The 71,741-nt window shown below is 48.5% G+C and overlaps 1 protein-coding gene and 1 long non-coding RNA gene across 10 annotated transcripts; one reads left to right on the top strand and one right to left on the bottom strand.

The window, feature by feature from the left end:
- Positions 1-28,355: 28,355 nt before the first annotated feature.
- On the bottom strand, positions 28,356-64,170 carry LOC123127392 (serine/threonine-protein kinase EDR1). Of its 9 annotated transcripts, none has more exons than XM_044547079.1 (17): positions 63,994-64,170; positions 52,397-52,702; positions 52,105-52,308; positions 51,532-51,723; positions 51,187-51,425; positions 50,797-50,892; positions 50,582-50,671; positions 46,327-46,415; positions 45,001-45,082; positions 38,404-38,500; positions 37,915-38,215; positions 37,634-37,757; positions 37,536-37,555; positions 37,205-37,361; positions 36,811-37,099; positions 36,658-36,730; positions 28,356-28,708 (listed from the first exon to the last, which is right to left on the bottom strand). In XM_044547079.1, the coding sequence occupies exons 2-17, from the start codon at positions 52,640-52,642 to the stop codon at positions 28,626-28,628; spliced, it is 2,382 nt and encodes a 793-aa protein (XP_044403014.1). In that variant the 5' UTR covers positions 52,643-52,702; positions 63,994-64,170; the 3' UTR covers positions 28,356-28,625. The 9 variants fall into 9 exon arrangements, with proteins under 9 accessions (XP_044403014.1, XP_044403015.1, XP_044403009.1 ...); XM_044547080.1 differs by having other exon boundaries at positions 37,915-38,212; positions 45,001-45,087; positions 46,335-46,415; XM_044547074.1 differs by having other exon boundaries at positions 37,536-37,757.
- A 134-nt stretch (positions 64,171-64,304) lies between these two features.
- Positions 64,305-66,979, top strand: LOC123127394 (uncharacterized). Its single transcript, XR_006462446.1, has 3 exons — positions 64,305-64,887; positions 66,032-66,089; positions 66,497-66,979. It is a non-coding gene; the product is annotated as an uncharacterized lncRNA (long non-coding RNA).
- The last annotated feature ends 4,762 nt before the right edge of the window (positions 66,980-71,741 follow it).

Below are 71,741 nucleotides of genomic sequence, written 5' to 3'. Positions count from 1 at the left end.
CCCACAACGAGCGACCTCAGTTGACGCGTGGTTACTGATGGGACATGGGCGTCTCCGCTTCCCCACGCTGCCTCGGCATCTACCCGTCTTGACGAGTCCCTGATGCATGCAGAGAAAACCATCATTACCTATGATCATGGGGGTCGCCGGTTGGCCTTCTCCTGCTATAAATGAGGAGGGGCGGAGCCCCCGTCGCCCATCTCTTCCTTCTCTGCTCACTTCTTCTCCCTCGCTTCATCGCTCGCAACGACACCCATAGCGTCGATTTGGAGGTTCTCAGCCGCAGAGAAGGGAAAAGGCCCCTGTGACGAGCCAGGGCCGCTTCCGCCGAAGAAGAGGCTGGCCCGCCGCCGCGACGTAGTCATGAGGCCGGAGGTGTCGAGGCCTTGGTGTGAGCTGCCTCCCCCGGGGTATCCGCTGCCCTTGTATGCCCAGGCCGGGGGCTCCGGAGGCAGAGGCGGCGACCAGCACCGTTGCTACCTCTTGAGCATTGTGTTGGTTTTCCCTTGAAGAGGAAAGGGTGATGCAGCAAAGTAGCGTAAGTATTTCCCTCAGTTTTTGAGAACCAAGGTATCAATTCAGTAGGAGACTACACGCAAGTCCCTCGTACCTACACAAACAAATAAGAACCTTGCAACCAACGCGATAAAGGGGTTGTCAATCCCTTCACGGTGACTTACGAGAGTGAGATCTGATAGAGATAATAATAACAAGATAAATATTTTGGTATTTTTATAATATAGATAGGAAAATAAAGATTGCAAAATAAAATAGATTGGAAACTTATATGATAAAAGATAGACCCGGGGGCCATACGCTTCACTAGTGGCTTCTCTCAAGATAGCATAAGTATTACGGTGGGTGAACAAATTACTGTCGAGCAATTGATAGAAAAGTGCATAATTATGAGAATATCTAGGCATGATCATGTATATAGACATCACGTCCGCGACAAGTAGACCGAAATGATTCTGCATCTACTACTATTACTCCACACATCGACCGCTATCCAGCATGCATCTAGAGTATTAAGTTCCTAAGAACAGAGTAACGTATTAGGCAAGATGACATGATGTAGAGGGATGAACTCAAGCAATATGATATAAACCCCGTCTTTTTATCCTCGATGGCAACAATACAATACGTGCCTTGCTTCCCCTGCTGTCACTGGGAAAGGACACCGCAAGATTGATCCCAAAGCTAAGCACTTCTCCCATTGCAAGAAAGATCAATCTAGTAGGCCAAACCAAACTGATAATTCAAAGAGACTTGCAAAGATAACCAAACATACATAAAAGATTTTAGAGAAGAATCAAATATTGTTCATAGATAAACTTGATCATAAACCCACAATTCATCGGATCTCGACAAACACACCACAAAAAGAGTTACATCAAATAGATCTCCAAGAAGATCGAGGAGAACATTGTATTGAGATCCAAAGAGAGAGAAGAAGCCATCTAGCTAATAATTATGGACCCAAAGGTCTATGGTAAACTACTCACACATCATCGGAGAGGCTATGGTGTTGATGTAGAAGCCCTCCGTGATCGATTCCCCCTCCGGCGGAGCTCCGGAAAAGGCCCCAAGATGGGATCTCTTGGGTACAAAAGGTTGCGGCGGTGGAAATAGGGTTTCGTGGTGCTCCTGGATGTTTTCGGGGTGTATGGATATATATAGGAGGAAGAAGTAGGTCGGTGGAGCTGCAAGGGGCCCACGAGGGTGGGGGCGCGCCCAGGGGGTAGGCGCGCCTCCGTGCCTCATGGCCGCCTCGTTTCTTTCCTGACGTATACTCCTAGTCCCCTGGATCATGTTTGTTCCAAAAATAACTCTCCTGGAGGTTTCATTCTATTTGATATTCCTTTTCTGCGAAACACTGAAATAGGCAAAAAAAACAGCAATTTGTACTGGGCCTTGGGTTAGTAGGTTAGTCCCAAAAATAATATAAAAGTGTATAAATAAGCCCATTAACATCAAAAACAGATAATATAATAGCATGGGACAATCAAAAATTATAGATACGTTGGAGACATATCAAGCATCCCCAAGCTTAATTCTTGCTCGTCCTCGAGTAGGTAAATGATAAAAACAGAATTTGTGATGTGGAATGCTACCTAGCATAATTCTCAATGTAATTTTCTTCATTGTGGAATGAATGTTCAGATCTGAAATATTCAAGACAAAAATTTAATATTGACATAAAAATAATAATACTTCAAGCATACTAACTAAGCAAGCATGTCTTCTCAAACTAACATGGCAAAAGAAAGTTCATACCTACAAAATCATATTGTTTGGTCATGCTCCATTTTCGTCACACAAGAATGCTCTCATCATGCACAACCCCGATGACAAGCCAAGCAATTGTTTCATACTTTAGTAAACTCAAACTTTTTTCAACTTTCACGCAATACATGAGTGTGAGCCATGGATATAGAACTATGGGTGGAATAGAATATAATGATGGGGGTTATGTGAAGAATACAAAAAAGGAGAAAGTCTCACATCGACGCGCCTAATCAACGGGCTAGGGAGATGCCCATCAATCGATGTCAATGCAAAGAGTAGGATTGCCATGCAACGGATACACTAGAGCTATAAATGTATGAAAGCTCAACAAAAGAAACTAAGTGGGCGTGCATCCAACTTGCTTGCTCATGAAGACCTAGGGCATTTGAGGAAGCCCATTGTTAGAATATACAAGCCAAGTTCTATAATGAAAAATTCCCAGTAGTATATGAAAGTGACAAAACAAGAGACTCTATATCATAAAGATCATGGTGCTACTTTGAAGCACAAGTGTGGAAAAAGAGGATAGTAGCATTGTCCCTTTTTATTTCTTCCTTTTTTGGGGGGGCTCTTTTTTAATTTTTTTATTTGGCCTTTCTCTTTTTTTATTTGGGACAATGCTCTATTAATGATGATCATCACACTTCTATTTATTTACAACTCAATGATTACAACTCGATACTAGAACAAAATATGACTCTATATGAATGCCTCCGACGGTGTACCGGGAAGGGCAATGAATCAAGAGTGGCATGTATGATAAATTATGCATGGTGGCTTTGCCACAAATACGATGTCAGCTACATAATCATGCAAGGAAATATGACAATGATGAAGAGTGTCATGAATGAAACGGTGGAAAGTTGCATGGCAATATATCTCGGAATGGCTATGGAAATGCCACAATAGGTAGGTATGGTGGCTGTTTTGAGGAAGATATATGGAGGTTTATGTGTGATAGAGTGTATCATATCACGGGGTTTGGATGCACCGGCGAAGTTTGCACCAACTCTCAAGGTGAGAAAGGGCAATGCACGGTACCGAAGAGGCTAGCAATGATGGAAAGGTGAGAGTGTGTACAATCCATGGACTCAACATTAGTCATAAAGAACTCACATACTTATTGCAAAAATCTACAAGTCATTAAAAACCAAGCATTACGCGCATGCTCCTAGGGGGATAGATTGGTAGGAAAAGACCATCGCTCGTCCCCGACTGCCACTCATAAGGAAGACAATCACATAACACCTCATGTTTCAAATTTGTTACACAACGGTTACCATACGTGCATGCTACGGGACTTGCAATCTTCAACACAAGTATTTCTCAAATTCACAACTACTCAACTAGCACACTCTAATATCACCATCCTCATATCTCCAAACAATTATCAAGTATCAAACTTCTCATAGTATTCAATGCACTTTTTATGATAGTTTTTATTAGACCCATCTTGGATGCCTATCATATTAGGACTAATTTCATAACCAAAGCAAATTACCATGCTGTTCTAAAGGACTCTCAAAATAATATAAGTGAACCATGAGAGATCAATAATTTCTATAAAATAAAACCACCATCATGCTCTAAAAGATATAAGTGAAGCACTAGAGCAAAATTATCTACCTCAAAAGATATAAGTGAAGCACATAGAGTATTCTAATAAATTCCAATTCATGTGTGTCTCTCCCAAAAGGTGTGTACAGCAAGGATGATTGTGGTAAACTAAAAAGCAAAGACTCAAATCATACAAGACGCTCCAATCAAAACACATATCATATGGTGAATAAAAATATAGCCTCAAGTAAAGTTACCGATGGAAGAAGATGAAAGAGGGGATGCCTTCCGGGGCATCCCCAAGCTTAGGCTCTTACCACTCCTTATTCCATAATCCATCAAATCTTTACCCAAAACTTGAAAACTTCACAACACAAAACTCAACAGAAAATCTCATGAGCTCCATTAGTATAAGAAAACAAACCACCACATAAGGTATTGTAATGAACTCATTCTTTATTTATATTGGTGTTAAACCTACTGTATTCCAACTTCTCTATGGTTCATAACCTCCGATACTAGCCATAGATGCATTAAAATAAGCAAATAACACACGAAAAACAGAATCTGTCAAAAACAGAACAGTCTGTAGTAATATGTAGGTTTCGAATACTTCTGTAACCCCACAAATTCTGAAATAAATTGTTGGACGTGAGGAATTTATCTATTAATCATATGCAAAAATAATAAACCTAATCGCCCTCTCCAGTAAAAAATGGCAGCAAATCTCGTGAGCGCTAAAGTTTCTGTTTTTTACAGCAAGATCGCAAAAACTACCCCCAAGTCTTCCCAAAGGTTCTACTTGGCACAAACACTAATTAAAAGCATAAAACCACACCTAAATAGAGGCTAGATGAATTATTTATTACTAAATAGAACCAAAAAGCAAGAAACAAAAATAAAATTGGGTTGCCTCCCAACAAGCGCTATCGTTTAACGCCCCTAGCTAGGCATAAAAGCAAGAATAGATCTAGGTATTACCATGATAATGATAAGGTACATCGCGAAAACTCATCTCATACTCCCTACGTTCAGCAGCAAGCTTTCTTTGTGGCAAGAAAAAGTAATCAAAAGAGCTAGATTTAATGGGACAAAAGTCCCCAAGAACAAGCTCGGGAGGTATTGGTTCCTCCTTTGGCCCCTCATATTGCACAACCAATTCATCATTATAAGCATTCTTTTGGCAAAAAGTCATGAGCCTTTGTTCAAGGGGAAAACCCAACCCATTATTTTGGATGGCAAAATTATCATTAAGTTCAAATACTATCAACAAGAACATCGGTAGGAACCTTCTTTTTCTAAGGTTTTCATTAAAAGCAACATGATCCAAGGATCGAAGTGCATTATGTCTTCTTGATAAAAAGGATTGCTTCTATGGGAGGACGGCCGGCGTCCACCATATAATGCGCAAAAATTTCATTGGCTTCTTTCATTATAAATCTAAACTCATGAGCTAAGAAGATAGTAGTTGCTCGCTTAACAGAAGAGTGCTCAATATTAGAAAATTCTAAAAAAATCCTTTGGATGCAAGGGTGCATATGAATAAATTGTCTTTCAAGTTCAACTATGAGCAAAGATATAGCATCCGCAAAACTACTAGTTCTATGGAGAATAGACCCTCCCATAATAGGTAAAGTACCGGCACAAGTAAAGAAATCTTGAATGACTCATTTTCCAATAATATTACCACTATCAATCCGAAACTTTTTAGTGTGTAAATTAGTAGGTTCTTCAGGAGGATCAACAAAAGCATCAAAGTTTTCCATGTTATTACCACTATCCTTATCAATGATAACCTCCCCAATTTTAGACAGAGTGGCAACAAGAGGCAAACACAAAAAGGCAAACGAAAAAAGAGGACGAATAAAACGGCAAGGGTGAAGTGGGGCAGAGGAAAACGAGAGGCAAATGGCAAATAATGTAATGTGAGGGATAAGAGTTTGTGATGGGTACTTGGTATGTCTTGACTTGTGTGTAGATCTCCCCGGCAACGGCGCCAGAAATCCTTCTTGCTACCTCTTGAGCACTGCGTTGGTTTTCCCTTGAAGAGTAAAGGGTGATGCAGCAAAGTAGCGTAAGTATTTCCCTCGGTTTTTGAGAACCAAGTTATCAATCCAGTAGGATACTACACGCAAGTCCCTCGTACCTACACAAACAAATAAGAACCTCGCAACCAACGCGATAAAGGGGTTGTCAATCCCTTCACGGTCACTTACGAGAGTGAGATCTGATAGAGATAATAATAACAAGATAAATATTTTTGGTATTTTTACAATATAGATAGGAAAATAAAGATTGCAAAATAAAATAGATTGGAAACTTATATGATAAATGATAGACCCGGGGGCCGTAGGTTTCACTAGTGGCGTCTCTCAAGATAGCATAAGTATTACGATGGGTGAACAAATTACTGTCGAGAAATTGATAGAAAAGTGCATAATTATGAGAATATCTAGGCATGATCATGTATATAGGCATCACGTCCGCGAAAAGTAGACCGAAACGATTCTGCATCTACTACTATTACTCCACACATCGACCGCTATCCAGCATGCATCTAGATTATTAAGTTCATAAGAACAGAGTAACGCATTAGGCAAGATGACATGATGTAGAGGGATAAACTCAAGCTATATGATATAAACCCCATCTTTTTATCCTCGGTGGCAACAATACAATACGTGCCTTGCTGCCCTGCTGTCACTGGGAAAAGACACCACAAGATTGAACCCAAAGCTAAGCACTTCTCCCATTGCAAGAAAGATCAATCTAGTAGGCCAAACCAAACTGATAATTCAAAGAGACTTGCAAAGATAACCAATCATACATAAAAGATTTCATAGAAGAATCAAATATTGTTCATAGATAAACTTGATCATGAACCCACAATTCATCGGATCTCGACAAACACACCGCAAAGAGTTACATCAAATAGATCTCCAAGAAGATCGAGGAGAACATTGTATTGAGATCCAAAGAGAGAGAAGAATCCATCTAGCTAATAACTATGGACCCAAAGGTCTATGGTAAACTACTCACACATCATCAGAGAGGCTATGGTGTTGATGTAGAAGCCCTCCGTGATCGATTCCCCCTCCGGTGGAGCTCCGGAAAAGGCCCCAAGACGGGATCTCTTGGCTTCAGAAGGTTGCAGCGGTGGAAATAGGGTTTTGTGGTGCTCCTGGATGTTTTCGGGGTGTATGGATATATATAGGAGGAAGAAGTAGGTCGGTGGAGCTGCGAGGGGCCCACGAGGGTGGGGGCGCGCCCAGGGGGCAGGTGCGCCTCCCTGCCTCGTGGCCTCCTCGTTTCTTTCTTGACGTATACTCCAAGTCCCCTAGATCACGTTTGTTCCAAAAATAACTCTCCCGAAGGTTTCATTCCGTTTGGATTCCGTTTGATATTCTTTTTCTGCGAAACACTGAAATAGGCAAAAAAACAGCAATTTGCATTGGGCCTTGGGTTAAAAGTGTATAAATAAGCCCATTAACATCCAAAACAGATAATATAATAGCATGGAACAATCAAAAAATTATAGATACATTGGAGACGTATCAGCCGTCCACGTCGCGGCCGCGGTCGCCACGCTGTGGTGGTGTGCGCCGTCGCCCCAGGAACCCATGCCGAGGGCTCCTCGCGCGAACTCGTGATGTGGGCGGCGATGCCTCCGCGCACTTGGATTCGCTTCCCGCGGTTCTTCTCCGCCGAAGTTCCGCCGAGGGTTCCCCTCACATTATGGCTGCAACATGCCGAGTGTGATGCCCTAACGACAGGGGCGGAGGTCGAGGTCGTCTCCCCGGGCAAGATCTTCATGACCCACGGCTGGGGTGAGGTCGCCGAGTTTGCCGCACGGAGGGCGCCCTCGCCGTCCACTTCTAATACGACGGCGCCTCCACGATGCTCTTCAAGGTCTTCGACGAGGAAGGCCGTCGCCTGGAGTGCTGCCCTGGAGGGAGTCGTCGGGACGGCGTAGCAGCAGGGGCCAGGCCTGCCGCTGGCCTCGCCGGTGGTTCCTCCAACAGCAGCGGTGACGCTTGGGGGTCCAGCGATTCTCCCGAGCCCTATGAGACTCCGGAGACGAGCGACGGCAGCTTCGTGCCCCCGAGCTCTCATCGTGCCCGGAGCTCGGCCGCAGCGTCCGGTCGTCGTTGTCGCTGATCTGGATGGGGTTGGCGCCGGCCTCCCGTGGCCCACTGTTGATGATGACGCCAGCGGCTTGGCGCGTGTAGATAGGGCTCCTAGAAACCTTCTTCTTTTTTCTTTGCGAGGAATCGAGACGAACCCCGTGGGGGCGTGTAAAGGGTTTGTAATGCCTTTTGTTGATATCATCCTTATTATGAAGATTTACGAATACATGTCCTGCTTCGGCTCGGTCTCCCCTTTCCAACTTCGCGGTAGCTTGGTGCTCTACGCCGACAGGTGCTGGTCCCCAGGCAGGCTGCAGTCGTCGCTGGTATGCCAGGTCGCGATGTCGTGGTCAAGGTCAGGAGGTGAGCAGCCCGAGGTCTAGTAAGAGCTCCTGAGGCGCAATGCTCAAGAGGTCCCCTTTAGCGTGCAAGCAGCTACCTAAAGGTAGGAAAGGGAGGCGGCGGCGCCATAACAAGGTTGCAACAGGTGGGAATCTTATGCCGTAGCGCTTGGCCGACCCGGGTGTGAAACTTATCTTGGCAGTCCAGAGTTGATTCCTTGTGCAGCACCAGACTCGTGCGTCGACAGCCATAACGTATCCAGGTTAGGCCCGTGCGAGCCTCCCCTCTTTCCCACGCTCTTCCGTGTGCTCTACGTCCTCGGGTCCCAACTCTGGAGCGAGCTCAACCGCCGCTGGTATGCCAGGTCGCGATGCCATGGTCAAGGCCAGGGGGTGAGGACTGGAGAGTCAGTAAGAGCTCCTGAGTCGCGATGCTCAGGAAACCCCCCCCCTTAACGCGCAAGCGAATTGCATGGGAAAAGAGGGAGCCCGCGGTACCGCCTGCTGGTGCCCTCGGGAGGTTCCTGCAGGTTAGCGCGAAGAGGGGTACAAATTGCAACCAAGCTTGCCGGCCTGCCACTGGCCTTCCACGAGAAGATGAAGGCACTAAGGGCCTGGTGAGGTGACGTGCGCGGGCGTGCCGCGAGCCAGAGCTCAACCGCTCAGATTTGTCAGCATTGCAGGGACGGACCCGAGCACAAGCGTCGTGCCAACATGAGTAGCCCCCGTGCGGGATGAGCAAGGGGACGATCGGCGACGCGGGCGGCCGCAGCGAGTGACAATCAAGCAAGTGATGACTATAAATAACTCATGCATGGGAACCAGCTAGCTTAGATAAATGCGAGAATAACACATGCCACTGGGACGGACCCGTGCGGCCTGGGATGATGCAGCCCGAGGGGCACCCCCAGTTTAGTAAGCTAAAGATACAGGAAGATACATGCCGCAGGGGCAAGCCCATGCAACCTGGGAATGATGCAGCCTGAGGGGCGCTCCCAGCTGAACAAACCAGAAAATGTCACCTGGTTCCGTTGTCGAAGGAGTGTTGGAGTAGCTGATTATGCGCGCTAGAGGGTCGCTCCTCACGAGCCGCCAGAACCCTGAGCCCAGGCTCTGGGGGCTCGGGTGGTTCCTTGAGGACAATCGCCATCTCCGCCCGGACTGCGTGATGTCTGGCCTCCTGAGCCGCCAAGATGCTCCAGAGATGACGCTGGCAGGCAACAACCGTGTTCGGCAAGACAAATGGCATGCAAACATAGCTGTGAGGTGGACCCTCGCACCATCCAACGCGCGAAGGCTAGAAGCGCTCCTGAGATGCGGCCCTGTTGAGCCCTGGAATGTCGATGCAGACGCGCAGCCCGCCATCCTCGCCAGGATGGGGAGCTGTGTCGGGTGGTGGGCGGCGGTCGCCGTGCATGGTCCTTGCTTCTTGAAGCTCCTAGATAGCCTTGATGATGAACTCCTGAGCACCAGGCGCTTCTCGCTCAGCGCTCTCTTGAGGGAAGCGTGCAGCGAAGCACGCCTCCACGTGGTGCCCGGGCGCCTCCCTCGTGATGTTGCCTAGGTCTGAGGCCCTCCAGAAGAGAGCCCCCGAGCCTCGCCCGAGGAGGGCGCTGGGCGCGCCTTCCTATGCGAGGGAGGGAGGCGTCCCAGGTGTGGGCGCCGATCCTGAGGCGGCGCCGCTGAAGATGCCGCGCTCCTGAGGCCCTGTGCGGAGTAGTTGCTTCTTCTTCTTGGGGACGGCCTCAGGAGGGTACTGGACGCCCTCGCTGTCGGGGTCTTCGATTGCTGCGGCTTGGAAGGTGCGCTCCAGGGAGCACACCGCATCTCTTTCTTCGCAGGGGGCTGTGATAATTCCGCCGCTTCCTGGCATCTTGAGGACGTTGTAGCCATGGTGGGTCACTGCCATAAACTTGGCTAATGTTGGGTACCCAAGGATGGCATTGTATGGCAGGCGGATGTGAGCGACGTCGAAGTCGATGAGCTTGGTGCGGTAGTTGTCGCGTTTGCCGAAGGTGACAGGGAGGCGGACCTGCCCTATAGGGGTGGTGGAGTCGTCAGTCACTCCTGAGAAAAGCTTGGTAGGTTTTAGCTGATCGTAGGACACTTGAAGGCTGTCGAACGTCTCGACGGACAGGACACTGAGCCCCGCGCCGCCATCGATGAGGGTCTTGGTGACTTGGACATTGTTGATGACAGGTGAACAGAGCATCGGGAGGACGCCGGCGGTCGCCGCGCATTTGAGCTGGTCCGCCGAGCTGAAGGGGATGGCGTACTTGGACCACCTGAGCGGGTGCGTGGCCTCGAGCCTGGGGAGGGCCGCGTTCACCTCACGAGCAAACTGCTTGAAGATGCGCTGGGAAGCCGGGGCCTGAGCACCGCCCAAGATGCAGGCGATAGCGCGCGGCTCCTAGAAGCCCCCAGCCCCCTCGTCATGATGATGGTCGTCATTCCTTCTTGATGCTGGCGGCAGTGGAGGGAGGCCAGGATTGCCCTGAGGATGGTCCTCGCGAGGCTGGTCGCGTCAGGCGCCCTCACGAGGCTGCTCCTGCCAGTGGTCCTCACGAGGCCGGTCGCGCCACTCCTGGCGGGGGCCGCGGTCGCCCCAGTGTCCTCCACTTCGTCGTCCTCCTCGGCCATAGTCCCGGTCATTGCGCTCGGGGCGTCGACCGAAGCGTCCATCTCGGATGGCCCTGAGCACTTGACAATCGTTGGTGTTGTGGTTGTGTACGTTGTGGAAGGCGCAGAACGGACGGCTGCTTTTGGATGACTCGGGATGGTCCCGGTCGCGCTTCGTGTCCGGCTCTGCCGCGAGCACGGCTACTCCCTTGTGCTTTACGTCCATGACCTTGGCTTTCTTCTCTTTTGGGTCGGCAGCAGGGAGCTCGAGGAGGGAGAGACGCCCTTCCTCAGCTCTTGCGCACTTGGCCACCATGTTGAACATCTCCAGAGCCATGCACAACTCCTCGTGGATGGTGAGCTCCTCCTTCATCTTGACGTCACGGACGCCATCGGAAAAATCTGAGATGATGGCCTCGTCCGTCACGGGGATCTTGAGGCGAACACTGTTAAAGCGCTGGATGTACTTTTGCAGGGTCTCTCCCGGCTGTTGCTTGATGCGGCGCAGGTCACCCGCGGCCGGAGGGCGGTCGCGAGTGCCTTGGAAGTTGGCGATGAAGCGGTCGCGCATCTCACCCCAAGAGGGCATTGATCTCGCGGGCAGGTTCAGGAGCCACGGGCGAGCGCCATCCTTGAGAGCCATGGGAAACCAGTTCGCCATGACTTTTTCATCGCCGTTGGCCACCTCGATGCTCAGCTCATAGAGCTGCAGGAACTCCGCGGGGTCGGGGGTGTCGTCGTAGCGCGGAGGCAGATCCGGCTTGAACTTGCTTGGCCAAACGACGGTGCACAGCTCGGGAGTGAAGGCTCGGTAGCCTGTTGTGGTCACCGGATCCCGTCGTGGTGGAGGAGCCTGGTCTTGGTACCCACGCACCGCCACTTCAGGCGGTGCGCGGTCTTGACGTGGTGGTGCAGGGAGTGCATGAGCATTTTCCTGCGGTCGGGGAACTTCTTGGCAGCTTCGTTGTTCATGCGTGGGCACGCGGCATGGCGGATCGCGCTGCGGGACCGCGCTTCTCGGGGAGAGGACGTCTTCTTGGTACGGAGGAGGCGGGGGTGCTCCATGTGCCACGCGTCTCGGACCGAGGGCGCCATCTTGATACAGGGGCGGCGGAGGTGCCCCGTGAGCTACGTCTCCCGTGGCCGGAGGCGGGCGAGGCAGCGAGAGGGATGGTGCAGGAGAGCCCCTAGCGGCGCTGACGAGCTCGGCGATGCGGTCCAGCCAGTCCTCGTAAAGGTCGTCGACCGGGCGGTAACGCAGGAGCTCGCGCACCATGAGCAATGCGGCCTGCGCATCGGTGGGCGCTCAACAAGCGTGAGACGATGAGCCGGCCGGAGTCAGCGACGCGGTGGCGGTGCAGCCGTCCCGCCACACGGAGGGGTGCAGTGATTATGCTTGCTGCTCGTTTGTTGTCGGGCCGATAGCGGCGTTGGCAACATGTGATGGAGAACGGCGGGGAGGTCTGCCAACAGGCGACGCGAGCGGCCAGGGCGGCACGGCTCTCGACGAGCGTCTGACATGGACGTGGTGGAGTCATGAAACATGGATCGACGGAAGGAAAGCTTCAGCGCACCCCTACCTGGCGCGCCAAATGTTGGATTTCAGGTTTCGGCAAAACCCTCTAGGTTGGGTGCGCACAAAGATCTCTCCCTTCCCTAGCTCATCCACTCCCCACGATCCCAAGGCTCGGCACATCGAACTCGACGAACAAAGGACACAGGGTTTATACTGGTTCGGGCCATCGGTGTGGTGTAATATCCTACTCCAATGTGGTGCGGTGGATTGCCTCTTGGGCTGAGGATGAACAAGTCCAAGGGAAGAACAGCCTCCTGAGAAGAGGTGGTCTTGGGCTCGATGAGCTTGTGTGGTTGAGGATGGAATGGATCCGATCCCAGATCAGTTCAGTTCCTACTGTGGTGGCTAGTCCTATTTATAGAGGCTCTGATCCTCTTCCCAAATGTAGGTGGGAAGGGATCCAACAACTGCCAAATTTGAAGGGTGACAACTAGTACAAGTTATCCTGATAAAAGGTAGTCTTCGCCTGCCAAAGGCTCTGATGGTGACGCCGTCCTGGGCTCCACGGTGACCTCCGTCCTGCCGCCCTGCTGGTCTTGGTCTTGTAGCACCAATATGGAAACCTTTGCCTGATGCTTTGGGACTCCTCTCCTACGCCTGCCCCTTTAGGACCAATGAGGAAACAAGGACACTGCGCGCGCTGGCGCCCGCCTGGTGCCCGCCTGGCCTTGGTCGTCATGGCTTGCGTCACAGGAACCTCGCGAGGTGCCCCTCGCCTTGATCTCTCTGCCCCTCGTGAGCCAGCCTAGTGAGGCCGCCCCCAAGGAGGTCTAGTGTCGTCCGCCTCGCGAGGCTTGGCCCCTCGCGAGGGTCTTGAGTGTTTGCTGGTGAAGATGGGCCGTACACGGCCGTACAGGGCCGCTAGAGGAGCCACGCCATGGGCCGCAGGCAGGCAACTCTGAGGACCCTCGTTCTCAGGACGCCGACAATCTGGCCCATCCCGAAGCCCCAGACATCTAGCACCTGCGCATGCCTAACCGGGCCAGAGGCCCATGTGCCCCTCTCCTCCCCCCTACCTCGTGGACTACTATATAAGGACCCATACCTCCTCCTAGTTAGGGTTAGCAAAGGTTAGAGCTCATTCAGATCGAGCTTTGCTCATCCACTTACCACTCCCATGGAGTTCAAGACCTTCGTGTGAGAAGATCCCCTAAGTGGATTCAAGACCCCTTAATGGGAAGATCCCCCTAGGATTCAAAACCTCTCTCATTCAAGGATTAGGATGAACTAGTTACCCTTTGTATCCTCTTGTGTTGGCTTTAGATCTTTGTATCTCCTTATATGTATGTGGATTTAGCCTGTGTGATTGGATCTTGTCTATTTGAGAGTTCTTCTTGTGTTCCTCTTTAATTTGCTCTCTTTTCCCCCCTCCAAGTGTGAAAAGATCGACCATTAGAGTTCCATCCTACATCATTAAAGTTCGCCATTGTGCAACGCACGTACTTTGTTTGTGTCCAACGACCAGGCCAAGACGCTTCGGAACCCCACTTTGATTAATAAAACTTTCCTCTCCTCTTATATACGCAATATCCAGACTGTAATCTCAGTTTCTTGCTTGTTCTTCATTTCCCTGCAGGAAATAGACCCTCACAGTCAAGTTGATCGTGTTCCCGCATGGTCAACAACCTCTCGGAGTTGGTTTAGCGACTACTAAGGCACGACCTCTTCACGCATTCGTAGTCGGATTTTCAAAGTCGAGTTCCACCAAAACGATAGCTACCATCTCATCGAAAGATAGGACACCTTTGCCTCTATCACCTATGATTACACGAGTGAAATTCGAGTGAACCTTTGGTTATTGTGTGATATTCCCTTTGCTTCGCGATACTTTACAAAACCCGGGATGCATCGGTATCGTCATGAGTCATACATGCTCACCATGCCGTTGATCTCGGTGCCGATTTTGTTCTTCTTTCTCGCTGAAGTATTCCGGCATCCCCGTGACATAGTCACCTATGTAGCCGTCACACCAAGAGGGCCCTAAGAATATCTCTCCGTCGTCGGAGGAGCAAATCTCACTCTCGAGCTATCCGGTCCCTTGTGAAACTTTCCAATGAACCCGTAAGTTGTCGTTATGATCACCTAGTTACGGATGACGTTTGAGCAACCCCAAAGTCCACCATACCGTAGGAAGTGACTACGATACTCTCATGGTCTGAGGAACTAAAACACAAGCTAACACTCCGCGTTATAACAATTGATTTCAGACGATATTATCACAAAGTATAACAAACAAGATTTGATCGATTCAATATGATCTTTCTTCTAACGTCATACTCTCAATGTTATTTCAGGACTATCATTACACTTAACGATATCCTAAGATCCAGAAAACATGATCACCAACAGGTGACTTTGAAGTTGAAGCTTGCCCGCAGAACGATGTAACCATGCTGCTCTCGGATTGGGGAAGCGAAAGCAGTTATCGAGTCAAGTCAGGAAAGCAGTCGAGCTTGTCCGCTCATAGATCGGTTCATAGCTCAGGCTCTGGTTTCTAGCAGATGTAGCCGGTCTTAGAGGCAAGACTGGAAACCTATATTATACTTTTTAACATTTCACACATGCATATGAGTTTTCCACTAAATTGCATATTCCAAAATTATATCAGTTATAGCATGAAATATAAACTCTTAATTGTAAAAATAGAAATATAATAATACAATATTATTGCCTCTAGGAAATACTTTCAACACCAACAGTGTACTACTAGTCTAATGGGATGCATTGTATCAGTAATCTGATTCCTATTGCTCCCCTTATACAACGGAAGAAATGCCGTCGTTAAGTGGTGATTTTGAAGGGATTAGACGGTCTTTAATTATGCAGAGCCTAATTCTGGCTATTCTCTTTCCTCCACCTCGATAAAGATCCTACCTGATGTACGTCGCAGACGGCTGAGTAGATACCAATGTATCAGACCCAAAAAATTCCGGAGGAAAAATAGCCATTGTATCAGACCCAAAAAATTCGGAGGAAAAATAGCGATCGAAACTCTCCAAGTGAAAAAATGTTCAAAAAAGCAGGAGGAAAATCTACGATCATAGTGTGACCGACACGTTTAGATCTATTGCGAAACTCCTGTCGTTCGGAAGTTAGAATTCTCGTTCAGAATATGTCGAAATACAAGTAAAAGTAAAACAACAAACAAAAAACAAATGCAAAAATGTGAAGAAAAAATGCTTTGAAGGTATGTGGTCCGCTGGGCCAGCTCAATCTGGCAACTGCCCAAAGCAAGGCGTCATAGTCTCACGTCAAGCGAGGCATAGTGGGGAGCAACTAGTTCGCAACGATCAGCGGCATTTGGCGCGCTTTCAGTCATTCGCCACGTGTCGCACTCTGGACGCTTCCTTTGGATTTTGTTTTTATTTTATTTTTCCGCACACGTTTTCGGTTTTTTAAACGGTTTTTTCCGACGTTTTGGTTTTTCCCCGGTCTTCCTTAGCTTTTCGATCAAAAAAAATTTGAAAAAAAAATTTACGCGAAAAAAACGCATTTCCTTTTTTTTTCTTTCGCGAAAGTAACGGTTTTTTCCGCGAGAGTCATGACTGTGCCTTTCGGAAACGGGAATAAACGCGTTTTTTGTTTTTTTTTCTTTCGCGAGAGTCACGGTTTTGCTTTCGCGCGAATTACGGCCGTGCCTCTCGGAAAAGGGAAAAACAAAACACGTTTTTCTGTTTTTTTTTCTTTCACGAGAGTCACGGTTTTGCTTCCACGAGAGGCATGGTTGTGCTTTCGCGAGAGTCACGGTCGTGCCTCTCAGAAAGGGAAAAAAATACGTGTTTTTTGTTTTTTTCTTTCGCGAGAGTCATGGTTTTGCTTCCGCGAGAGTCACAGCCGTGCCTCTCAGAAACGAAAAAAAACGTGTTTTCTGTTTTTCTTTCCTTCCACGAGAGTCACGGTTTTGCTTCCACGAAAGGCACGAGCGTGATTTTCGCGAGAGGCACGGGCGTGCCTCTTTTGGAAAGGGAAAAAAAACCATGCTCCCGGTTTCGATTTTTTTGTCCGTTTTTTTAAAAGTTCGTCAAAACCTATTAACATGGGATCTAGTTTTGAAGATCTCAACGCGAGGAATCCAATAGTGAAAACGGTTCGAGGTTTGGACACACGGTTTAAAAGATAAAACGTTTTGAATAAACGGATCTATGAAAAAAGGAAAAACTTCCAGGTTGCGACAAGTGACATGCTGCATTTAAGTCACTTGTCACGACCTGGAAAAGTGGAGTATTCTTTGCAACGAGTACTTCTTAATTAGTGATTTCGGACATAATGGAGGCTCCCTATTTGGCACTTCAGCGCCAGTTTTTTTTTTTTTTGGAGACGATCACTTCAGTGCTATTTTTTTTTGAGACAATCACTTCAGCGCCAGTTAATATACACTTTGCAAACAGGCGCGCACACACCATCTCCCGCAGAGCCGGCCCATCTCCCTCTTTTTTCTGTTTTCTTGAAACGCAAAAATTGGGCGCCCACGATGATTCGAACAGGCGAACTCCAGCGCCTGTAACCACCACGCCACCTTGCCTCGTATATAACTAACCTCCTTTTCCTTCTTATCTTCTTTCTTCTCACCTTTTCCCTTTTCCTATCTTCTGTTTTTCTTTTTTCCTTTTTTGTTCTTCCTGATTTTACTTTTCTTTTCAAATTCATGAACATTTTCTTCAAATCGATGATTTTTTTCTCCAAATTGGTGATTATTTTATTCAATTCACCAGCTTTTTCAAATTTGATGAATTTTTTTTCAAATTTGCTGAATTTTTTCAAAATCCATGAACATTTTTATTTTGATAATTTTTCTAAAATCCATGAAGTTTTTCCAAAATTTGATTAACTGTTATCAAAATCAATGATTTTTTTCAAAATCGATGAACTTTTTTCAAGTTCAATGAATTTTTAGAAATTCATTGAAGCTTTTCCAAATTAGATGAACTTTCTTTCAAATTCCTGAGCCTTATGTCAGAATCCATGAACATTTTTGAATTCACGATTTTTTTGTGAATTTTTGAGAGAAAAAAACGTGATTCCTTTTTATGGTACATGAATTTTCGAAATTAAACTACTTAGCGAAAAGGAAAAGGAGCACAACAATCATTTTTCTTTTAGCGACAGACAATGACCGAAATCGGTAATTGAGGAGCACTATTTGCAAAGGTCACTTCCACCTTCTCAGGTTGCGACATGTGGCGCACTTGGAGTTTTTTGTTTTTCGTAGATCCGTATATTTAAAATGGTTTATATTTTAAACAGTGTGTCCAAATCTCGAACCATTTTCACCGGTGGATTCCGCGCGTCAAGATCTTCAAAACTAGATCCCATGTTGATAGGTTTTGATGAACTTTTTTCACGAAAAAATATGAACGAAATAGGCACGACTGTACCTCCGGCGGAAGCAAATTCGTGCTTCCACTAAAAATAAATCATGCCTCTCGCAGAAGAAAAAAATACATTTAATTTCAAGAGGCATGACCGTGTTATGATAGGCACGACCGTGCCTCTCACGAAAGCAAATCTGTTCCATGTATTTTCACGCAAAAAATTAAAAAAATCCAAAAGCTAAGAAAAACCAGAAAACAAAAAAAACAAGAAAATAATAATCTAAAAGCCAAAAACACGTGCAAAAAAAACAGTGAGAGCGCCCAGAGCGCGACAAGACGGCGGTGGCGCGCTCTCAGCCCATCCTAAATGGCCCTTGGAAGGCTCCCGAACGATCGATCTCTTTTTTATAACAAACGACCGATCCATATGAGCATAGCGAGGCGACCGAGCGGTGGCCTGTTTTGGGCCGGCCCAGTCGCGTGTTGAGCGCTGATTAGCTGGCGCACGGCGCCAAAGGCGCTGACTAGTCGCACCCAAGACGCAGGTCTCCTGCCCGCCTAAGGAAGCGCTAATTTGGGCTTAGACGTGGCCCATAGCGATGAAGTAGTAAGACGGACTCAGTACAGAGATCGGGGGATTCTCGAAAAAAAAAAGTACGGAGATTGGGAACACCTAAAAAACGAATGAGATCGAAACGGATGAAAAGAGATCGTGATCCCCTGCACCACACCATCAGCATAGACAGACAGCATGTGTCTAATGCCCCAACGGCCAAGCGAGCCAAGTAGCTGCACATCCGCATCTTATCTGAATGTTCTTTACGGAAACAAACATAACCTCGCAACATTTCGGCAGTTGCTGTTGTTAGAGAAAATAAAGAAGGCTTGGTGAAATAGTTGTTTATTGTTTGAGCCTCGTGGGTATATATACATGAGTACATAATTATCTTGGACTATAAGGCAAGGTGAAATAAATCCTACGTTATACTCCCTTCGTCCGGAAAAGTTTGTCCCAAGCTTGTTTCTCAAATGGATGTATCTAGCACTAACTTGCTGCTACATAGATCCATTTGAGGGACAAGTTTTTTTGGACGGAGGGAGTATTATGTTTCCTAAATAAACATTATAGTCAACATCCACTGCAGTCACAATGGTAGTGATGCAGAAGGTGAGACTGAAGACATCCCTCCCCCCCCCCCCCCCCCCCGCGAGCGTCATAACGGCTGATGCATCGCAAAAGTCGTGGTTGGAGTAGAAACCGACGAGGTTGCTCAAGCAAGACGGTAACCCTTTGTGCTGTTTGTCAAGGTAGCCGAGAACGTAGGGTGATGTAGTCGTGGTCGAGGTAGCCGTGCGAAATATGTCGTGGTTGATGTTGAGTCAGGGTTGCCGGTGTCGGGAAAATCCCCGTGAAGCTGCGGGCGCAAGGAGGCACCGAGTTAGCCATGGGCGCAGTGGTGGCGAAGTAGTGATGCGCCGGGAAGAAGACGTGTTGACGAGGCGTCGCACCGGGTTTGCTAAGCCTCGGGGACACATCGTGGACGAAGGCACACATCGGTGTTGCCAGCACTAAGCATGCGTAGACAGACGAAGACAAAGTTGACGAATCGCCGCACCAGGCTTGCCAGGCCCAGGAACACGCCGTGGACGAAGGCACTCATCGGTGTTGCCAGCACCGGGCATGCGTAGACGAGGGACTTGCACGAGCTGAACGCCATGTAGAGCAGTCAGAGGAGCCAGCGGAGAAGGAGACTCGACGATGGTTGTGGCCAATCGGCGTGGGGCTGATGTCACCAACGGTGGTCAGAATAGACAAAGTGATCGGGGAAGATGACGGCGACACTGGCGACGAGCTGGTGCTGGACGAAGATGAAGGGGCTGGACGGGTGGTGGCGGCTACGGGGGTAGCGGCGGCGGTCGAAGAAGAGCGGCGGCGGCAGCCTGACGACGTCGGCTAGGTAAGTAGCGCGGCGGCGGTACTCAAAGTAGGTGAAGAACCTGATAGCATGACAAAGACTGGCGTGGACGATGGCGTTCCCGCACCAAGGAAGGCGGTGTGGCTCATACTACGGGAAGTCTACGCGCGGGTATGGCGGTGTGGACCACAGGTGGCGGCGCTATGACCCAAAGGGGCAACGCAACTGCAGCATGCGGGTCGGAGCGACAGCGAGAAGACCTCGGGGGCGGCGGCTGGGACAGTGGGCCGCGGCGCTACGGCCCAAAGGAGCGGTGCAGCGGCGGCAGGCAGGTCGATGCAGCCGCGGGGAGAGCCACAGGCGGCAGGGGCCACGTGCTAGGCTCGCTACGACCCGATGAGGCGACATAGTGGCAGCGCGAGGGTTGGTGCAACCACGGAGACAACCTGGAACAAACGTCACCGAGGCAGTGATAGACCGCGGGCCATGGCACTACAGCCCAAAGAAGTGATGCAGCGACAGCGCGCGGGTCAATGTAGTCGCGGGAAGAACCACGGGGCGGCGGCGCTGCGGTCTGATGGGACGACGCAGCGGCAACCCGATACTTGATCGATGGAGGGGTACGCTGAACTCGGGACAATCTTCACAGGACCTGCAAAGACGCGCGCAACCGACGGGTCCTATCGATCGCACGGCGTGGGCGGGACGGATCACGGCACGACTGTGTGATCAATCTGATCGCACATGAAGTCGTGGACGTCACCCGGTGGAGACGGGGTGATGGTGGAGTCCGAGCTGAAGCCGGTGACAGCGACCGATGTATGATGACGTCTGGACAACCGCGTCAGCGCTGGCGCCCGAGCGACCAACGCCGTGTGGAGGCGGTCGTACATACTGTTAATTAGTGATTATATTTAAGATAGGAGAGAGAGTTGGACTAGTACTATGTTGCGCCGTGTCTGGTTAGTCAGCTTAGCTGACGTTTTTGTTTAGGAGCCTAGGCCAAGTCGTATCTGGTTGGCCATATTAAGGCCTGGGCACTGCCCTTGCATCGGTCAGTTTGGTCTTGGGAAATAGTAGAAAAACAGAAAACGGCTTCGACGGCTACGAGTTGACAACCGATCTAGGGTTTGTATTCCTGGCGAGTTGATTGGACGGGCTATCGTCTAATTTTCTGCTGATTCTGGTCGAATTGCCCACGCACTTCCTCAACTGAAGGGCGTGCGTGTAGTTCAAGCTGGTATGCTTCTATATGGTCGTAAGCCTGCTGTTCCTTTTTCCTGATATTTGAAATTGTTGAATTTGTACCGTGAAACGTCGGACAAAAATTATAGCGGCGTCGATTGTCTGTCGACGGCCGCATCAAGTTGAACTGGAATATGTCCAACGAAAATATGTGCCTTGCTGCAATGTACATTAGTAGCTTGTCTCTTTTTCTCATAGCGTCTGGCAGGAACTATATACTTTTCAGTATTTCTCTGGTTCCAACTTACTAATAATATTTTTAGCAGCGGCATTTGAGGCCATATCACGGCGGGAGACGGCTAGGATTGGATCGGTTAGACTAATACCATGTTAGAAGAAATAAAGAAGGATTGATGGAATCGTTTTTTATTTGCTTGAGCCTCGTTGGTATATATATAAGAGTACATGATCATTTTGAAGTACAAGATAAGGTGAAATAAATCATACGCTATACTATGTTTTCTAAATAAACATTATACTCAACAACTGCCAAATCCTATATACCTAAGAGATTCATCTCCACTATTCTATTTATCTAAACCTGCAAGCTATCCACATCACCAGCCAAGCCACATCAGCATTTGGTACAGGCTTATAGAAGGGACCCACTACTGACACATTAGCGTTCAGTTACAAGTAGGAGGTCCCACCACAGGCTAACCACAGACCTTTTTTTAGACAAACCACACATGTAATCATCCAGCCCACACTTTGCCCATTTGCTTGCCTGTTTACCTTCCCGCGTGGCCCATGTGGAGTAAAAATGGGAAAGGTAGAGAACTCGCTGGTTTCACCGGTGATTCCGTCCTCTCCTTATTTATTTTCTCTCTCCCGTGTCCAATTTATATCCACTCCCAAACCTTTGGAATTCTTGCATTTCCTCTCTCTCCTGCTACACGCTTAGAGTAGCCCTTGCATGGTTATTGAAGCAAGCGCCGCTTTCTATTATATCGTCTGTGTAACTGAAGAGTCCATCGTCTAGCGATTTCCTCTAACATAAATTATTACTCCCCCGAGCACACTGCCGGCTGCCTTGCGGCGCACCCGGCCTCCGCTCTCACCTCCTTTTGCCGTCCCGTGCATGTTGCCGCAGGTCATTGATTTTCGTGGATCTACCATTTCGTCCTTGATCTACCACTCAGAATTTGCATTTGGCCGACTGCTCTTTTCTTCACCCTCTTCCTTCCTCTTCCCGTTGTCTGCCTGTCTCTACCTTCCGCATGTTAGCCATGCCGCAATCACTAAGCTATCATGAACCCACTGTTGTCGTGCCCTTCACCCAAATTATAATAGCAGACCTGTTATGAACTTATGATGCATGGACAGAGGCAGCGTATTTAGGTGTGGTCAACCTGAGTGGGTGTTTTGTGACTAACGATTTTGTTTCTGGATTTCATCACTGAATTGATCCCCAACATACAAATGATAGGGTAAGCGGCGTGGAGGTGTTCCTCACAACGACGAGGTCTTCTGGGTCCGGCTGCCGGCTTCCCCGACGCGGCGCAGGCGCCTCCAACATACAATTGATAGGGTAAGAGCATCTCCAGCCGCCCCCGCCCCCCAGGACGCCTAAAAAGAGCGGCTTAGAAGCGAACCGGCGCTAGATTGGCCCCTGGGGGCGACCTAGCTCGCAGTCACGCCCCCAGGCGCCGGCCCCAGGACGCGGCAATTTCGAACTTGGTCGTTCCCACTCAAAAGACGCCACAAGTCCGGCGATCACAGGACACAGTTCAGCGATCGGATAAATAGTCCGGCGTACAAAAGAAGAGCGCCACAAGTCTGGACGCGTGCGCAACGCATCACTCGGCGGGGTCGGCCTCCGGCGTCGGTGTAGTCGGCGTGCGCGGGCTAGGCAGTGTCAGAGCTACTTCTGTGCTGGACGGCGTCGGCGCGGGTTCGGTGCTGCTGGGTGTCGTGAGGCATCAACACTCGGGCTTGGCGTCGGCGTGGGCGCGAAAGTTGGCGGCGCCGTCGTCGTCAGCTGGTTTAGGATTAGGCCGCGCTCCGCCATGTACCACGCCTTGAGCTATTCGTCGTTGCTCTGGAGCATGTCTGCCCCGCCCATTAGAAAAGCCAAGTCGGTGTTCCTCTTCTTCACGACGACGTTGGTCCAGAGCAGCTCGAGCTTGACGGCGCTGTTCGTCATCAACGCCGACCACCGCGCCTCGGTCTTCTCTTCACGCAGGGCGGCCCGGGCCTGTGCGTCGGCGAGGCAGTGTTCGATGGACTCCTGCACTCACGCGGTCGCTGCGTCAGCGTGTTTCCCCTTCTTGGCCACTTTGTTGTCGTTCGGCCGCCCTTCTGACGCGCCCGCCGTCGGCGCATCCGGGTTGTAGGTCTCCTTGGCCTTGTCGAGGGTGCGCCGGACTTTCGCCCACTTCTCGCAGTTGTCGATCCGCTTGTAGACGTGGAGGTACTTGAAATCTTGGTCGTTGTTGCCCAGGCGATACAAGGCGAACATGCGCAGCAGCTGCACCGAGGAACAAACAGTTGGCAGGCGCACATAGCGAAGAGAAGCGGGAGACCGGCATGCCATACCTGATCCTCAACGTTGGCGCCGCTCTCTAGACGAGCCGCGATCTCCTCGACTATCCCATGCAATTTGTTGCACGCCGCCTAGATGAGCCCCCAATGGTTCGCCATTGCCTTCGACCCGTGCTGCATGTAGACGCCTTTAAAGTAGGGGTCGACGAGCTTGCACTCGTCGAACTCGGCCTTGATGCGCTCCCATTACGTCTCGATGCTCTGGTTCGTGCCAGTGGTCGGGTCGAGGCAGACGACTTTCCACGCTTCTGCGAGGCATTCCTGTTCCTTGGACGTCCACTTGATGCGCGGCTCGTCGGTCCTGGCCGCCCCCTTCTTCTTGCGCCTCCTCGCCGGAACAGTCGCCGACTCCTCCTCCTCCTCGTGCTCCTCCAGCTCCTCCTCGCCGTACTCGAGCTCGCCGTCCATGACGTCGTTGAGGTCCACCGTGTCGTCCTGGGTAGCGAACCCGGGGAACGCGGCGGCCGCGACTGAGCCTGCCGCAATGATGTCGTCCATGTCGACGTCGGTCTCGTCGGTGTCGCCGAGGTGCAACGTGGAAGCTTGTGAGAAGGGCAAGGCGCCCCGGCGGAGAGGGGGTGTCGAGGAGGACGCGTAAGCCGATGGCGAGTAGTTGTACGGAGGGTACTGCACACCGGCGAAGGCAGGCGAGGGCGTGCGCTGGGCCGAGTGTCCATGGGGGAAGGTGGCGTTGGGGTTGAACCCACCATGCGTCGGAGTAGCCTGGCGACGGCGTGCATCCCCATGGTTGCGGCGACAACAAGAAGCTGGCCGGAGAGCCGACGCCTTGCTGGCTCCAGAGCGCGTACTGGGCGTGGCCGCCGAGTGGATTCATCATCCCCACGCGAGCCGCCTCGACATCGGCTTGATCCGCCGCAGCTGCAGCCACATGCGTCGCGTTGTCCCGAGCCTTCTTGGCAATGGCCCTGTTCCGCCGGTCAGCGGTGACAGCCTCCCGGCGTAGAACTTCCGTCCTCCAATCGGCATTCGGCATGCCCGATGGCTTGGACGATGGCGCCCTCGGCTTCCTCTGCTTCGGCTGGGCAACGGTGGTGGTCGCAGTTGTCGCGGCGCGAGGGATCACGTACTTCTTCGGCGGCATGGCAGCCGGCTGGGAGGCGAGCAGGAGGGAGGTTGGTGGGAGGAATGGAGAGAATGAGAGAGAAGTGGGGGGAAAGCGGGAAGAGGCTCTCGACTCGCCGACAGAGCGGCCTCACGCCTCTTTTTGCTTATGCCGGCGCCCCCAGGCGCCCCCCAACGCGCCGGGTTCGGCTCGGGTCTGCCAGCGCCAGTTCCGGCCTAAGCCGGCAAAAAACGGGCTACTGGGGGCGCGACTGGGCCGATTTTTTGGCGCCGGCGCGGCAAAAACGCCTGGGGAGGGCCTGTTGGGGGCGTGACTGGAGATGCTCTAAGCGACGTGGAGGTGTTCCTCACAACGACGGGGTCTTCTGGGTTCGGCTGTCGGCTTCCCCGGCAAAGGCGCCGTCGCCGCCCTGGAAGCAGAGCGCCTCATGGAGGATGCCACTGTGCCAATGTCAGCCCTGGGCCCCTGACCACCCAAGGTGATTACCTTCCAATCGCGCAAATTTTGATTGACTGCAAATTTTCCTAGGTGTTATCTTTTCAGTTTTGATGTGGACCAAGATTTAACCAAACTTAAATTACTGATGTATTACACTCATTACATCACGTGTTCTGTTAGGAGCTAGGGTTCTGCCCGGTCTTGGCCGTAGGCAGTAGGGGAAGGAGGGGGCTGGGCGCGGCGATGAGCAGCCGCGCCGGCGGCTAGGCGCCATCGCGGGAGAGGAGGATGGCGGCGGCGGCGCAAGAGGCAGGGGGCGGCTAGGGTTCCGGCTCCTCTGGGAGCCGGGCAATAGAGATAATCTTCTTATTGCTTAATTCCAAAAAGAGTCTTACAGCCTATATTTATAACCTAGATAACTTGCAGAAGAATTAACCTAAGATAACTTGCATAAGAATTAACCTAAGATAACTTGTGGGCTAAGATTGCCCAGTGGGCCTAGCTAAACCGGCCATAACACTTCTCCCTGCCTGCACAAACAGCTCGTCCTCGAGCTGTAGGTGGGGAAGCGCTTGCGGAACTCCTGGAGGCGATCAACCAGCGTCAAACACCTTCTCGATAGCTGGGGCGGCCAGGTCGGCGGCGACGGTGTCCTCCGGAATGTAGTCTGCAACCTCCAGGTAGAAGAGTCGCGGGCAGGCATGGCCGGGCGTGTAGGGCTCATCGCAGTTGAAGCATAACCCTTGGCGATGACGCTCGAGCAGTTCGGCTGATGTGAGCTGGCGAAACTGCCGCTCCACGGTCGCGACGAGGGGTGTCGCAGTAGCCTGCGCAGGCCGACCCTGCGCGGAATCCGGCCCGGGTAGCAACCCGGCGGTCCGGGACGGTGATTCCTGCTGGATGGCCACCGCGCGGCGCTCGAACACGCGGGCGTAGTACATGGCCGTCTGAAGGTCTTATGGCCCCTTCATCTCGACGTCCACGCGGATGTGGTCGGGAAGGCCGCCGACGAAGAGCTCCGCCCGCTGTAAGGCCGTCACACCAGGCACGTGGCATGCTAGTGCCTGGAATCGGTCGGCGAAATCCTGCACCGTGGAGGTGAACGGTAGGCGGCCCAACTCGGCCAAGCGGCTCCCGCGTACCGGTGGTCCGAATCGAAGAAGACATAGCTCGCAGAAGCGATCCCACGGTGGCATGCCGCCCTCGTCCTGCTCGAGGGCGTAGTACCATGTCTGGGCGGCCCCGCGGAGATGGTAGGAAGCCAGCCAAGTGCGCTCCGACGCGGGCGTGCGCTGTCCACGGAAGAACTGGTCACACTAGTTGAGCCAGTTAAGCGGGTCGTCTGAACCGTCGTACGTGGCGAAGTCGATCTTTGCGAACCGGGGCGGCTGCTGGTGTGGCGCACCCTGGCCCACTGCCTCGGCGGCACGGAGGGCTGATGACTTAGCTCGGTCCAGGGTGGAAGGGCCGGCGTAGTCCCCTGTGGCTCTCGACGCCTCGGGCTGCAACTGGAACCCTGACGGCGGCCGGGCCTCCGTGGAAGCTGACGGCGGCCCGTGGAGCCAGTCAGGAAGTGGCGACGGTGACGAAGGGAAACGGACCTCCTGGATCGAAAGGCCGCTCGGCGAGGACCGACCCAGGCTAGGGTTGGGCGGGGGCGGTAGTGGAACCTGCACCGTTGCCGCCGGGAGGAATGGCGCGGTGAGGGACGGCGCGGGCGGCGGGGCCCGGGTCGGCCACTGTGGTCCCTGGGTGGTGGCGGGCGGCGCGGTTGGCGCCGCGAACGGCGTCGGCCACTGCGGCCAAGGCGGCGTCGAAGCCGCCGGTGGGGAAAGCGCCGGGTAGCCGCCGGTGGTGGCCACCGGTACTGAGTACCATGGCAGCGCCTGCTGGCTCACGGATGCGGCCGGATGAAGCGGTGGAGGCGGCCCGTACGGGCCCGCCAAGTAAAGGCGGAGGCCCTGGACCGCGACGACCAGGTCGTTGAGCACGCCAGCCATGGCCTCCGGTGTGAACTGCGGCGGCGCTGGGGGAGGCGACGGCGGTGGTTGCTGGAGGGGGGTTTGTGGCTGGCCCTGGCCCGGCGTGATGCCGGGTGCGGGGGGATTGGCGCCGATAGGGAGGCCGTGGTGCCCGGCGAGGCAGCGGCGACGTTGGTGGAACTGGTGGCAGCGGCGGTGGGGGAGGCGTTGGGCAGCGGCGGCTGCGGGTTTGGAGGCGGTGAAGACATGGTCGAAACTCGGGTACCTGATACCAAGGTGTTAGGAGCTAGGGTTCTGCTCGGTCTTGGCCGTAGGCAGTAGGGGAAGGAGGGGGCTGGGCGTGGCGATGAGCGGCCGCGCCGGCGGCTGGGCGCCGTTGCGGGAGAGGAGGATGGCGGCGGCAGCGCAAGAGGCAGGGGGCGGCTAGGGTTCCGGCTCCTCTGGGAGCCGGGCAATAGAGATAATCTTCTTATTGCTTAATTCCAAAAAGAGTCTTACAGCCTATATTTATAACCTAGATAACTTGCAGAAAAATTAATCTAAGATAACTTGTATAAGAATTAACCTAAGATAACTTGTGGGCTAAGATTGCCCAGTGGGCCTAGCTAAACCGGCCATAACATGTTCGGTTTAACTATATCAAATCAATATTCCTAGGATCTTCCAGTAAAAAAAAATATTCCTAGGATCTTTTATAGAAGTCTCAACTTTACATGTATTTGTTGTTTTACTCTTATTCGATTATTATGGAAAAATTAGTGGTATAAGAATTACAATTTTGTTATTCTAAATTCTGAAAAATATGGTCATGTAGTAATGAGCTTTCCTTGCCATTGTTAATTTGAATCTAGCTTGCAGCGTTCTAATCTGACATGTATAATTAAATCTTGCTATCCTCCATCGGTTCATTCTTTTCATATTCAGTCAGATTTCAAATTTTCAATAGCTGCCTTTTTCTGTTGCAGATTAAGCAGGAAGAACCCATTCTCGCAAAGAATACTGTGTACTCTGGGTTGTCGGGTAATAATCCATTGTAATGGATCTTTGTGCACATATTGTACTATTGTGCAATGGAATGGCGCAACTAAGGGTATGATTTTGTTCTTCATGGTTTTTCACTAACAAAAATTCAAGAGCAATATGATCTTCAAATTTCTTCAATTAATTTAGAAGGCATATGGTGTCAGCAAGCACTTCAATTATCACATGATATTTCAATTCACTTTGCATCAATTGAGAAGCATAAGTCCCGCTGCAGCGCGCGGGGTATCATCTAGTTCTCCCAGTTCCCCACCCAGATAAATTTAAACTGTAACAATACATAATAGCTATGTCAAACTTATATTAGACAAATGGTACATCCCATAAGCATTTCCATCACATGAACAAAGAAATACACGACTATAATGGAAATTGCTTAATCCAGGACAATGGTGTAATATTCAGGATGCTATGAGAAGTTCTTATTATTATACTGCAGTTTGATAATTTACATCTCAAAGATGTCAAAATGGTGAAAGAGGGGAAAAGAAATGATGTATAAACCGAACCAATGTGTTGCCTCTAGCCGCTATACATACTAGCGCTAAAATAGCTCAACATAAGGTGTACTCGCAATCAAGCAAACGGGTCAGGATCTCCTGGCAGCTTGGTCGCTTCTCCGGTTCTGTCCAGCAATCTACCAAACAAAATTGCAACATGTTTCACACGGTCAACATCAAGTTCTTGACCAGAGCTTAGGTATCACTGAATTTTGTATGTTTGGATATATTTCAAAAATAAGCAGATTTGGAAATAGATGTATGCAGGTTGCCAACACATACCATTTGAATAATAGCACAGCAACTATTTTGTTTAACTAGGATTCCACCGCGGGACAAGTATAACTATATCTACAATCCTACGTAGTGCACCAATATGGACCAATAACAGCCACTGGAATTTCAATCCGACGGTTCACGGTTGGGAGCAACTGGAACAGTTGGATCCTATGTATTGTCAGGCTCTAACTAACTGACAAAAACAAACACATGGAATTTCAGAGGAATTCTTGCTTGATTTCAGAGGAAACTCGCTAGGGTTCTTACAAGATGAGGAAAGTAGGCCAACCACTCCAGTGGCGGCTAGGGTTACAACCCAGTTTACATTCGATGCCTCTCCCGATGGGATCTGAGGTCTTTATAAAGAGGAAAAGTTTACTGAAGGTAAAAGCAGCCTGACAGCGACATGAACACGTACAGTAAGTGCGTGTGCTACAGTGATTTGATCATAGCCCACGGATGGAGATCGGACGATGCTCAGATGACGGTTTAAGTAACTGTGTACCGCTTCGGACTACACTCCAGCCACGCGATGAGGATATGACGGTCTACGGCTGTTGTCGGACGATGAACAGGTACAGGAGATTCAGAGAGCAGAGGGCCTGACAATACCCCCCCCCCCCCCCCTGTGAAGATCAGACTTGTTCTGAAGGCTGGAAATGTGGGAAGATTTTCTGGATAAATGCAGAATCCTCCCAGCCAGCTTCTTCTACAGGTAAATTGAGCCATTTCACCAACCATCTGACCACAGGAATAGAGATATCACCTTCAGGTCGAGGAATTAATTTTCTGTCTAGGATAGCTTCAGGTTGGAGTTGTATCTGCCCTTGTTCCCAATGGCGGGTGGGGGTGGGAATGACATGTGTACCAATGTGTTGCTTGAGCTGACTCGCATGGAATGTGTTATGAAGCTTGCACCCTTCAGGCAGAACTGATAAGCATGATTACCCATTCTTTTGAGAATTCTGAAAGGTCCATAGTACTTGGGAGTGTAGTTTCAAATGTCTATGGATACTGAGAGAGGTATGTCTGTATGGTTGGATCTTGAGATACACCATATCACCTTCCTGGAAGATCCTTTCTTTTCTCTTTTTGTAAACAAAGTGTTTCATTCTTTCTTGTGCTTTCTGCAAATTTTGCTTGATCACTTGGTGAGCTAGGTCCTTGTTGAGCAGCAAGTCAGGTGAGTCCTCACACAGAAAATCAGGCAGACTGGATTCAGCAACCATGGGGGGTGGGAAACCATATAGAGCCTGAAAAGGAGTCATTTTCAGAGAGGTGTGGAAAGTGGTGTTGTACCGCCATTCAGCTAGTGCCAGCCAGGAGTGCCACTTAGTAGGCTGTTGGAAAGCCATGCACCGAGGTAATTTTCCAAGTATTGGTTAACCCTTTCTGTCTGCCCATCAGACTGGGGGTGGTATGAAGTACTCATGTGAAGCTTGATGCCCAGTGATTTGAAAAGTTTCTGCCACGGGTTACTGGTGAAAATTGTCCCTGTCAGTTACAATAACACTGGGGAGGCCATGGAGTTTGAATATGTGGTCTGAAAACTGTCCGGCAACGAGTAAATTGCAGAAAACAACCAGTTTGAAGGTTAGGTTTGCGAAAAACACTACAATACAGTTTTTTTGCAGAAAACACCATGTCTTCAGTAATCTTTTTGCAAATAACACTGATCTGCGGATTTGGCTCCATTGAGCACGCTTATGACAGTTGGGGCCCTTTTTTGCCTACATGGCGTAACATTTCGTGCCAGATCACTTCTATCTGAATTTACAAACTAGCCATTAGTTTTGCCACAGAAACCCCTGAATCAAAAAGAAAACATGCAATTAGCCCACTCCCTTCAATCCCCATCTCTCCCGCCAGATCCTCCGCCCGGCACCGACACATAGGAGGCCGGGCAGCCACTCCCTCGCCTGAGACACCGCATCTTCCTCTCTCCTGCATCCTCGGTGGCCGCGGAGCACAGCCTCCTCTCTCCATCTCCCTCCTCGGAGCGCGGCGGCGGCGGGCAGAGCAGGGCGGCAGCGGCGCGGCTGGCAGAGCGGCGGCGAGCGCCGGCGGAGCAGGGCGGCGGTGGCTCGGCTGGCATTGCGGTGGGTGCGGCCAGGCAGAGGCGGGAGCGCTGCAGGGCTGGGAGGTGAGCACGGCGACGGCTGGCGCATGGTGGTGACCGACGCCATCGAGGCCGAGGAAGGCAGCAGCCGGCATGCAGTTCGCCGGCTTTGTCTTCTCCCTGGCAACCCTCGCCCGGAGGAGGGAGATGGCGGCACTGGGAGGACGGTTGAGAGAGAGAGAGAGAGAGAAGAGGGCAGACGAGGTCGAGGGTTGGAGCTCTGGCGGGCTGCTACGTGCGACGGCGCGCGGGATGGGGGGCTTCTCTCCTCTGGCGGCTGACTGTGATGGCAGGACAAGGCAAGGGCATGGGCAGCACAGGGGAAAAACTTGCGGGTGTTTTCGCTTTTTTACCCGTCTAGCGCTGTCTTTGGTAAAATGTTATGCCATGTTAGCGAAAAATGGGACCCATCTGTCATAATCTCACTTTACAGAGCAAGATCCGCCGATCAATGGTTTTTGCAAAAAGATTACACAAGATGTGGTGTTTTCTGCAAAAAGAAATGTAACGTAGTGTTTTTTGCAAACCTAGCCTTCAAAGTGGTGGTTTCCTGCAATTTACTCGTCTGGCAACAGATTGAACAGTGATAGGGTGCTTCATAGAGAGGAAATGGGCATATTTAGTGAAACTGTCAACAACCACCAGTATAAGGTTTTTGTTTTCAAACATTGGCAGACCTTCCACAAAGTCCATGCTTATGTGGCACCAGGCAAAGTCAGGAATTGGCAAGGGCTGTAAAAGGCCAGAATATGTGGTATTTTCAGATTTATTGAGCTGGCAAACAGGGCATGCTTTAACATATGCAATCACATCTTGTTGCAGACCAGACCAGTGACATAGCAAGTGTATTCTCTGGTAAGTTGCTCTTTCTCCAGAGTGTCCTCCAAGTTCAGACTTATGGAATGTCTAGATTAAATCCTGTCTGAGGGAAGTGTTGTTGCCAATCACAATTTCGTTCTTAAATCTGAGGATGCCATGTTGGAATGTGTAATTAGGATGAGCATGGGGATCAAGTGCCAGCTCAGTAATGATGGCCTTGTACTTGGGGTCCATGGAATAAGATTTGACAACTTCAGTGATCCACAAGGGAACAATAGAACTAGCAGCTAAAGAGCTCAAGCAGTGTCTCACTCTAGAGAGTGCATCAGCTGCTCTGTTTTCTCTTCCCTTGTACTCAATTGTGTAGTTGTAGCCCAGGAGTTTGACCAGTAACTTGTGTTGGATGCCTTGTGTAAGTTTCTGCTCATGGATTTATTTGAGACTCTGTTGGTCTGTTCTGATGATCAGGGAAGAGCTGGCAAAATAATGTTTCCATTCTTTTAAAGCTTCCATAATTGCCATAGTTTCCTTGTCATAAGTGCTCATGGTCTGGGCTTTAGGGACAAGAGATTTGCTCATATAAGCAATGGGCCTTCCTTCCTACATGAGGACAGCACCTAAACCATAGCCACTAGCATCTGGTTCCAAGATGAAAGGCTTGGAAAAGTTAGGGAGGGCCAAGACAGGGGCATCTATTAGTCTAAATTTAAGGTCCTGGAATGCTTGTTCTTGAGTGGTAGACCAGTGAAAGTTGCCCTTTTTTAGAGCATCAAAGAGACGCCTGCCCACAACTCCATAACCCTGTATAAACCTCCTGTAGTAGCCTGCAAGCCCTAAAAATCCCCTTTGTTCAGTGATGTTGGTAGGAGCAGGCCAGTTAGTGACGGCCTCAATCTTAGCAGGGTCTGTTGCTACACCTTCAGCAGTGATGATGTGGCCCAGGTATTCCACACTAGTTTGTCCAAAAGTGCACTTGGCTAAGTTAGGGCATGTACAATGGTGCTATCTTAGGAGTGACACGTAGGATAAATGATGAGGTGGAGGAAAGAGAACTCGTAAGAAAAGACTTGTCTTCTCTTATTTAAGATAAGACAAGAGATGATCTCTTAGCACAAGTTGTCTCACCATGTTTTAAGGAATTGCTAGTTATTGAAGATAAGGCTAAGATATAACCCATTGTAGACATACTTTTTGTCATCTCTAAATTACATGCAAAACTTAAGATAAGACTATCTTATCAACCATTATACATGCCCTTACAGAGAGATGGTTTTCTCTCAGCACTCTGAATACTTCTCTGAGGTGCTCTTTATGCCCTTCCAAAGTTTCACTAAAAATCAGAATAACATCAAAGAACACAACCACAAATTTTCTGTGATACTTGGCAAATAAATAGTTCATGAGGGATTGGAAAGTGGCAGGTGCATTTGTCAACTCAAAGGGCGTGACAATATACTCATAGTGGCCCATGTGAGTGGAGAAAGCTGTTTTCTCAATGTCCTCAGGCTTCATTCTAATTTGGTGATACCCACTCTTGAGATCTATTTTGGAAAAATATTTTGCCCCATGCAGTTCATCTAGGAGATCTTCAATGACAGGAATAGGATATTTATTCTTGATTGTCATAGCATTCAGCTTCCTGTAGTCATTGCGAAGTCTTCAAGTCGCATCCTTCTTTTTGACTAATATAGCAGGAGATGAATAAGGACTGGAACTGTGTTGGATGATGTGTCTCAGCATCATGTTGTTGATAATTTCTTCCAGGGCATCTTTTTGGTGGTGTGGAAGTCTGTTAGCTCTTTGGTTGATGATTTTAGCATATGGGGTCAGGGGAATGGCATGATCGCAGGATCTAGCAGGAGGTAGTGTTGTTGGCTCTGGAAATTTAAATGTTTAGGAAGAACAAGAAAGAAAGACTGAAGGAGACTTGTTTGAAAAGGAAAGCTGCAGTGATGGACAATGAAGAGGACAGTGATGATGATGATCTGATAGAATATGGTGATATCATAGCTAAGCTTGTGGAGATAAGAAGACAGAGGAATGACCCAGAACTTCATTTTGAAGGGGACACAGATGTTGACAAAATGTGTGACTTAGAGGTGGATGATGAGTTGTATGTGCCACAAGGTGAAGAAGAGGATGTAGAGGAGGAAGAGGAGGAGGAATTGGAGGAAGAGAAACAAGAGGATGAGCTAGGGCAAGATGTACGAAAGAAGAAAACGGCCAAGAGACAACGAAAAGGCCCAACAAGCAATTCACATGGGAGTATAGAACACATGTTTGAGGAGGACTGGATTCCATCATCTGATGACGACAAGAAACCACAAGACCTTGGTGTGGAAGATGATGACGGTGCTGAGGCATTGGCATATGTGTTGCCCAATGGTAGAAAAAGCAGAGCAAAGAAGATGAAGAAGAGGATATGGTTTGATGAGGACAAAGCTCATCCAGAGGAGCAATTTGTGAAGCATCTTTGCTTCATAAATGTGTACCAGTTAACCCTGCACATTGCTCAAAACAGAAACTTTGTCTACCATAGAAACTGTAGTGATAGGGTGATAGCACATTGCATAGATGAGCAATGCCCCTTGTATATAGCAGCTTCTCAGATTGCAAATGAGAAGTCATTTACAATTAAGAAGCAGTATTTGGTGCACACATGCCCTTCTATGTCAGAGAACACTAAATGCTAAGTGGGTTTCAAAATTCTGTGAGGAGGCTATCAGAAATGACCCATGCACAACTGTATGGGTGTCTGGCAGCCAGCTCGGCTGGATTTTCCTTGGTGGTGGGATCAGGCACTACAGTGGTCACCAGGCCATGGACTTTAGGTGCGGTTGATGCTGCCTTGTCCAGGTGAAATCCCCGCATCTTTGTGGACTGGTAGGTTTTCAGGAGTGCCTGGAGGGCCTTCAGTCAGTAGGCGTTTGCCCAGATTCGGTTGGTTTGAGAAGAAACCATCCAAACTCGACTAAACTTTGGAAAAACTGCTTTGCAAAACAGCAAAATTTTGATTGACCGAGTGGGTGAACTCGATGAATTCTTGGCGATCTGCAGCTCGCTGTTGTTGGAGTGTTTGCACATCTAACTGGAGGGACTTGAGCTCGAGGAGATCCGTGTCCGCGGAGTTAGAGTTGAGAGCCATGATTCTGTCAGGGTTTATGAAAGCAGGAAGCTTTCACACCGAACAGAATAAAGAACACAAACAGGGAGGGCGAGGGAGGGATTTTACAACCACAAGTGGCAACCGGACCTGCGCTTCCTGTTTCTTCCACCGCCGAACACCGCCGCCTGCGCCCACCGCCAACAGTGCACTGGAGAGGATGGGTGGGTGGGATTTTACCGCTGCAGAGAAGTTCTGAAGCAACCACTACCCAAGCCAGGCCTGCACTCGAGCAATCTACCGCCGCCTGTGCCACCCGTTGCCGTGCCGCCACCGGGATCTGGGAACGGAGCAAGCTCCTAAACTCCCCCAAATCCACTACGCCGCCGAGAACCATATGCTCTGATTACCAATTATTAAGATCTAACTAACTGACGAACACAAACACATGGAATTTCAGAGGAATTCTTGCTTGATTTCAGAGGAAACTCGCTAGGCTTCTTACAAGAAGAGGAAAGTAGGCCAACCACTCCAGTGGCGGCTAGGGTTACAACCCAGTTTACATTTGATGCCTCTCCCGATGGGATCTGAGGTCTTTATAAAGAGGAAAAGTTCACTGAAGGTAAAAGCAGCCCGACAGCGACATGAACAGGTACAGCAAGTGCGCATGCTACAGTTATTTGATCATAGCCAGCAGATGGAGATCGGACGTTGCTCAGACGACGGCTTAAGTGACTCTGCGTACCGCTTTATGACTACACTCCAGCCACGCGATGAGGATCTGAAGGTCTACGGCTGTTGTCGGACAATGAACAGGTACATGAGATTCAGAGAGCATAGGAGGGCCTGACATGCATCTGAAATACAGGATTCGCAAGTGACATACACAATATATCTTAAGGCTATGGATGAACCTGGGACCCATCAACAGAGAATCTGCCGCCTGCAGCCTGTAGCTTTCTCCAAATGCTGCTCCTCTCTTGATCTTCGCACGTATCATGTAGTAGTTTCAAGTATGAGTACTAGATCTTTGTTTGTATATGCCTTTATTTCTCCATATCATATTTTTTGCTTTTAGAAGATTACCAATTTTAAGTTGTATTGTACCCTTCATACGGAGTCTTGGCACAGTGGTAAAGCTGCTGCCTTGTGACCATGAGGTGACCATGAGGTCATGGGTTCAAGTCCTGGAAACAGCCTCTTGCAGAAATGTAGGGAAAGGCTGCGTACAATAGACCCAAAGTGGTCGGACCCTTGGCCGTACCCTGCGCAAGCGGGAGCTACATGCACTAGGCTGCCATTTATTGTACCCTTCATACATATTTAATGTGCTTCTGCACATACTAATTACCAGTATATTCTAGAGCTGGAAGTATGGGACGAGCCCTATGAGGTTTAATCTGTCTCTTCTATAGCTTTTAAGGAAATGGCTTTTGTCCATTTATAAAGAAGAATTGCTGTAGCCAAATGTTGGTCGACTACAAGTGCAAAATCCGGTGTTGTAACCTTCCTGAAGGCACCGCCTTGGAGCCCACGGTTCGTCGTATGCGGCTTCATCTCTTCGCGGTGGCGTGTTCGCGGTTGAAGCCCCCGGTTGCTCTTGTAGTGCTAGGGGTAGTGTTGTTGCGCTCAGCGCCTATGTATCCTGCCTTGGGTGTGTGCGTGTGTTGTGCTGGCATGCGTTTGTACCGGGTTGTTGTTGATCGTTGCTTTATATATAATAAAGCAGGGCAAAAGCCTTTTTTCGTAAATAAACTTAAACATACCTGCTATCAAGCTACCCAAAGGTCCATCTGGTATTTCCAATCTTGCCCCTTCGTTCGCAACAGAGTAAACAACCTAAAATTACACAACACTTTGTGTGAGTTGATTTACATCTGGTGACGAGGTGCAAGGGATGTACAAAGTATGTTGGTTACCTGAACTGGCGGCTTTCCTGCCCAGGGCCTACTCAGAGTGCAAAGCTCCCACATGATAACTCCGAGGCTAAAGATATCACACTTTTCTGTAAATGGTTCGTTACGAATAAGCTCAGGAGCCATCCACTCTGGAGTGCCTGCAGATGAGTTGTCACTCATTGCAGAATTCGACAATAACCGAGAGAGCCCAAAATCACATAACTTGACTGTCCAGTGCTTGTTAACAAGGCAATTCGCACTCTTTAGATCACGATGAACTATCTTCAAACGGTGCATACACATAAGACCCCTTGTACAAACAAATAATCAGATGAAGATTTTACACAACTAAAAGGAGATGTATCAGGTACTCCAGAAAATCAAATGCTAGCGATAAACAAGTGTATCTGCTCACCTACAGATATCACGGAGCATTTTTAGCCTCCTTCGCCAACTGATCTTACTTTTCTGGCCACTTGTGTGAATCAAATAGTACAAGGAACCCATTTCCATATATTCAGTGACTAGGGATAAGTGAGGAGGCTTCATACATGCACCAAGGAACAATATGACTGCAGTCCAGCACAACATAATCATTGTCAGAAGACCTTGAATTACATCAGGTCTTGCATGAATAGAAAATAACACTTTCAAACAGTCAGACCAGTAAGATCAGCACAGAAAATGAAACCAAAACTGCAAACAAACAAATTGAAACTGCTATATAGTGATTGTACAGGAAATACCATTGGGATGTCGGAGACGGCTGAAAATAAGAAAAAGGAAATAATAAGAGAACAGAACTGCTAGAATAACAGAAATTGCAGCAAAGCTATATGAAAACCTAAGTATGGAGATCTCATTGCAGAAATCTTCCATATTCTCCATTGTTAAATCTTGCTCCAGAAATACTTTTATAGCTACATCTGTTCCATTCCAGATGCCACGGAAAACTTCCCCAAAAAAACCTAAAAGGATAAACATGAGCATTAGCTTTAAATAATAGAAACGTCTCTAGAGAAATTCAGTTTCAAGAACATCTATTACATTCAAAACATCCCGTTTGTCTAGCAAGTTCATAAAAATTACTCGAATATAGCCCGATGGTTGAGACATAGTACTTGCCTATTCCAACACGAGTGCCAACAGCAATCTCTGAGAACCCAATATGCCATTCTTCAAAAGGCAATAATGGCTTGTTCAGAAATGGTGAAGATTGCAATGCTTTATTCCAAGTGGACATCAGATCTTCTGCTGTAAGGAAGTCAGCTGGCTCTCTAAGATTAGAACCATGGTTACCTAACCGATGCGGTGATGAAGGTAATGACAATGCCTTCTGAGTAATAATGTGCCTTCTTGAACCCTCCTGAACATTTGGTTCTCTTACTGACACCTCATCATCGTTGAGGTCACCTACTGATTCCTCCTATATATAACAAGGAACCAATTGCAATTGTCAACCACCAAACTTAGTAATTTAGAGCCACTCCGACAAACTATCAAGTGTATTTACTGAGTAAAAAGAGAACATTTTCTTGAAAAGAAGCAGATTGTGCTGAGATCACTGAAATTTTAGTAAAAGATATGTCAACAATTAAAAGAACAAAAGCATACTTTTCTCTGTGAATCATTTGAATGTCCTGGACTACCATCATTATGTGCCCTTGAATGGCGATTTTTCCTCATGCTTTCACTCATTTCTTTAACTGCCCTGAAGACAAGCAAAACAATATACTATGTCAACCCAGAGATCAAAAATCTGAAAAGATGAAGTTGCGTAGAAATCCTTAAATTTGCAAGAGTGCAAATAAGTTCAGGAACTTCAAAACTACACAGCACAAGCAAACCCTACTAAAAAGTTGGCTAACAAAGGTTTGGTGTGGTCATATTGGCAAAGTAATACACTAGACATAGCATGAACAAAGGAAGCATAGGCGTGCCTAAAATTTGGCAATCATCCATTGAGAACCAAATTGTTGCTCATGGTCAAAAGACGGTATTGTGGATTTGGGCACGAACCAAATATATCAACCTAAAACTAGACTTTTATCAGTCATTCAAATAGGTCCAACTGTTGCTTTGCATGCCTGACTAAGAATCTACACACCAACCATGTCATTCTCCTCCTCTTTTTCCCTCTTCCTCTCCTAACTGGTCTTCTCTGCCTTAGATGTTTTTATTAGTTGCATACACTTTTCATGTATTATCCCGCTGTGTAAGCATCACCCAAGGGCTGATAAAGCTGACAAAGGTGACCCACATCTTGAAGACCGTAGAGAAACCCACAGCCTCAGAATAAAACTGAGGCAAGACACCAGCACAGAGGACAGCCACAGACCATGCATCATCATCAAACCACTAAGTATAGTATAGGCGTCAGCTCGTCATGATAAGAGTAGAGCAACATCTTGAAGGCCGTAGAGAAATCCACAACATCAGAATAAAACTGAGGCACGACACCAGCACAGAGGACAGCCACAGACCGTGCATCATCATCAAACCACTAAGTATAGTTTAGGCGTCAGCTCATCATGATAAGAGTAGAGCCACCTGGTAGTCAGACACCTTCTAATCATAGGCAGCAACTGTAGCATCATCAGCAACATTGGAAGCCTCACAGCTGCTGGATCAGCACCCGGGACAAGAACCGGTGGTGAAGACTCCACATAGGCAACATTGGCACAGCGGACAAGGGATCTTGCTACAGAGGACGCCCCAAAGACAAAGACCACAAATGTGAATACACATGTCGGTGACAAAGTCGGTGTAACACCGTCAAACATCACCAGGGAGCCTGTGCCAGTCCTGACATATTGGGCGCCCGGGGCAAAGACAATAAGGCGGGCCTTTTTTACAAGAACTCTTAATATATTTTCCATTTGTATGGTTGTCGTGAACATTAAAAAGCATAATATAACAAACAAAAATTAATAATAGGTAAACCCTGTACTCAGAGTTTTCACAATCTCTCTCCTCCTTCAAAGTAAGAGCCATAATTTTTAAAATATAGACTCAAGCAGCGGAGGGGACGTGGAGCACTCGGGTCTGCACCCCTCTGAAATCTGCACGTCCATTATTGTCTTGGGATGAATACAGTTAATGCAGTTTACTTTTCCCTCCAACCAATACGAGAAATATACAACATAGTAAGAACAATGAATCACATTTATTTCGGCCCCACAACTCTGTCATGTCCCATGCGAGGAAGCTCAGGCTGAGATGGGTTGGAGTAAAAGTTCGTGGCCATCAAGTGGGAACAGGTCAAGGGACGTCGACCACGCGCAAAGCTCAGGTCAAGGACGCAGGCCACAAGCATGAAGCCCGCGACCTCGATGCAGTACCGCTGGCTGCAGGCACGGTTGCTGAGGCGGAGCACGTCCATGCCGAGCTCGACGTCAATGGGGACAACCGAGACGTGGATGACGTACAAGCATCTGGTGGCTGCAGGAATGAAGGCCATGGTGCCGGCGACCTGGAAAGACGCGGTGCCATGCCGAGCTCGACGGCGACCATTGGAGTAGTACCGCTGGCAGCAGGAACGAAGGCCATGGTGCTGGCGACCTGGGAAGACGCGGTGTCGCTGGCCGCTGTCACGCAGGACACGACAAGCTAGAACGGCGATTGCATTTCTCGCTGGTCGCGGGACTTGGTGTCAGTGGCTAGGGCGGACATCGTGTCATTGGCTGTGTCCGCACGGGACGCAGCAAGCTCGGACGGCTACCTCGTTCTTCCTCAACATTGCTCCCCGTCGGCGACATAGTCTTCCTTGTTCCTCCTAGCTTTTTTTCCCACATCGCCGAAGGAGAAGACCAGGAGTGAAAAGAGGAAACAGAAAAGTGGAGAGAAGAACATGAGCAGTGTCAGTTGATGGTAGGGGAGAATGGGCGTCCAGGGGAAGATGGCTTTGTGAAGAGAAGGTGCGGCGTGGGTGCATTGATTAGGTTTTTGGGCGCTGGTGGTTGAGGTCTGTGCTCACTGACAACGTCAGTCCGAAAAGGATATCGAATACAAGCCTATATTATGTGACATACATGGTTCATAATCTCCTAATACAGACTGTCTAATATAATGGTGTGAATCCTGAGGCACATGAATGGGGCAGATCCGGTGGGTGTGGTCGCTGTGTGCTCCAATGCAATTTCACTCAAGTAGCAAGCTATTATCTCTTATTCATATCACAATATTGTGGATATTGCGATTATTTCTCGATGCTATTACATTTACTTTCCCAATATCTCTTATTTCTCATTTTGACCAAACATGCATCAAAGAAAAAAGGTGAGTTACACACAAGACACAAACTACTATTGGAGAAGTAAATATGTCGTATGTGGGCCCATGTTCCAGTCTGGCCCAAAAGGCCCAAGCCCATTCACTAACCTAGAAGAGGAGACGTTGTCTCATCATGGGCGCCACTTCACACGAGATCGAGCAGCCACCAGGTGCTTTCCTCTCTCAACTAAATGGTATTGGAGAGCGAGGTTGAGGGAGGAAGGCGACGGCGGTAGAGTCGCCCTCGAGGCGGCGAGGTCCGGTGGGGAAATCGGCAGCGAGCTGCGTGGTGGAGACAAGCGGCTGCCTGCGAGCTGCGCACGCGCATGAGGCGGAGGTGCTGCTGCTGGGTGAGCGAGTGGGACCGGGAGAAGCGGCTGAGCTGAGGAAGAGGGGCGGTGAAGTTGGCTGCTGGTGCCTCAGTTGCTGATTCTGCTGCTGCTGAGCTTGGTGCTGCTGCGCAGGTAGGAGAAGAGGTGGTGCTGGAGGCGGAGAGGATCCACGCGAGCCACCGGACGTCCGATGCCTGACTGTGCGCAGCCACTCAGGTTTACACCCATGTATCCCCCTCTCTCTCCCTAGACTATATATACCCCTTCACTTGGACGAACTAGGGTCAGCAAAGGATTAGCTCAGATTTGAGATAGAGCTTTGCTCATCCACTACCCTCTCCCATGGAGATCAAGGCCTCCATGTAAGAAGATCCCCTAGTGGATCAAGACCCCTTCTAGGGAAGATCCTCTTGGATATCAAGCCCTCAATTCCTCTAAGGATTGGGGTGAACTAGTTCCTCTTTACCTTCTTGTGTTGGATTTGGACCTTTGTATCCCTCTTTGTGTGTATATGGATTTAGCACATGTGTGATTGGATCTTTGTCAATTGAGTGTTCATCTTGTGTTCTTCTCTTGATTTGCTTCTTTCCCCGCCTCCAAGTGTGAAAACATCATGAACTAGGGTTTTGCCCTACATCATCTTGATATCAGAGCAAGGTTGATTCACACCTTAAGAGTACTTCTCTCTATTTTCTAGCCCCAATTTTGTGTGTTTTTGCCCAATTTCGAAAATCCCCACAAAAATAGCCCCACCAAAACTTTTGTGATTTGTTGGTTATGATGTTGTTTTGTTGATTTTGATCCATGGATTCGAAGTGTTGCAGGTGGATCTAGCTTTCCCCACCTTCTCCTCCCTTTTCAAATTGTTATGGCGCTGCTAGAAGGAGGGCGCGAGAGGGCCGGCCGGGGGCCTTTTGCCCAAGGCCGGGCAAGATGGAAGGGATTTCCTTCTTAATTCTTGCTTGATTAGATTGATACATCTCCTCTCTTTATATAGAGAGGTTTACTTGAGTCCCAAGCAAGGCTTACTTGACCCCTAAGCAAGCGACCCTTATCTCTAATTAACCCTAGGACTAACGGGCTATACCGCCAGCCTAGGCCATTAGGCCCATTACGTACTCTAACAATATGAGTATTTTAAAAAACATTTGATATGTACTGCGGGTTTAATGTCAGAAAACATTAGGGGGTTTTCTATAAAATAGCAAAACGGACTAAGAATACTAATTTCTTTTATTAGTAGGTATAGAGATACCCCTTCACTTGGACAAACTAGGGTCAACAAAGGATTAGCTCAGATTTGAGATAGAGCTTTGCTCATTCACTACCCTCTCCCATGGAGATCAAGGCCTCCATGTGAGAAGATCCCCTAGTGGATTCAAGACCCCTTCTAGGGAAGATCCTCTTGGATATCAAGCCCTCAATTCCTCTAATGATTGGGATGAACTAGTTCCTCTTAAACTTCTTGTGTTGGATTTGGACCTTTGTATCCCTCGTGTGTATGTGGATTTAGCACATGAGTGATTCGATCTTTGTCAACTGAATGTTCATCTTGTGTTCTTCTCTTGATTTGATCCTTTCCTCACCTCCAAGTGTGAAAAGATCATGAACTAGGGTTTTTCCCTACATCAGCAGGTGTTGTGGGAGATTCTCAAACGGCGGCGGCAACTACAACCGAACGTAGTAGGGCAGTTGCGTAATGAGACCTTGCTGGCTCACGACGTATCCAGCAATGGCAAGATGGGAGAGATGTATACCGTAGTATATAGTTTGATGGCTCGAAGGCGGAGTTGCGGACAACGGACTTGAGGAAACCAGTGGAGCGGCGTACAATGCGGTGGATTGCCTGGTAAATCAACGTGAACTTTGCACACTGTTTAGGATAAACATTCATCGATTGTGGTTGCGATCCAACAACTAGCCCAGCTTGACCCCACATCATTCCTGGCCCTCAATCTAGGTCGATCGACCCCGACCCCAGCTCAGGGAATGGACCTTCGACCCCCAAACTAGGCTACTGTGGGGAAACTAGAGTGATAGGTGTTTCAAGAAAAGTCAAGAAGGAAATATCCTCCACGGAGGCCAAAGGAGAGGATCGACGTAGATAAAGGATGGGACTCATCGAAAGACACATCCCGAGAAATCTACATCCGACAACCAATAGAATCCCAACACCGGGAGCCCTTGTGCTCATCACTGTAACCTAGATGACAAAGTCAACAGTCAGTTTGTTGCATTCACGAGGTGCCAAAAGGAAATAGCAAACACAACCGAACAACCGAAGTGCAAAGTAGTCAGTAGAACGACCAACAAAGACACTCAAGGGAAGTGCCACCCTGCAAACCAAAGGAAGTCTGAATTCGGACGATAGGTTGATCTGGAAGCAACCTCACCCCAAAAGTGAAGGGAAGAGAAGTGACAATTATCCACATGAGCCGTCTCAAGAAGGTGACGATGCTTGCGCTAAGCAACACCATTGTAGGTGTGAGCACCAGGACAAGAGAACTAAGCAAAAGTGCCTTGCTCAGTAAGGAAGTACTCCCTCTGTCCCTCTATAAGGTGTATTTGTTTTTTCAAAAGTCAAACGAGTACAAGTTTGACCAAGTTTTCAGAAAAATATATCAATATTCACAATATGAAATTTATATCATTTGATCGATCATGAAAGGTAGTTTCATATTTTATCTATTAGGTATTGCAGGTGTTTCTATTTTGTTCTATAATCTTGGTCAAACTTTCAAATGGTTGACTTGCACGGAAACAATACACCATATATTCTGGAACGGAGGGAGTAACACAACAAACGAGATATACTCACCAGCTGAATCGACACGAGAACACAACTAGGGGCATGGATCCAGGAGGGAACTGCGCACTAGATGACCCTAGAGAAGTCAATCCACAAGGAGGTGATGTATTCTCTCTAATATTTGGCCGCTTAACATGCATGATGGGTTGTGCAGTAGGTTTTGGTGAGCAAGGCAATGATGGTCCAACAACAGTTTATGGTGGCAACCCAGAAGAAGAATTTCACTTCCGAGTCAATTGAGTCATGGATGGTCGCCTTGTAGCACAAACAAGGCGTGAAAATCCCGAACTCCGTCCAGCACCAAATGAGAGCTCATCAGAAAGATTTGTGCGGCTACTATCTGCCACAGTACGAACTGCGAAAGGTCCGACTACGAAATGCCTCCGAAAACTATTGAGAGAAAATACACCAAGATAATTACTTGAAATATAAAGTGGTTACATGCCTAGTTGGAACTAAAAGACGCTAGGAGAGTAATTCATGAAAATTCAAACCACACAGCTTCACTGCACGCACAAGGTAGGAAAGAGTAATGGCAGGAATGGAGCATAAGGTCGAATGTGTACTATACACGACATGGCCATCAATAAAGTGAACCCGAGTAATCATGTACCTAGTTTGCTTCCTTTTCTCATATTTTATTGTTGTCCAAAAATGAAAAAAATATAATACTGCCTATTTAGAAGTTAACCAAGTATTTTAGTCAATTTGATCATTTGAGGAAAATATAAATATCAAGGTTATCACTAAACTTGGCGCAAATCTTCTTATTTAGCAAGTGAAGTCCTTTTTACAAACCTCGCAAAGTCATCACCAATTTCAGGGGATGTACTCATACTTTTTGGACGTCCTCTCCGCGCACTTGACGTTGATGCACCATCTGACCTAACATCAAGTAAGACACAATTAATTAGGCCAAAGAGAAGATAATACTGCAGCATTAGCAACAATGTTAACTGCAATATTGTTAATCACTAATAGCTTGTAAATATGAGCTGGCTTCCAAAGTTAAGTACAGATTAACAAAGCATAGAATATATATATAGGGAAAATCCATCCTACCACCCAGTGGTAGTTACCCCACATATGTCATATACTACCATATGGTATTATATATACTACTTTATCATTATAAATATGTTCATATATTATATATAAGATATTTCAAAGTGAATTACATGAAAAAATTGTAAGTTGACCCAAGATTTTTATTATATTTGTGAAATACGTATACATTTGTATGTAAAAAAGAGCATACTCAAAATACGATGCATACTACCTAAAAAGTAGTATATATACTACCTAAACATTCTTATATACTACATACTACACGTACATACTCTCCGATTTGATAGATACTACATACAACATACAAAACTGAAGTGGTGGTAACTACCACTGCTTGTAGATAAAATTTGTCATATATATAATCTTTTATGCCCTAAAGCACGACCCCAATGAACCAAGTACAACTTGATTGCACGCACAACCTTAACATGCTGAAAAAAATCCAGGAACTTATTCTCAAAATAAGAAGGGAGGAAGTCCAAGAAACCAGTCAGCACCAATTCCCACTATTAAACCCAAAAATACAAGGCAATATGCCGATTGAAAGTCAATCGTAAAGGTTAAACAAAGAATCAATTAGAGAAGTCAGATCCACCCAGTTAGCAGTGAGAACCAGCTTTGGGAGGAAGCATGGATCAAACAGAACTACTGTACGCTGAAGGCGCTCGGCGTCACCCTTGATGACACCTGGCGGGGTTGTAGCAGGAGATGTGGCGACCACCGACGATCTCAAGGATAACGATACCGGCGACAGAGATGGGTGGAAAATAAGGATTATTTTCCTCTTAAATATGGTGCCAATGTAATTAAAAAACAACAAGTGACGCTCAAGGAGCTGTTTGCCGAGTTTTGAAACTATAAAATAAAACAAAAACATGACACTCGAGAATTCTTTGGTTCTATTTATCATATTCAAATAACTTGGCCTATTTGAACAATAAAAAATGTTGCTACCTTCATTGTTCAGGCATTTCCTTTAAATCATGGCAATGAGCTATTTAACTATCTTCTTATTTGATGATTAAGACTTAACAAATTAATAAAATAGAAACTTACTGAGGTACCTTGATACAGCTACACCATCTCCGTACTGTCTGTCACCCAAGTTTGAGCGCCCATGTGCTCTGGACAATGGATGGTCTGGACTACAGGAACAAATAAATACATTTTAATCTAAATCCATTCTGAATCTTTAAAGCAGTTACAGATTCTATATATAGCAGAGAAGAATTGATATAAATAATATAGGACAGGAAGATAAAGCAAGCAGAAACAAAACCCTCAAAGAGATATAAATATGGGACAATTAACTCAAATTAGCCATTTCCAGATTGCTGCTTTTCATCTAAAAGCTGACCACAACAAAGGCTGATTTTTAAGCAACTAATATGTCAGAGGCAGGGCAGTATGATGCGGTTGGGGCCATGCGGAGCTCACCATCAGAGTGAGAGGATAATGGTGCTGAGTTAGTTACATGTAGCGTTAACTCAGTTTCACGCCATGATATGCCATGCCGTGTCATGTTATTGCTTTATCCTGAGGGGTCAGACTACACCAAGTCTCAAAGTGGAGGGATCAATATGTTGGGCGACGTCATCCTCCTCCATGTCCGCAGCTGTACCGGCTCGATCGATTCCTGCGCATAGTTCGTCATCGCGCACGAAGCCCACGCCTACACATAGATAGGCGTGTTGTACACACCTTATCATGTCATTGCTCCATGGCTAGTATATATAGCGTCATGTACAGTGTATGTAATCATCATGTGAGTAATACAACATTCTTCTTGGTAATCAGACCGAGAAGCTTTCCCTCTCTTTCGCCATGGCTGACACTACCACGGCCCTCAGCCCTAGCTCCTCGTCGACCTCTGTTGCTACCGATCCTTCAGGATCTCAAGTAGCTGGCCTCAACGACACCGTGATCTCCCCACCCGGCTCCCCTTCCGCGGTGCACGGGCCCTCGCCATTGTGTCGTCGATCACCTAGGTACCCTCCGCCAATTCCCTCTCAACCCTACCCGCCATAACTACCACCCTCTCGATACACTTCAAGATCACTGACTACGTCATGTTCTATGTCAACCTCGCCACCCGCAACTACCCTTCGTCATCTGCAAATCTGGCGTCCAAGAACACGTCGAGGTGGAGTCCAATCCCCTAAAGAAACGCACAATGGCGCAACGAACACCCCAAAATGAATTTGGGGTGTTACTAGAAGCATATGCATCTCATAATCTTTTGCTTGCACATTTAGATCTTAAGGAAGGAATATTTAAATTGATTTTCAAAATAAAAATAAAAAAGAGTGGACGATGACATGACTTCCTCAAATTATAGGGAATGATTCAGATATACCTCATATGCATATTTGGAGTTCTAGTATAATTATTGGAATTATAAAACCCTACACACTATTTTTATGCCATGTGTGTCCACCATAGATTTATATGTCAGCCTTCTTTTCTAGCATTGGCCCTTTCTGTACAATTTTTGCAGCCTTTCTCGGCGTGGTTGTCTTTGTACGACTTATGTAGCCTCCTTTTGCATTGCTGTTGATCTACACCCCTTTCTTTCCCCCGAGCTTCTTGCGCCACCGGTTTCTATTGCTATGATCTTTGCAACATGCTTCTTCTATCCCTTTTTGGCTTGACTCAACATGTTTCTAAAAACTCCATGCTACTATGAACGTGGATTTTGGGATTTCGCTATTTATCTTAGTCTTACACTTTTTCAAATGAAATGCTTTGTGTACGCTTTGCATTTGAGAGAGGGGGTGTTAAGGACTACTTGCGGACGCTCAAGAATCAACTTTCTACTAAGGGTATCGTTAGCAGCGTGGTTGGGAACGAGTAGGCAGGGGTGCGTACGGCGGCCTTATAGTGAAGGTCGTCGTACACTCGACTCAATGATGTTTTTAAATAGGTTTTGTCGCCTCATGGGAGCATGACCAACATCCTATGGAAGGGTCGTCAAGAGTGGTGCCCGCTGCACGGAATACTTGTGTCGCCACGACTCCCAACTAGTCCGCACCTGGTCCCTCGGACTCCAGATCTCGGCCTTCCTAACTCTTAAGAGAGCTAGTAGGGGAGAGTGACCCCCTTCTTGAGTGAGTGATTTACATGCCTATGGAGGGCCTTGTATAGCCTAGGGGTCCTTGACAAATGACCAAGGCTACTAGGTAATTTTCCCTCCTTTGGTCCCATATGCCACTAGTTGGGGTTGGAGGTGGGTTGTAGCCCATTAGGGGAGAACCCCTAAACTACCCATCTTTGACTTTTGGGGATCTTCATTTGACTAGTTGACCATGAAGCCTTGCTTGGAATTTTGTTGGCCAGGGTGGCTTGCTTGGACCCATGATGAGTTACTCTGACTTGTGTTGACTGCCCACATGGCATGTTACATAGGGTAGGGGTGGTGCCTTCAGAAGGGTCAGAGCCATTACTGCAACACTGCAACATTATGTATTGGTCTAGGTGTCTATTAGCCTAGATTTCCTTCCTTGTACTCCAAGTCCATTGTATTGTATATTTACGCCTTGGGCTCTGCAATATAAGACAAGTTGCTCCTCTTAACAAAAACCATCGGATGTATGTAGACATATTTTAGAGTGTAGATTTACTCATTTTGCTCCGTATGTAGTCACTTATTGGAATTTGTAGAAAGACTTATATTTGGTAACGGAGGGAGTAGAATCGATCGGCTAGCTACCATTTAGCCTGCTGTGCGTACTGAGTGTTCTCCAACGACAAATTAATCTACTCCATGGGCGAGCTTTGTTTTAGACGTCCGCTATTCGGAGGAGAGTTATCGTCAGTCAGCGACTCAATAGAAGCATGCAAGATTGCCGGAGAGTGACTTGCACCGCTGGCTCAACCGATGGGGTCGTCTACAGAAAAACAAACTACATGCTACCCCTTGCGGCATGGTGACCAACAGACGAAGGAATCCCTGGCGACAGCGTCAAGAAGAAGATGGCTTGTGAGAGACCAACAAAATTAAAAAAAGGTTAAGCACCTAGCCTGAAATGGCTAATAATGAGAAGATAAATTGCATTACAGTTAATGACGAGGAGTCGAAGGCGCTGCCCTTTTCTCTCGGTTCTGTTTTGAAAAAAGAGGTAAGATACCATGATTTATTAAACTACAGTATTTTTTTCATCCAAACACCTCAAAGTATTTAAAACCATGGTTTTTTTTAGAAACCACGGTATTCCTCAAAAACTGTAAAATTACTTTGTATCCAAAGTTCCAAACGCACCCTAAAAAGACACAAGTGCCCTTGAAAAGATAATTTTGAAGGCAAAATTCATGGGCATATTTGTCTTTTGAGAGCCATTAGGATATTGCTTCTACCAGATATTTGGGCTTTAGGAGGTCGCTCAGACCTCGTCTTTTTCGGCGACAAGGTGACCTGCACTCCTAAACCACCATGGTAAGGCTGCATTTGGCATTGAGATGGATTATGATAATCCAGCTTTTGCTATTTTTTTCTATTTGGCTAACCATCTTTTTTCCTGCTTTCATGGCTACTTACCGCCCAGAATTTATAAGGAAAGTTCAGTACAACATAGTTTAGTGCCAATAAACTAAGTCTAAATCTTAATAATCAAGGAAAAATATGAACAATTTAGTAAAATTTCAATAAACTTTGGAAAATCAAAAAATAATGAGGAAAATAAATTTGGAAACCAGTAATCATAAGCAGAAACGGAAAACATAAAACTGGTATAAATAAAAGGAAATTAAAAGAAGATAAATATCTAGATACATTTGATCTAATTCTTCATATAATTTATAACATTTTCATCTTTCCTAAGTTTATAGTCAAAACAGTGAAATATTAAAAAAAAAACTCATCACTGCAGATAATCCCATGTTTTTGAAGATCCTATCAATCCTGTGATATTCCTATTCCTACGTTCTCGAATTTCTAAAGTTCAGATAGGCCCTTAGAAGTGCTAGATAGATAGAACATGATTATCTCTGTAACAAACAACTGCTAATCTCTGCACGCACAAACCATAGCCTTTAGTTGCTAACATTCTACAGAAGTGTGACCCTCCGCCATCATGTGTAGAACTAAGTTCTGATGGTGAACGAGTCTGAGCAGCTATCATGCATATTAGAGGTAGAAAATAGTAAGATACAGAACTTTGACAGTGCAGAAGATTACTACGGCAAAAGAGATCTCACGCCAGACTAAAAGAACCATGTAATGAACAAATTTACCAGATTGAACCATGTAATGAACAAATTTACCAGATTGGTGACAATAGCTACTGTGTAAACAGAAAAGGGTAAAACTAAGAACCTTGAACTGGCAGTTCTTTGATGTTCATTAGCTTTCCTCCCACGGCGTCCACATAAGGCATTGGCAACATTTGGTTCACTATGTGATGAACTTGTAAACCATGAAATGGAAAAATAAAAAGGTAATTCTGAAACGTGAACACTGAAAAAACAGAGCAAGGATGAAAGAGAATGTAGAAGGATGGAAGAAAATTGTTATATTTATTTGAGGCTTACCATCTCAATTTGCCCTCCATAGAGTTTGAAGTTCGGTGCATGATGTCTCTTAGGGACGGAACTTTAAATGACCTATTGTTTTCATCTTGCTCTTGCCTGAAAAGTGACATAAATTGGCAATAGTGCTTATCAGGAACAATATCAAGGTACTAGAAGGCTACAATTATATAGTTCTAAGACTACAGATTGATGTTTAGAAATATAGATTGTTCCTGGCAAACAAGACAATGATTTTAAGTTTGCACAGGTATTTCTATGCCCAAAGCTGAAGTCAAACAGAGCAGTATCATACTATCATATGTTGCTAATGCAATAATAAGATCCCTGCAAGGGACCAAACATAACCAGAACCAGAAACAGGTATATCAAAAAGGGAATACACAAGCATACCGTTGAGAGCACAAAGGACTATTCGGTTCAAGAGGAGAATCACAAGAATCATAGTCAGCAGAGTCACTCTCTCCAGCAGCAGATATATGGGATGTGATTATAGCATTGGATGAGAATGGAATTAGTTGTCCTGGAAAACGCATTAGATCAACGAGAAACTCCATGGACTTCAGCATAACAACAACAGACATATGTTTGGGTGAGTCATCGTGTTCATGAGATTCTTCATCTGAAATGCCCTGCACATATTAAATAACATAGTAATGTAGGGTTCAGGAATTTCACGAGTGGGAAGAATCCTATTTCAAAGTGCAGACGCACTAACGAGAAGGTAATAGAACTTACCACCAACAGCTTAGAATCTATACCAACAGAGTCAGCAAGGACTTTAAATAAAATTGCTCTGGGCCGACAAGATCCATGTCTTATCTGCCCCAACAATTGAATTCCCTTGTTTTCCATGAAATGAAAATTTTCTTCAGAAGAAGTTCTTGCAGGGCTGAGCTGTGGATTTGGTCGCTTATAGAAGTCACAAACCTGCAATTATCATTAAAAATTATGCTCGCACGGAAATACGTAAATAGTTTCACATCAGTACAGGCCGGAAGAAATGTAACTAAAGGCAGCCTTTTAAAATGTGTAATTAGAACCATATCTGTACAGGCTCGGAAAAACAAGAAAAAACAATCTATACTTCAGAAATGAGTTATTTTATACATCAAGCAGCAACTAGAATCCACGAAACACTTCAAGGAATAAATAGGTCAGTTAAAATGGTTGCAGAACAAGGAAGAGTTTTTGTGATTTATTTACACAGCAATTGATCATAGAGAAATTGCAGCAAACAGTTTTTCTAAAGAAGAAAAGAAGATGGCATCATTGTCCCCCATTGCATAAAGGATCTCAGAGAGAACTTACCAAACCTGCAAGCTTTTTTATCATTGCGGCTGGGTTAGAACTCAATCCTTTTACCAGAGCTACACATAGCTGCCTTATCGCAGATAGCTTTTTATCCTTCTCTAAGTCCACAAGAATTATCTCAGCCTTGAAGCCCTCTATTCCAAGGGAATATAGATCATCAGGAGAAGGAATGGCGTCAAAACACTCCTTCAGTTTCTTATCCTACAAAGTTCAGAATGATAATATAAAATAAATAAAGAAGTACAGAGAGAGTGCTAACAAATTGGTACCTCCAATAAGATCCACTTACCGGTATAATTGAGTAAAATCCATTGGGTATTGGACTCGATAGAGATCCAGTAGACCATAATTCCTGAGAAGCGCAAAATGAATGGTCACCTTTCATACAGTTAAGAGAAGAATCTGCCAAATCCGAATTGTGGTCCTGCTTAGCCAAGGAAATGGATTGGAACTTATGCTCTTCATGTGAGGACAGCCAATTTGCGTCAGTAGAGTGTATATCAGATTGCCCTTCACCATCTGGCAGATCATCCATCTCAAATATATGTTAAAATACAGTATCATTTTACGAATGTCATCATACAGATCAACCAGTCTGCAAAAGAAAAGGTACAACAAATAGATTGAATTAGACGAGTGTTGACTCTTAGTGTGCATAAGCTAAAAAGAGATAGAGTGTTGATTCTTGTATTTGGCCAGTAAAAAAGAAAGAGCAGATACCAATGACACAGCTTCTATTATTTAAACTTCATTGGTTATACACACCCTACTTATGCAGCAAGAGTTGCTGCATTTAGCTAGCAGTGTATATACAGTATGGGCAGTATTTACCACGATATAAGTGATCCTAGTTTTCGCTTAGTGTTAGCTGTAATCCTTGTGCCTTTTGTTTTATTGGCACATTAGCACAGGTCAGCTAGAACTTTCTTAGTCAGTAAGACAGTATATGCAAGTACACAGTGTAGTCAATTTGCCTATTACATGTACTAGCAGATGCCTTTTGCATATATGGGTCGATTGCTAGCAATCGACTTGTCTATGTACTATATTTAGACCTCACAACAACAATACAAGCTCAACCTCCCTTGTTCAGCTCACAGTTACCTGATTCGCAATTCGCTCGGTTCACGATTCAGGATTCGCTTCATCTACCAAATCAGATTTGATGGGGGACACACATCTACGATTCGCGAATCGTAGTTATTGAAGGGGTTCGCGAACCCGGCGATTACGATTCGTCGCCTCTAGCATACAATGTATTTTTCTCTTTATATGGAGGGCTTCATTAGTTCATTGACCATCCATGGCAATCCCATCGATGAACATAGGGTTGTCGAGAAGTTTTTGTGTGTCATCCCTTGGAGGTATGTGTAGATTGCGCCGTCAATCGAGACTATACTCGATACAACGAAGCTCTCAATTGAATAGGTGACAAGCCAGCTCAAGACGGCTTATGATCATTGTGAGTCGTAAACCAAGTTGGAGCAGCCGATCCTATCCAGCAGCAAGGTCTACTTCTCTGAGGAGTAGTGACTCACCCAGATGAAGCAAAGGCAGGACGGAGAGGGAGCTCCAGGCCTCCCAACCAAAGGCGGGAGGGATAGGAAAGCTCCAAGCCTCCTAATTCACATTTACCCATTGGGTACCCCTACCAGATCAACTTACACCACATACAACGGTGACCATTTCATCCTCTTTTGACAACTTTACGTGAAGCGAGGCAGGTCATTTTGATTTTGTCAAGGGTGCTGACTTGAGGTATCCATTCCAACATAAGCTTACTCTTCCCTTGACATTACCTTTGTGAGTCATTCGACCCCTTCACGACAAATTTGAGCCCATCGAGACTAGCTATTTGAGTATTGCTGGGCCTCGTGGCCTTGAGCATCGTAGTGACATCTTGCACACTATTTGGTGCCTCATAGTTAATCCGTGCAATATCTTGTGATAGTTTGTCTTGCATTTTTGGTCAAGTCTCAAAAGAAGTGGCAAAAGGAAGTAAAGTTCAAACAATAAAGATACAGACCTTAAATAAGCAAAAAGGGGAAGAGCAAAAGAGATATATGTGCCAGGTATACCTAATATAGAGATATATCTTGTGATATATAACCAAAAGAGATACTTAATATCTTGCGATAGTTTGTCTTGCATTTTTGGTCAAGTCTCAAAGGAAGTGACAAATGCAAGTAAAGTTAAAACAATAAAATACAAAGCTTATAAGCAAAAAGATTAAGAGCAAAAGAGATATTTGTGCCAGGTATATATAATATAGAGATACATCAAGCATGCAAGTTTGTAAATCTTTGCCGTATCATGAAATCAAGCTAGCGTATTTTTTTGTGTTTGTGTAACAAGAGCTTAGTCTTCGATAAGCCAATCATTCTTACATTTGTGATCAAATTGCATTACATTGAGTTCATTGTGGATATTTACCAATCTTTTCGATATCTTGGTCCACTTAATCCTTGATTTTGTTCCACTGACCTTACCAAGATCCACATATAGCCTTGTTGCGAGTGTGTAGGTGCGCAGACAAGGTTCTTTGCCAACTTATCTCTCATTTCCAACTATCGATCGGGAGGTCCTTTTTACTTTTCAACTTCATCGGAAAGAGGTGTTAGAAATATACCCTAGAGGCAATCATAGCAATGATCATATTTCATTGAATCCATGAATTATTAAATGTTCCTTGAATAATATCATTTGTGTTGATTGGCAAGTATGTGACTTGTTTGTGAAACTCTATACTTGAATGGTTATTCTAAAGTAGTCCCTAGTGGGACTTAATTTGAGAACACATGAATATTCGACTAGCACATGTATTGGTTGATGACCATGTTTCACACTTCATGGACATGGAGATGTCGGACCAACAATGTGAAATGTTATGTGGGGTTGGATAAACCCAACTTGAGACATAGCGTGAATGTTAATTACCTCTTATAATGTGTATGTTATGTCCTTAGATGTGAGACGGTCATATGTACTTGAGATGTGTAGTGACTTGCTTAGGAGTTGCCAAACACTACTTTATAACTGATTAGTTATAAAGTTTGCTTTCTTGTTTATCATGAAGCATACTTCGAGCCATGGCCGGTCGATATGGGATTTGCCCCTCTCTTAGGTGAGAGAGAGATCTCTAGGGTCATCGAGTGATCAGATCCAAAAATGCATGGTTGTGCTACTTGAGGTTAAGAATTAACCTAGCAATGGATTCCAAGTACACAACATTGTGCAGGTTCATTTGATATGATCTTTACGTATGTTTGGGAGTTGGCATATCCTGCTAGGGGCCGCTACCCTAGAGAGCCTCCACCTCAACTGTTGTTCGGAGTTGCAAGCACACCATACTTATGGGCTCCTTGGAGGCGTTGCTGTTGCGACGCTTGTATGATCGCTCAAGGGATCCACAAGGAGGAGACACGATTCAACAGCTCTCCTTCCACTAGGTGACTACGCGTCTACTGCTAATCCCGTTACCTACAACCGCGGCATATTCTTGGGCGTTCATGGTAGAATTTTTTATTTGCGATAACGTAGTGTATCATGTTTCCTGCAAGAGGTAACTTTGGTACAATTCATTTCCTTTTAGCTACTCACATCTTTCGAAGAACCTACCTACAAGTTGGTCCAAGTTAAAGGACATTGTCGATGTTCTGGGATGGATAGCTAATTTGTTCGAAGGGGCGTACGAGTGGCAAATAGGGATGGCTACACAGAACAAACAACGACCTACCTAGGTTTGGGCCCCCCATAGAGAGGTAAAACCCTACTCCTGATGCTAAGATGTATTGCACTGTGTGTCTACCTGTCGGGCCCGTGGGACTAGGGATATCCAGGGCCGCCTGCCTTCGGCCCAGAGCGCGGCGCACGCCAAGGGTTCAACCACTGGCCCACCAGCAAGTGGTACGAGCAAGACCCCTCACGAGGCCCCACGCGAGGCGGTCTCCTGAGGCAGCCTCCCGACGCCCCCTCGCGGGGGCAAGCAGGTCAAGTGCTGCTCAGCCTGTCGCGCGGCCGCGTGCCTTCATGTGGGTGACGCGCACAACGACGAGCGACGCCAGAAGTTGTGCCAGCAGGCGCGGATGAAGAGGATTTCCCCTTTGGTGCTAAGGGAGCAAGGCCGGCCCGCCGGTTCCCAAAGCAATCCCCAAAGGTTGCCTGATCGGTGCAAAAAGACCAAGACGACGGACGCACCAGGACGGAGGTCATCACCGAGCCCACCGGCGCGTCACGAGCGGTGGTTTTGCAGATGAAGACCCCCCTTTTGTCGGGATAGACTGCGCCCTTGTCCTCCTTCAAATTGCTGTTGTGTGGCAACCCTTCCAGGCAATGTTTTCGGGGAAGAGGACCAAGGCATGTATAAAGGAAGGCAGAGTGCCGTTGTAGAGGAGATCGACCATTCTAGCTCTCCAACCCTTGTACTCTTGTCTCCTCCACCATAGCAATCCACAAACCAAGCATGAGTAGGGTTTTACACCGCAAGGTGGCCCAAACCTGGGTAACTGTTGTGTCTCCGGCCTGCCCCCGCTAGCTCCCTCTCGCCGTAGCATCACCGTGGTTAGAAGCAGGAAGGAGTAGGGCGGTAGGAACGAGTGCACCCCAGACTCCGAACCTCTTGGGTCCCAGGAGCCCCGATTTCGACATTTGGTGCACTAGGTAGGGGTGCGCCGCCGTTCTCCCGCTTCGTTTCGCCTCCTCCTTCACCAAGCTTCATGGCTGAAGCTCGCCGCGAGCGCGCTGAGCGCCGGGCAAGGCGCATCGCCAAGACGGCGCTTGTGGGCCACGACAGCCGCCGACACCCTGCTGGAGCCGCAGCAGCTGCCGCCATCGACCCCGCTGCCCACGAGCAGCAAGACTCCTCCATGCACCCCTCCGTGCAACCTGATGGCCGCATCGATACGGCCTCTTCCTCCCACGGCCGACAAACACGCAGGCCATGCTGCTCATGGCGCGCGAGCTGCTACGTTACCGCCCGGGCGACGCCGGCTACGATGCCTGGCTTGGCCGCATCACCGAGCTCGTCAACGCCGCCGGGGCCCTCTCACTCGCTCCGCCCTCCGCCATCTCGCGCTGGGGACGTGGCCCACAGTGCGCCTCCGCCACCTACCCTGCGCAGCGACCTCACCGAACCCCGACGCGACGCGCGTCCACGCAAGCCACCTGCGGAGCGCCCCCGCCGGCCCGAAATGAGGACAGTTGCCAAATCGTCCACCGTGCGCCGCCTAATGCGCATGTGTTCCTCGAGCAACAGCGTCAGCGCCAAGACCGGATCGTCCAAGAAGCCGCAGCGGCCGGGCGCCAGAACCGCGCAGCCCTCGTGCGCGGTGTTCCATCAAACAGCATGGGCTACCGGGCTTTCACCCACGAGCTGCGCCGGGTGGTCTGCCCGTTAAGTTCAAGCCAGAGCTGCCCCCACGTTACGACGGCGTCCCAGACCCCACGGAGTTTCTCCAGCTCTACGCGTTGGGTATCGAGGCTGCGAACGGCGACGACAAGGTCATGGCAAACTAATTCCCCATGGCCCTCAAGGACGTCACGCGCCCCCGGCTCATGAACCTGCCCGATGAGTCGATCTCTTCACCGACGTCATGGACGTCAAGATGCGCAAGAAGCTCGCCATCAACGACGATCTGGCCGAAGGTCGCCTCTTCATCCACAACGGCCCCGACATCGCGCTCGACGACAACAAGACCAAGGGCAAGGAGGTGAAGCGCAAGGACCTGCCGTGTTAGCAACGGGGCCTGAGCAGAAGCGCGGCCGCGACTGCGACGAGCCCAGAAGGACAACCGCCCGTTCTGCGTCTACCACAATGTGCGCACCCACAACACTGAAGACTGCCAGGAGCTCAAGTCACTCCGCGACGAGCGCTTGGGCCGTCGTGGGGATCGCAATGATCGCGGCCCCGGCCGTGGGGGAGGCCGTAGCGGCGGCCAATGGGACAGCCGCGACGGCAACCAGCGCTAGGCCTGGCGCGATCAGCCTCGTGAGGCGCACCCTCAGGCCAATGCTGCCCTTTCGCCACTATCGCCGCCACCCAGAAGTAACATCAACCAGCATGACGAGGGGGCTGGGGGCCTCGCGCGGTAGTCTGCATCCTTGGTGGAGCTTAGGCCCTCGCGTCCAACCACGTCTTCAAACAGTTCTCTCGCGAGGTGAACGCCGCACTCCCGAGCCCTGAGACCGCGCGGCCCCTCAAGTGGTCGCAATATGCCATCACCTTCGACTCCAAGGACCACCTCAGGTGCACGGCCGCTGCCGGCGCGCTCTCCATGTTGTGCACCCCCATCATCGGCAACATCACGGTCACCAAGACCCTCATCAACGGAGACGCCGACCTCAATGTGATCTCCATCGAGACCTTTGAAACGCTCCAAGTGCCCTACGACCAGTTGGCCCCGACCCGTCCCTTCTCCGGGGTGACCGATGGGTCAATCATTCCTCTAGGGCAAGTGCGCCTCCCAGTGACCTTCGACACCCGCCATAACTACCACACCGAGCTCATCGACTTCGACATGGCGCATTGGTCTGCCTTACAACGCAATCCTGGGGTATCCGGCACTCGCCAAATTTATGGCGGCAACCCACCACGGCTACAACGTCCTCAAGATGTCTGGCTGCAGCGACGTCATCGCCATCGCATGCGACGAGAAGGACGCGGTCTGCTCCCTCAAGCACGCCTACAGGGCCGCCACGACCACACTTGGATGGCGAGGATGCCGTCGGCCGGGCCTCCTGAGGCCGCTCCCGCAAGGAAGAAGCAGCTGCTCTCTCAAGCCCGCCGCAAGGCATCGGCTGACGGCAATGGCCCAGGCCCTGCCCTCACAGTCGGCGCCTGCTTCCCTCCCAAATAGGAAGGCGCACTCGACACCTCCCTTCAGGCAGGCTCGGGTGTTTTCATCAGGAAGGCATCAGACTAGTCCGGTGTGCCGAGGGAGGTGATCGAGCACCACCTAGCGGGGTGCCCCAGCGCGTGCCCCGCCAAGCAAGGAATACGACGCCAAGCGCTAGAGAAGCAAGAGTTCATCGCCCGGAAAATATCCAAGCTACAGGAAGCTCGAGCCATCCGTGGGGAGCGCCGCCTCGAGCGGCCCGTCAACCCGGTCATCGTCCCCGAGAAGGGCGGCAAGGCACGCATATGCATCAACCTCGCAAGCCTCAACAGGGCTTGCTCTCAAGACCTCTTCTGGTCGTCACGCGTTGGCCGGAGCACGGGCCTCACCACCAACTACACCCGCATGCCCTTCGGTCTGATGAACGCCAGCGCCACCTTCTAAAGGCTGGCGCGGCTCACTTAGAACCTCGCGAGCCTTCTGGCCCTCGCGAGCCCCCTGGGCGTTGGGAGCCTCCCGGCCTCTGAGCAACGGACCCCCGTGGCACACTTCGTCAAGCAGCTCGACGCTCCTACAGCGACATGTCGCCAGGTGATTTTTTGGTTGATCAAATTGAGGGCTCCCCACGGGCTGGATCATCCTCAAGCTGGCTAGGGTCCGTCCCCGTAGCAGCATCACTTTCTGGTTGTGTGACGAATCTTAATTATGCGGTGCCACCTTGAGAGCGCCACGCGCTCGCGACTACCCTCCTGACCATCTCACAAGCGGGTGCTACTGGCACGGCGTCTGTGCTTGGGTCCGTCTCTGCAGCGTAGATAAATCCAAGAGATCGAGCTCTGGCTTGCGGGCCTGCCCCTGCACACGCCACCTCACCAAGGTCCTTGGTGCCTTGTCTCCTCACGGAACAGCCATGAGTGAGTTGGCGAGTGCGCATCGCTCCCCATACCCCAAAATTTGTCAACATGCAGCCACCTCAAGTGTCGATTGTTCGAGGATCACGCAAGCGGCACCCCGTGCACCAGAAAGCGACAACTTGCAAAGCCCCAGGGAGACAAAGCCTCGAGGAGTGCACCTCGAGCGGCCGCGTTCACGGGTCGTGGCTCTGTCGGCACTACCCTTCGCAAAAGCTAAGTCTAACCACCTCATGAGGTGCAACTATCATCCCTAGAATTCCCTCTTCTCGCGACCTTGGCGGAGCCTGTCGCCTCTTTTTCACGCGAGCCGCTTGCACATGAAAAAGGAGGGTTTGATATACCTGCGGGGGCGGGAAGAGCTGACGTCGACTGGATTCGGAAACCCGTTGTCGCGCACGCTCGTCGAGTGCTCGCTGGAGGTTCTCTAGTCAAGTGCGCTCGACCAAGTTTGGCAGGCGCGTCCTCCAAGGCGCGAGCCTCGAGGGTTTCTCCAATGATAGGAGTGTGCAGTGCATCCACGTTCCGGCGGCGAAGTTCTTCTTTCTGCAGCGACATGAGAGGCTCGGGAAGATACTACTCATGGAGACGCGACGGGTCGCCTCCACCTGCGCCTCTGTTGGTGCGGGGAAAACCGGGAGGACTGGGCGGTCCATCAACCATCAGAACCTCCGCCGCTGGATCGCTGCTATCGCACTCGGATGCGGTCTCTGCGGAGCCAGTCGAACAGGCCGTAGAGGGATTCGTCGGGCTCGATCGCCGCGACTTGGGGGGTGGCCGACTGACGTGCCACCGCGTGCCTCACCCACCGCTGAAGTCTCGACCGTCCGAAGCGCTTGCGCCGGTGGGACACGGGAAGGGAGGACAACACATGAGCCGACCAGTAGGGGGTCGACGGTTGCGGCAGGAGAATGCCGCGGACGCACGCGCTAAAGTGCGTTGCCCCGCGAGCAGGGAGTGCGTCCACGTCAAGCGGAGCCTCCTGGAGCCAAGCAGAGTCGTCGACGATGAACGTGAGCGCGCCGAGACGGATCTCGCGGCCCTTCACCGAAACTCTGCCGAAAACCATGATGATTCGGGTCGGAAAAGGTCGCAACTCCTCCAACAAACGCTAAAACACCGGCCCCACGATGGGCGCCAACTGTCGTGGTTCTAAATCTGACAGTGATGTAGGGGGGTAAGTATGGAGAGGCAAGATCTTAGTTGTGGAGAAGTTGTAAGCACGCAAGGTTTACGAGTTCGGGCCCTTCTCGGAGGAAGTAATAGCCTTACGTCTCGGAGCCCGAAGGCGGTCGACTGGATTATGTGAGTATGAGTTACAGAGATGCGAACCCTTGTCTCGGAGGAGGGGGTGGCTTATATAGAGTGCGCCAGGACCCCGGCCAGCCCACGTTACAAAGGGTTCAATGTACATTAAGACGGGACGTTACTGGTAACGCTGGTAATAAAGTGCTATGATGACCATAAAAGCTATTTAATGACCGACCATTAGCGTGCGGAGTGATTTTAGGTCTCCTGGCCGTCGAGTGGTTGGATCTTGGTCGAGTGATTGCTTCTTGGTCGAGTGTCTTCAAGTCTGTCGAGTGGAACACCTTCAAGTCGATTGAAAGGTGATTTCTTCTAGAGATGTCCTTGGGTAGGGCAGTTAGGACAGGTCCATAACCCTACCCTAGGTACATAGCTTCATCACCAAGTTTGAGGTAGCGAATAATACTTGGTTCCTGAGTAAATCGAGGGCAGCTAGTGTCCCTCTGGGGAATATCCTCCTGCTCCTTTCAGGACGGAACCAAGGCCACCGTACTTTGGTGCCTGGGTGGTTTGGCATCCGTCTAGTGACATATTGAAGGTGCACCACAGTAGCCCTTCACTCTCGCGAGTGGTTTGGACCACAAAGGCAGCCCATTGTTGGCAGTATAAGAGTCCCAATTAACTCGGTTCTCGGCCGAAAGCCTGGTGAAGGCGTACTATGGTTGGACCAGCCGAGGCACATCACGACAAGCGTGGAGTCCACTAAGTAGTGGAGCGAATAGTCGTCGCTCCTTTGGTCTTCAGTCAAACAATTGCTTGGGAACAAGAGATTCACATGATCGCCCCTTCAGTTGATTTGGCGCGAAAAACTAAGTAGTGGAGGAGTGGTAATCAATGTGGTGTTTCTGCCCTGAGCACGAAACTCGAGGGGTTACGCATGACGTGGGGCGTCATACCACCTCCTTGGCGATAGTGGGGGAGCCAATGCATGGCACATGATGGGGTTGCACCGCCTGGGCTCATACCCCTAAGATAAGAAGGTGGGGTGAAAGTGTGTTTGTACCCTGTCACCTTCCAAATCCTTCCTTGAGCTTCCTTACGCTCCTCGCGTAGTGTTATTTCTCACATCTTGCCTCACTACACGCTCGAGCTTCTGTACACCGCGCTCACTTGTGCCGCCGCGGCACCTTTCGCCTGCCACGCCCGGATCCAATTCCAAAGATTCAGATCCACGCCGTTTCGACAGCGGGTCACTTGCGGCGACTGTGATTCACAGCAAAGTCATTGTCGACCACCTCTTCTTCGAAATCCGGTCAAAATCATCATGTGTGTAATCAAGAAATCCAGTTTTTTAGGGATATTAGGGAATTCAATTGATAGAGAGAGCCATGACCAGCTTGTAGGTCTCTCATCTATATATGTCACACGAGACCTATCCACGCAGTGAGTGTAGTCAGTCGCTACATGCATGATCCAAGAAGCAGGCACTTAGCGGCAACACACCAAATTTTGTGCTATCTAAAATAGTCCTCAAAGAGATCTATGGTTCAATGCCAATGGGCACTTGAACGTAGAGGGCTATTGCGAAGCTGATTGGGCTACTTGCCTTGGTAGATAGAAGGTCAACATCTCACTTTTGTGTCTTTGTTGGAGGAAACTTGGTATCTTGGAGGAGCAAGAAGCAGCAGGTGGTCCCCCGAATCAACCGCAAAAGCAAAAGTATAGAGCAACATGTAAGTGTTTGAGTGGGATGCTATGGATGAAAGGCCTCCTATCCGATTCGAGTTTATTAAAGAGAGGGACGCTAAATCTCTGGTTCGATAATAAGTCAGCCATTAATATTGCAAACATCCAGTTCAGCATGTGGAAACAGATCAATTCTTCATCAAAGAGAGGCTCCATGAGGTACCTTGAAGTAAGCCATGTAACCTCTGGAGAACAAATAGCAGATTGTTCGACAAGCAGATTTCCAGAAAATTCCACCCCCCCCCCCCCCCCCCCCCCGCCCCCCCAAAAAAAATCTACATGCTCTTCCATGTGCTACTTTCAGAACAGGCAGGGGGATCTCAACATAGATATATGAGTTTGCCGTGGTAGTTTTGCGACATTTTTTTGTTTTTAGGAGATCCATGCTGTGGAGGTCACAGTAACCAGATGTAAATATATATGTGACCAAATCAGACCGACAGCAACATGTTTGGTGTGGTTCAATAGCCAGCACAGTGCAGTTTACCACCAAAAGTTGAAAAGCAAGAAATCCAACTCCACCCAGTAATCCACGTAACTACTCTAGTACTGGATGAGGTACTATACTATCAATATGGCAGGTTATAGGGAAGGGAAGCATGGCTCTTTTCAAATAAGTCAAACAAAAACTTATACAACAGCCCAAAAAAATCACCAATTTCCAAACGGGTCAGTAGATTGGCGACATTCACTTCGCCCACCACAACGCTCGGCCATAACCAGCGAAATGCCTAATCCATATTCGGGTGTCAGTCTCTTTCAGCACGCAGTCTAAACCCCCTTTCTTGATCAAACACCACAACCTCGTTTGACCATTGAGCGTCCGCAGCCTCACACGCATTCACAATGGTGTGGCACAATCTATCAGCCAACCAAGGCAGACGAACTCTATCTCTCTCCCATCCAACTCCACCTAAAACTCTCGCGGCGTTGACCAACGCAGCGAGGTCAACGCCGGGAGCAGCATTACCACCATTCACGTACCCTCCGCAGCCCCCTCCGCTCCGCCACCAAGTCGCGACCCACTCACAACGACGAATGCCCCGAATGCCGCACCGACGCATCAACAGATCCCCTTCGTGCAAGGAACAAACAGCGGTCGCATTCGGCAGGACGAGACGGGAGTGGAGGGAGGGGAGTAGGCATACCTGGGGACGCGGCGGGGAGAGGAGAGCCTCGCCCGCGGGATTCCGGCGGCCTCGCGAGCCCAAGTCCCGCGTGAAGTAGCGCGCGCGGGGGACGACGTCGTTCGGTGGTGGTGGGAGAGAGGAAAAGGGGATCTTGTGACGTGATTAGTAGTGCAGCTGAGGGTGGGTGGGTTGGGGTGGGGGCGGGGAGGAAGAGAAGGTATTAGAGCACATCTCTTTTTTTTTTTTGAGGAATATTAGAGCACATCTTTATCTTTCTTTACCTAGTAGGAGTACTTCGAGTGATACTAACGTGAAAGGCGTCGTATCAAGTATATCCGGGATGGCTCGTGCATCCCTGTATCCCTCCTCGGCCAGCCGATGAAGGTCAAGGGATGTGCTAGACAGAACCAAGCCATTCACGTTGCCTTCCGCGTCGCTATGAATAGTGCGGTGAAGACGTTGAACATATAAAGATCAATAGTGCGGCGAAGGCGAGCAGCGAAAGACAGCGAAAGAAAAAAGGAAACCGAGCCCGCGTCCTCAACCCTAGCCGCCGCCTCCTCCTCATTCTCCCACCTCAGTCGCCTCCCCCCTCCCCCTCCTCCCGCATCCCTCTTCCATCCGTACCTGACAGCGGCGCGCCTCCACCCGCTTCCGCCTCAGCCCCGCACACCGCCGGCCGCAGCAGTGGTTCCTGATCTGAGCCGTCTTCAGTGCGTGGAGCGAAGGAGGTCGGCTCCCTCCTTCTCCACGGTCGCGCGGCGGGAGAGGACTCAGCCCCGGTGTGGTTCTGCTCCAAGATCAGCGACGGGGGACGCTCGGCCACCGTTCTCTTCTCCGCCGTGGCTGCCGAGGCTGGCAAGGAGGTGTCCGGCATTCTCGAGATCGCCGCCCATTCTCTCGAGCTCAAAGGTTCGACCTTGATCACTTTCCCCCAACTTTTCTTGTTTCTTTTTCTCTCCGCCACTGCAACCTGCTCGATCCCCTTTTCCTATTTCTGGAAAAACATCTAAGATTTGGGCGTAAAGCTGGTGCGAGACATGAGTGGATTTCACAGATCTCCATCAGTGAAAGGCCATGTGTCATTAGATGGATTTGGTTTGGATACACTACTCAATACTCATGGTGGTATGGAATTTTAGATGGTACTGTTCTTTGTTTAGGGCTCGCATGTGCCTGTGGAGATCAGGCAGAGCATAATCTCTTAAAAAAGTGGCTTTGAATATTCTCGGCTGATGAAATATCCGCACACGGAACTTGTTATCACTCATTTCTAACTTTGCAGTCATGCCCTGGCCCAATTTTTTTAGCCCCTTTGATGCTACCACTTGTGGTTCTTGATTGCCAAGGTGGCCCTTTTGGGGCGCAAATGACATAAGGCTCACCATGAATCTACCCTTTTCAATTCTGGTAGAACTTATAACAACACACTATGAGGAATGGCTTTTGATTGATATATCCATACACTTCGGAGTACAGACTACAGATTAGGTGTTGGTACTAATTGGTTATGTATCTGGTGTTGTCTTTGGTTGATGGTATTGCCATTGATATTTCTACCTTGGTGCATAGAACTTGTCGAAGATAATCCATGCGATTGCATTGCTTCGATCTCCATTGTCTGTGTCGTCCTCGTCCTATACGAGCGAGCTGGGACCTTGAGATAAATATAGTTACTGTCGAAACCACTCTGGTAAAAAAGATTGTTATGTGTCCGTTCTCAGATTGTATGCCAAATTGCCAACAACATCTTATTACCCTGGTGTGAGCCTTCATCGTCAGTGCCAATATAGTTTTATTTTATGTGTGTGGCTGGGCTTGCAATATTCAGTTACACTGCAAGAACTTCGACAGAGGTATAGTGCTCACGGACAACGGTCTTCAGAGCTGCCGCATCAGTGTTCACCACCTGCTCAGACTCAGCAGTGTCTCTTCTTATTTTCTTTGTTCGCAATTTCTTTTTTGCGCGCAACTTCCTGTAGATTACCACCCGCACCACTTGCTCTGTCATTTGGTTTGGGAAGTGATGTTGCCATTGGTATTGTCTGTTTTGCAGGTTAACTTCGTGACTTACAGGCGCTGTTAAACAACATGAAGTGGCGACCTTCTCGCTGGTGAGTAATTTGGTAAAATTTCATGTTGTTTGTATGATCTGAAATAGTTCCCTCGCTATAAGCTTATGTTTTCTTTTAGATTGTTCATGCCCCTTGTAGAGTAGGAGAGGACAAACCAGTCAGGCAGAGCTATCATACATGAATAATAATCTTTAAAAACGTGAATATAGGTTCAGTCAGGCAGAGCTATCATACAACAATAACAAAAATATAGGATGAAGGGGTTGCTACGCACAACCGATGGCTCCACGTCGCTATGAATAGTGCAGAGGGCAAACCGGCTATAGAAGGTCTCCTGCTCGCGTTTTGATCTAGGGCCGTTTGATTGAGTTACTGCTCATAGGTTTAATTGTTTGTTGGCTGTACAGCCATTCGTTTTTTTTTCACACGCATGCTGGTTGTTGCAGTGCATGACCGATGGGACCACTCGTTTGTAGAGCTGCCGTTCAGTGCGCGTCGTGCGCTCGCGTCCGCGTCACCAAGTGGGGCGAACTGCGCCAGTTGCTGGTTGGCTGGTTCCTTACGCGCAAGGCGATTGGCTGGCCGTCGTGGGTGGGGATTGGGGCGTCGCATGGTCTATGCTGGAGTTGTTCACATATAACAAGTTCACTATTTGTTTCATTGGTCAATTGTATAATCTGTGGTCGTATTAAGTTGAACTATGCTCCTTTATTGGTATTTGGAGACAAGATACTGGCAGTTTTTACGTTACCAGACTGTTTATTAGTTATCTGTAGTTTTGTAACACTCTCCATTGTCTTTTTTTTGCGGTAAACACTCTCCATTGTCATTGGTAGTTCAGATTCTTCAGGAAGAATGGGTCTTGTATTTATATTATTCAATTGTGCAATAATCAATAGATAACAAAAGATAGATACTTAAGAAGTTTACAGATTTGAGCATGAAAGTTTCACCTTGGTGAGTGTGGTATTGAATCATAACTCTAATTGTTGTTTAGTTTATTCTAGGTTACTAGTATAGAGTATAAACACTTGCAGAGTTTAACTGGTAAAGTAGCAAAATAGTATTTTGTACTTGGTTTGTACTCCGTACTTCATAGCTTTATCATACCCAGTTGCTCCCTTCGCCATCTATTTTTTCACGGGGACAAATAATTTGGTAGCCGAGCAATGAGCAATGTTTGCCTCTGTTTTTCCACTAATATAATTGGCAATTATGTATGGATTTTTTGTATTTTGGAACAATTTCGCCCAAATATACGATGTTGAGTAAATTGTTTTGCCCATGTATACAATGTATGGGAAAACTTCAACTGTACAAAGTAGTATTGTGTTGAGATTTAGGAAAATTGCTAATTTATATTAGTAATTGTGTAATCATGTGCTGTGAACTTTCTCAAATAATAAACATATATGTAGAAATTGGGTCGTTGCTTGAATACTTGGTTTGTTCTTGCTATTTGTGTCAGGGCGCAATGTGTCATCTAAGTCATTCTACTATCTGTAAACCAATTTAAGTCATTCTACAATACACATTGCATTATGGTTCCATATACATCTCCCTACTTACTCACTACTAACATCTATTCTAACTGGCTTCTTGCGCCATTGGCGCAACCGGTGTTGGGGAACGTAGTAATTTAAAAAAAAATTCTACGCACACACAAGATCATGGTGATGCATAGCAACGAGAGGGAAGAGTGTGATCTACGTACCCTTGTAGATCGAAAACGGAAGCGTTTGGTTGATGTAGTCGTACGTCTCCACGACCCGACCGATCAAGCACCGAAACTACGGCACCTCCGAGTTCTACCACACGTTCAGCTCGATGACGATCCCCGGACTCCGATCCAGCAAAGTGTCGGGGAAGAGTTCCGTCAGCACGACGGCGTGGTGACGATCTTGATGCACTAACGTCGCAGGGCTTCGCCTAAGCACCGCTACGATATTATCGAGGACTTATGGTGGAAGGGGGCACCGCACACGGCTAAGAATATGATCACGTGGATCAACTTATGTGTCTAGGGGTGCCCCCTGCCCCCGTATATAAAGGAGCAAGGGGAGGAGGCCGGTCGGCCCTATAGGCGCGCCAAGGAGGAGTCCTCCTCCTAGTAGGAGTAGGACTCCTACTAGGAGTAGGACTCCTACTAGGAGGGGGAAAGAAGTGGGGAGGGAGAGGGAAAGGGGGGCGCCGCCCCCCCTCTCCTAGTCCAATTCGGACCAGGGGGGAGGAGGCGCGCGGCCCACCTTTGGCTGCCCCTCTCTCTCTCCACTAAGGCCCATATGGCCCATTACTTCTCCCGGGGGGTTCCGGTAACCCTCCGGCTCTCCGGTTTTCTCCGAAATCACCCGGAACACTTCCGATGTCCGAATATAGCCGTCCAATATATCAATCTTTATGTCTCGACCATTTCGAGACTCCTCGTCATGTTCGTGATCACATCCGGGACTCCGAACTAACTTTGGTACATCAAAACTCATAAACTCATAATATAACTGTCATCGAAACCTTAAGCGTGCGGACCCTACGGGTTCGAGAACAATGTAGACATGACCGAGACACGTCTCCGGTCAATAACCAATAGCGGAAGCTGGATGCTCATATTGGCTCCTACATATTCTACGAAGATCTTTATCGGTCAGACCGCATAACAACATACGTTGTTCCCTTTGTCATCGGAAAGTCTCTTTACTCGTTCTGTAATACATCATCTCGCAACTAACTCATTAGTTGCAATGCTTGCAAGGCTTTATGTGATGTGCATTACCGAGAGGGCCCAGCGATACCTCTCCGACAATCGGAGTGACAAATCCTAATCTCGAAATACGCCAACCCAACATGTACCTTTGGAGACACCTGTAGAGCACCTTTATAATCACCCATTTACGTTGTGACGTTTGGTAGCACACAAAGTGTTCCTCCGGCAAACGGGAGTTGCATAATCTCATAGTCATAGGAACATGTATAAGTCATGAAGAAAGCAATAGCAACATACTAAATGATCGGGTGCTAAGCTAATGGAATGGGTCATGTCAATCAGATCATTCACCTAATGATGCGATCCCGTTAATCAAATAACAACTCTTTGTTCATGGTTAGGAAACATAACCATCTTTGATTAACGAGCTAGTCAAGTAGAGGCATACTAGTGACACTCTGTTTGTCTATGTATTCACACATGTATTATGTTTCCGGTTAATATAATTCTAGCATGAATAATAAACATTCATCATGATATAAGGAAATAAATAATAACTTTATTATTGCCTCTAGGGCATATTTCCTTCAACCGGGTCATCTAGTGGAACATATAAATGATGCTACACTACCCGCTCACCTGGAGGCATCGCGTCGCGCGGCCGATCTCACTCACACGATCTGCCTTGCTGGCGTCTTTTCACCGCGTTGTCAAAAATCCCGTGGTTAGTTTCTATACACATTACACTTTCGTGCTACAGCAGATGACGGGTGGGCCTCCTTCCCTCACGGGCCTAGCTTGCCGGTGTCTGTCCCGTGTGTGCGTCGCGTGTGTCTTCTGTGAAAAAATGGAACATATAAATGACGTTGCACTACCCGCTCACCTCGAGGCATCGCGTCGCGCGGCCGATTTCCCTCGCACGATCTGCCTCGCTGGCGTCTTTTCACCGCGCTGTCAAAAATCCCGTGGTTAGTTTCCCTAGACGTCACACTTTCGTGCTACAGCGGATGACTTGTGAGCCTCCTTCCCTCACGGGCCCAGCTTCCCGGTGTCTATCACGTGTGCGTCGCGTGTGTCTTCTGTGGAAATATTATTGACCGCAACGATCATGGGCGATGTGGGTTTGGTCGACCCCCGCAGCCGCCCCATTCATTGTCCTTCATCCTACCCTGCTCCAATCCCCTTCGCTTCCATATGTCGTCTCCGCACACCCTTCTCCTCCAGCGACCCCTTCCCGTCGCCCCCATCTCCCCCCGCCCTTGCTATGGCGTCGCAACCCTAGGCCCTCCTTGACCGTGACACCCACCCTCAAGATCCGCTCGACCGCGCGCACGCGGCTGGCTCTCGAGGATGACCTCGATGGTCAGACAAGGGAGGACGAGGAGTGGTGGGATGGATCTGTTGTAAAGGTGAGAGGTCGGAGACAAAAGGGGATCGCGAAACATGGCTCCGAGGTTGGACCACTGACGAGAAGGAGGTGCTGAAGGCGGGGAGCTCAAGTTGGAGGTCGTGAGATCCCTCTCCCCATCTCTCATTCTCTCAGTTTCTTCCTCCCCAAACTCTCAACCCCTACCTGCCCTTCGCCTCTTCCTCCTTGTCGTCGCTCAACAGGAGGCGGCTCGTGTGGCCGTGAAGCAGACCGGTCCTATAGCGCCCAAGATGCGATTCTATCCCAATCACATGATGAACTCATGATTGGGGCACAACCGCATTTCGAGCGCATAGCAAGGTGGATATCATTGCAACATACCATGTACTGAATAGATGAGAATACAAGATAAAGGCTTACACTTGCCACTAGTTACAACATTCATACAACAATACATCAATACATAGCAACCATCATATAGAAGTGCAGGATCCGACTACGGATGAAATCAAACAAAAAAGAAGAACGACATCCACCCTGCTAGCCCAGGCTCCCCCGACCCGGAACCTATCCCTTGATCGAAGAAGAAGAAGAACTCCAAAAGCAATCAAGCATCGCTCTCAGGTCAGATCATCGCATTACCTGTACCTGCAACTCTTGTTGTAGTAATCTATGAGCCACGAGGATTCAGCAATCCCATTACCATGGGTATCAAGACTAGCAAAACTTAATGGATATGGAAAGGATAAGTGGTGAGGTTGCAGCAAGCGGCTAAGCATTGTATGGTGGCTAACTTACGATTACAAGAGTAAGATGAGAAACTACGCAACGGTCGTGAACTAGTAATGATCAATAAGTGGTCCTGAACTACTTACGTTCAAACATAACCCAACCGTGTTCTCCTCTCGAACTTCCCCGAAAGGAGACAGTCACGGTTACACACGTGGTTGGTGTATTTTAAATTGAGTTTACTTCAAGTTCACTCCAACCGGATATTAACAAATTCCCATCTGCCACATAACCGCGGGCACGACTCTCCAGAGTTTAAACCCTATAGCGGTGAGCATGGGATCTGAGAGAGGGAGAGAGAGAGAGAGAAAATGAGGAGGACGAGGAGAGAGAAGGAGGTAGGGCCGGCCTGGGTTGCTCGCCGACGATGAGGTCGGAGTGACCCGTGGGGTCGTCGAGGCGGCGGGGTCTCGGTGGCCAGTCCAGCGAGGGCGAGGCAGGTTCGAGCAAGGGAGCTCGGGAGGAGTGTGGCGACGGGCAGCGGCGTGCACGGGCTCCGTCCACGCCTAGATCGGCCCGGGGCGGGCCACAGATGGGCTCCGAGGGCCGCGACAAAGTGGGGAAGGCAAGGGTGACGTGGTAGTGCAGGATTGGAGGGGAGCGGCGGCTCAGGTGGTTTTCGGTGGCGGCGCGGCGACTAGGACGGCGACAAGTGGCGGCGGGGGAGCGGGCAGGCATGGAATTTGAGGAGGAAGGTGGAAGAAGGCCAGATTTGGCATGGAGAGGTGTTTAAATAGGGTAGGGGCTAGGGTTTGAGGGTTTTGGAGGGTTTTCGGACCCTCCGATGATGATCGGACAGCTCCGGGCGGAGGAGAAGGGTAGTTGGGCCTGGGTG

The sequence above is a fragment of the Triticum aestivum genome, chromosome 6A, assembly GCF_018294505.1.
Source record: "Triticum aestivum cultivar Chinese Spring chromosome 6A, IWGSC CS RefSeq v2.1, whole genome shotgun sequence".
Lineage (NCBI taxonomy): Eukaryota > Viridiplantae > Streptophyta > Magnoliopsida > Poales > Poaceae > Triticum > Triticum aestivum.
This window is presented reverse-complemented; position numbering and strand designations above follow the sequence as displayed.

Bases quoted from the DNA above. Each gene is read 5' to 3' on its own strand.
- LOC123127392 (XM_044547074.1), bottom strand. From the start codon at position 52,642: ATGGATGATCTGCCAGATGGTGAAGGGCAATCTGATATACACTCTACT. The intron at 50,672-50,796 runs GTAAGCCTCAAA...ATGGTTTACAAG, and splicing joins ATGGAGGGCAAATTGAGATG to TTCATCACATAGTGAACCAA. The intron at 37,362-37,535 runs GTATTTCCTGTA...GCTGGACTGCAG, and splicing joins CCGTCTCCGACATCCCAATG to TCATATTGTTCCTTGGTGCA.